Source organism: Poecilia reticulata, chromosome 18, assembly GCF_904066995.2.
Source record: "Poecilia reticulata chromosome 18, P_reticulata-male-v2, whole genome shotgun sequence".
NCBI lineage: Eukaryota > Metazoa > Chordata > Actinopteri > Cyprinodontiformes > Poeciliidae > Poecilia > Poecilia reticulata.
The window spans coordinates 27,158,765-27,229,967 of NC_088847.1; the positions used below are offsets into that span (position 1 = coordinate 27,158,765).

The following is a 71,203-nucleotide window of genomic DNA, read 5'->3' on the forward strand; positions in this document are numbered from 1 at the left end:
TTTGAATGTTTGAGGGTAATATATTTCGGTGTGCCTTATACATAACTAACAAAATATTATAATCAACTAAATCATAGAATTTCAATAACCTCAATTTACAAAACAATATGTGGGATGGATATTTGCCATGTTTTCGGGTGATAACTCTTATAGCCCTTTTTTGCAAAACAAAAACAGATTTTGTGCTGGTATGACATGCCTTTCCCCATACCTCAACACAATAAACCAAGTGTGGAACAATTAGGGCATTGTACAACATATACATTGCATGATCATTCAGAAAATCCCTTACTTTATAAAGCAATGCAATTGATTTGGCTATTTTTGTTCTTAAATAATTCAAATGGGATTTCCATGTTAATCCCTCGTCAATAATCACACCCAAGAACTTCACCTCACTAACTCTACAAATCTCTACACCATCAACTTTAAATGGAATATTAACAGTTCTTTGTCTCCTTGTAAATAAAATATAATTTGTTTTATCCAAATTTAAGGATAATTTATTAAGTTTGAACCAATTTTGTATTTGCATAAATTCTGTTTGCATTTTTCTAACATCCATTCTATATCTTGACCTTGACAAAAAAAGTGGTGTCATCCGCAAATAAAACACATTTGAAAAACCCTGACACATTAACCAAGTCATTAACATATAGGATGAACAACTTTGGTCCTAGCACTGAACCCTGTGGAACTCCACATGTAATTTCACAAAATTCAGATGCAGTATCATTTACTTGTACAAACTGTTTTCTTTTTTCCAAATAACTCGAGATCCACTGTAATGCCGGCCCTCTAATCCCGTATTTAATAAGTTTTTTAGTAAAATGCTATGGTCAATCGTGTCGAATGCTTTCTTTAGATCAACGTAAATACTAGCGGAATATTGTTTTTGATCAATAGCATTTGTTATTTGTTCTATCAGTTCCATAAGAGCCATTGATGTCGAGTTATTGGTTCTAAATCCATATTGACTGCTACTTAAGATTTTATTTTTGTCAATAAATGTATCTAATCTAATTACAAATAACTTCTCTAAAATTTTTGAGAACTGTGGTAACAACGATATCGGTCTGTAATTACTAAACAAACATTTTTCACCATTTTTATAAATAGGAATTACCTTTGCTATTTTCATAGTGTCTGGAAATTTTCCTGATGAAAATGACAAATTACAGATATAGGTAAATGGTTTAATTACATAAGACATGATTTCCTTCACAAAGGTCATGTCCATGTCTACCCAATCTTTTGATTTTTTACCCACAATTTTCTTTACAATACTCATTATTTCTTCCTCATCCGTTTTTCTAAGAAAGATGCTGTTTAAACAATCCCCAATTGTTTGAGTAACATCGCTATCATCTTTTAGTATCTGAACAGCAAGTCTTGTACCAACATTTACGTAATAATGATTAAATTCGTTTGCTATTTCATTACGATCATAAATTTCTGTATTGTCTTTTAAAAAGTGATTTGAAGTACCAGATTTTATTTTATGCTTTGCAAAAACACTGTTTATGACTGCCCATGTTGCTTTTGTATCACCATTACTTTTGGTTGATAGGTCACTGTAATATTCTTTTTTATGTTTTCTTAAAATCCATGTCAATTTGTTTTTATATTTCTTATATCTGTCCTCTGCTTCTTTTGTTTGTAACATCAAAAAGGATGAGTACAAATTATTCTTTTTTTTACAGGCATTTCTCAGCCCTTTTGTCATCCATGGCTTGTCAACAGCATCTTTCTTAACAAAATTTGTTTTCTTGCAATGTTTTTTATACAAAACTCCCAAAATATTCATAAACTCATCATATGCTCTATTGACATCATCCACATATACACTGTTCCAATTTTGTTTGGACAAATCAACTTTCAATTTATCCAAATATTTTTTTGATGTATTAAACACTTTCTTTGTTGGCGCAGCTACAGCAATACTGTTCTGGTGATTTTTGTAAATAGCAAAAACTGGTAAATGGTCACTTATATCAATTGTGAAGAGTCCACTCAGCACCTCACCATTTTTATATTAGTAAATATATTGTCTATTATGGTGGCAGAGTGTGTCGTGATTCTTGTTGGTTTCGATATTAATGGGAAGAAACCCAAACTACACATTATATCAACAAACATACTATTTGAATCAGTTTGGGTTCCCAAGTCTATATTGAAATCTCCACACAAGAATAATGTTTTATTTTTACTCATTTCTATGAGCTCTGTTAATTTATCAGTAAATTGTTCTAAGTTAGATCCTGGTGCTCGATACACACAGCTCACCATTATATTTCTAGCTTTCTCATTCAACACCTCAATAGTAATTATCTCCATAACACCATCAACAGTTATTGACATAGTGTCCATTATTTTACTTTTTATGTCAGTATCAGCAAACAAAGCAACACCCCCACCTCTTTTACTACTTCTATTCACACAGTGTAATTCATATCCATTAATTTGAAAATTTTTTTATTTTCATCATTCAACCAAGTCTCTGAAACTGCTATTATACTGAATTGTCCATTCAACCGTTTTAAATAATCAGTTATTTTTGAAAAATTTGAGTTCATACTTCTACTATTTAGGTGAATTACAGAGAAGCCTGCATCTATCATTTTACTATTATTAAATTGCTCTTCATTATAATATTCACACTCAATAGCTGGAAAAGGATCTGCAGCTATCAAGTTTGCATCATACAGCTTAGATTCTGAAATGTCATAGTCATACATTTGTGCTGTTTATTGTATTTAAATATAAAAATCAAATTTGAAGAACTTAATTAACCCATGATAATGTAAATCATCTCACTGTTTGTCGTGCATCCTCTATTTATCCACTATTTACTTGTCCAGTTGCTCTAAGGATCTAATCCATAGACCTCTGGCATTTTCAGGAGCATCCTTTGTTTTAATGTAAACTTTACAATTTATCATCCATGTAGCCTGAATTTTATTTTGTTTCTTTAATCTTCTGGCTTTTTTGTTGCAATTTTTGCATTCTTTTTTGTGAGATGTTCATTTATATAGACACTTGTACCTTTCAAATGTTTTCCTTGTTTAAGCAGATCAATCTTATGTTTTCTATTAGTGAACCGAATAACTATTGGTAATGGTACTTTCTTTCCTCTTTGGTTTTTAACTGGTAGAGTATGACAAACTTCAATGTTGTCCTTTTCAACGTCAATGTCTTTACTTTGCAGGAATGCAATGACCTGCTCCTCAGTTGTAGCTTCATGTTCAGAGTTAGTGTCAGACCTACTTCCTCTCACAGCTTGGGAGTAGCTTGGTCTTATTTCCAGTCCTGATATCAAGACATCGTTTATTCGAGAGTATTGTTCTAGGTCTGCTACTCTGTTTTCCAAAAAGTCAATTTTCTTTGCTTGTTCCGCAGTTTGCATTTTTAGCTGCTTGATCTCAGTTAGCAAGTCTGTTATAATTGACTGTTGCTTTGTCAGTGTCGCCAACTCACCAGACATCATATTCATGGCGTCCTTTAGTTCTTCCATATCTTTCTGTATTACCTTCAATGCCATCTTCATCCAATTCCTTAATCAAATCATCAAACCAGCCTCTGCCCCCTTCCAGTTTGCTTTGTTAGCCTCTCTCCTCCACCGTTAGCTGCTCCTCTCCTCTCGCCACCGGCTCACAGCAAATCTCCATACATAGAATGGATGCACCTCTCGGTTTCTCTGCTTCCGTCAGTTTTTTCTTGTAGTTTTTCCGCTTTCTCAAGGTTTCGGATAATGAAAAGACGCCAACCCGGGGTCTGCACTCGGCTCCGCGGCAGCGTTTGCTAGCTCAGTCCAAGCTAACCTCTCCAATGTCCGCCAATGATATTGTAGACCAATGTATCAAATTAGGCAGCTTAAAACAATTAAGCAATATTTGGTTAACCTAGCTCTAATTAAATGCAAGAACAATAGAAAAACAATAGATTTTTATGTAAAAATACAGTTTCATAGTCCTCTGGAATGACATTAGCATTTTAATTTCTTTCTCCAATCTAATTAGCAAGTCTAAATAAACAATGACTGAAAAATATCTGGGGATTAATTTTAAATCTGTGAGAATTTTTTTCACATTTTAATAAAACGTAAAACATGAAATTAGTACATTTTAATAATTCATTGTGTAAAATGTCAAGCTACAGCTTTTCTATTTTGGATCATGTATCAGTTCTCCTTCTTGTGGCTAATATGACACATAAACTTCAACAGTAAGCAGCCCACTGTATTTTATTTGCTGATCATCATCAATATGTTATAATCTGTGTGAGGAGCTGAAGGTTTTTGATTAGATCTTTTAGTGCATATTTTTTTCAGTTGGTTACATTCAGATCTACTTTACAATATTAAGTACAGAAACTGGTAAAAACTAAACTTCAAACTTTCAGACGCTGTTGAGTAAATTTAAGGCAGTTTTAACTTCCCCAAACTTAACCTTTTACTTCTCGTAATCCTGTTTATGATTTGTTCTATATAAATTAAAATGAGGAAGGAGACAGTTTCCACTGTGTGTATTAATAATGCATGTTAAGGTATAATTTGTGTTTGAATTAAATGAAATAAAAATGTTATGGATCCATTTATGGGTGGTTGTGGTGCATCCTGATCATTTAAATATAATGAAAGGACCAAATAAATAATAATGTTTTACTATACATTTTAAGTGATCGGTGCTTTCTGCCATTACTTTTACACATTAATTATGATAACGAGGCCATGCTGAACATTCAGACTATTGTTACTCTGTAATCTATAAAAGCATCAGTGAACAAAGATAGAGAATCAATGCAGATTATGTATCAAATTTTGGTCACTATGAATTATGACAGAATATTACAAAGTTTTGCTTTTCTTTTTCTGAACATGAATTATTCCTTTGACTCCTTTTCATCAAGTTGTTTTTGTATTTTCCTTACATGATTTTCTATCTCCTGTTTTCTGTCCTTCAGATTGTTAATTTCATAATTTGTTCTCTTTATTAGTTTATCTGTCATAATTCTGACATGTTGATGACCTTGCTTTCTCTTTATCAGTTTCTCTTTGCTCTCTGCTATAACTTCCTTCAGTTTTAAGTATCCTTGTGCTTTTTTTCTATCATGTTCCCCGTCTGGTTTGTTACTTCATCATCAACAGCCTTAAACTTCTTCTCATCCTCTAAAATAATTATATCTGCCTCTGCTGTTTGATCATCAAGTTGTTTTTTCTGCTCCTTCAGTTCCTCTGCTCATCAATGATTTTCTGATCCTTGTTGCTCTTTTCTAGCTCCTCCTCCAGTCTTATTGCTGTAATGAGATTCTTTTGCTCTTCACTGATTTTCTCTGTTAACTTCTTCTGTTCTGTAGAAACAAGATGAAGATTATGATGAATTTTTTGTTCAAGATTTTAACAGCTTCCTGATATAAGATACTCACTGTTTTTGTTTTGTTTCTTCATCCAAATAATAAGAAAAGTGACTCCAAGAACAAACATGATGACTAAAATGACATTGAAGCTGATAGAAACGGAGCAGCTGGACTCATTGATGAAGAAATCATCTGAAACACGACCAAACAGAACCGTTACTGAAATAACTAAAGTGTTGAGAATGTTTTAGTTTCCTACCTGGAACATGAATGTGTGTCTCTCTGCTCTGGTTGACGTCTCTCTGCTGGACTCTGCAGGTAAAGTTGTTGTTGTTTCTCTTCTCTACAGTCACTCTGCTGCTAACAGTGTAAACACCATCAGGATCTGTGCTTTTCTCTGCAGGTCCAGCAGACATGATGTTTCCGTCTCCGTCCAGCCAGAACATCTCAGGTTCTGGATACCAGCCTGCAGCGCTGCAGTCCAGCATCACTCCACTGCTGCTGACGTCCAGTCCAGATAAACTGACACCAGGTGAGGAGGCGGAGCCTGATGGTCAGAGAGCAGAGATCTCAGATTATTTCTTTATGATATGCAGGATGATAGTTTATAGGAACATGCATGAAAACCAATTTAATCTAGGCTCTAGTTTTAAATCTAAATGTGGGAAAAACAGACTAATTATGCCTCATACTTTCTTAACTCCTGTCTCTTTACATATGGCCGTGTTTAAAGGAATCTCTTTGAGTAATTTTAGAAAACACAGCCCTTGTGAGAGCATATAATAATAAACAAACCTAAAAATGCTGTAGGTACCACTTTCAGCCAGCAGGAGGCAGAATATAGACTAGAACACATTTTACACGTGTAAGTAAATCATTAACACCAGTTTAACAGAGTTTGTTATTTGGAAATGAATAAGACACAATACACACCAAATATATTCTAACATATACACATTACCTCCTGTAATAGTTTTTTCTAAGTTTAATTCTGAACTAAATATATATTTGAAAAGTGTTTCTTTTTCCTGAATGTGATTTTTTGTATTACTTTTGTTTTAGTTTTTATTACGCCAAACTTTGAACATAACATTATATATTTTGCTGATTGCACCATTTAAAATATTAAATCAGATTTTAATATTTTAAAGTAAGAGTAGTGCCACTCTTACTTTAAAAACAGATGCTAGAAATGATCAGAAAAGCTTAGCACATGGTTTGCCACATTTCCAAGAAAAGAAAGAAAATAGAAAAGAAAATAGTTTTTTGAATTTACTGATTTATGTTTTCTTACCAACAATCAGGTCGACATAATATTCTTTCATCTCTTTTGGGTTGTAGCATCTGAATCTCCCGTTGTCAGAGTGTTTTACTCCCGTCAGTCTCAGTGAAACGTCTCCGTCTCTCAGTCTGTCTGTGAACAGAGACGTTCTTCCCTTGAACTCCATGTTTTTCTCATTTACATTTTCACTCCCTTCAAACCACATGAACACAAATCTGGGGATAAGATCCTGTCTCCCCCATTCCAGCACCAACTCATCGGGGTTCACAGAAACTCCCAGGTGACACGGTAAAACCACATCATCACCGAGCATCGCTGCAACGAGCCGAGGACGCTCCGTCTGCAGGGACCGACCTGGAAATTAATGCAAATGTAACCTGGTTGTAATTCTCTTTTATTATAATTACACAAAATGTCTTCTTTTGGTTATTTGTCTTGTTCCTTATCTTACTGAAACACCTCTGTCATTGTTTTAACCATGTTACTTTAAGATCGGAAGCCCCTCCCTTTTATTTCTTCTTCTGTGGTATTGTCTTTAAATTGTTTGCGCCCCTTAGCCCCTCCCCTTTTGATAAACCGAGAAACATTCGCTTGAAAGAAACTGTGTCACGGTCCATTCACTCAAAAACCAGCACAACGCAGAAAAGGATCCGGTTACACAACCCTTTGTCACTGTCTCTATCAGAGATTTTAATTATCAACGGTCTTAATTAATAAATAATATAAATTAATTTCTTCTCTTTATTAATTGTTAACAGTAACTGAATGCTTTGTCTCTCAGCAGCCAGATCTGTCACCATGTTTGAAAGTTACCTTTGCAGCTGTCAACCAGGAGAATGAAGCCAAATATGAGTTCATTAATCACAACCTTTTGGAATAAAGGTTTTAAAGATAACCTCTGTGGTTTGTGAATCATCCTGAAGACAAAAAGGTGACAGATAAAGAGGAAAGAGACAGAAAAGTTTAATTATTATGAAGATAAAACAGTTTAACCCATTTAGATATTATGTAGAGTAAAAACTTTTCCCAAGCTAAATGCCAGTTTTTTTCTCCTGCTGCTATTATCTCAGACTGACAGACAGACTGAGTTATTGTGTAACCACTACTGATCACCAGATCTACAAAAGATACATTTATTTGACTTTTCATGTGCTGCAAATTTAACCTTTAATGCATTTTATATGAATTCAAAAATAAAACAAGTCTTAAATTGTAAATAAATTACATTAGGGCGAATAGAAGCACCTGGTCGGCCTCGTAGTGGCTCCTTTCTTCTCCGTCAACTGCAAAGGCCAAAGATCAGAATGAAGGGCCAATAAATTATAGGCGTGGTTTTGTTCTTATAAGAACAGTTTTACTTTACATTTTAATCAGTTTCTAATCAAACCCCCTCAAACATTTCTGTTGCAACACTGAACCTATTCAACTGAAATATTAATGCAGAAACGTACTATATTTAAATAGCTGATTTCAGTTTTGTAGTAACAGAAAACAACATCCTGTTAATACTTCACAGATTTTTATGACCCCTGACCTCAGAAGAAATGGGTCAGCCTCTCCTCCTGCAGGTTTGAGCGGGAACTGACAGACGATTGGCTGCTGCGAGCTCTTGGTTCCTCCTGAAACCCTATTGAACAAGCTGTGGAAACCAGACCAATGACAGCAGTTGGTGAGACTCTGATGGACAATCATCCACTGAACTGATGAGTTCTCACTAAGGCCCTTGTTGCTCTGCTGTTGAAACTCTTTGGACTTTGTCAGTAGTTACATTTGACTCACTTCACTCAGAAAACTTTGAGAGGTCTCAATTGGTTATTGTTCCACATCCTGTCATAATTTTTCTGAGGTTTCTCATATTAAACTTTTGAACTGCTTTCTAACCACATTGGTGCTATTTTTTATGCTACATCCCCTCAACCTCTAGAATGAGAGCAAAGAGTCACAATCAGTGTTAGAGATTTTACATCCTGGAGAGTAAAAAGAAGCATCAGCTACTAGAGAATCTGCTATAAACTCTTCAGGCTTTGGATAGACACCAAGTGTTTAACTTATTTTTATTGCTCATTAATGATGTGATTGTCTTTTATGTCGTAGTTCTCCCTTGCACATTGTTTTGTCTTGCAGCAAGACACAGTGCAAGTGATGCAGTTAGAAAGCATGCTAGCAATGTGCACATGGTGGCGGTTCAGGGCTTTTCATCTCTTTAGGAGGAAGAAGAAGCAGCAGCTCTGTGTTGCTCTCCTGTCCAGTGATTCAGTCGTGTCAGATATCCACAGATTTTATGCTGGGAAACTTTCCCCAGCTCAGTTTTCAGTGATCTTATGTTTTTTCTCAGACAGGCATAGTTCACTTTGCACCACACAGTGTCTTATTTATTATTCATTCAGTAGTATTTCTTTATTTTGCAAAACTAAATCAGATTTTGTTGTTGCTAATCTTTTAATTAAGTGATTTTGCAGTGAAATTCACTATAATAATATATTTTTTATGTTTGAAAATTGATTGTGGAACAACTAAAGAGTCAAATACTGTCTGCCTGTTCGAGCTGTAAACGGTGCAGCTTTTAGTCAGAGACTCTGAATGAACAAACAGATCATCTAAAATAACTCACATCAGTCTCAGGGGCATCAAACCTCCATCAGTCAGTCTTTTTAGGTGGATGTCAGTTTGTGTCTCTGCATTTATTTCTAGATCATCGACTTTAACCTGCAGCTTCATTCAGCCCCAGAAACGATGCAGACAGGAAGAGGAAGTTCTGACCCATATGACCCAGACGTCGGTGTCAGACAGTTCAGTCAGCATCAGGCGTCGGTCATGGAGGTTTCATCTTTCTGTAAGTACCAGTTCATATAAACGAGCTGCCGGTTCGTTCTGATCCTGGATGTTTGTCTGTTTTCAGGGATCAACTTGTTTCTCCTGCTGATTTCACAAACTGAACAGAGCTGTGCTGCTCACAGAGCTGGTGAGTATTAAACTGATCATTGTTCTGATATTTATGTAATGAAGACATCGCTCGATTTTAATGCCTAAAATGAACTTAATTTGATCTTTTTAATTATTATATTATCTGCAGAAAGACCTACAGCTTATTTATTGATTTTAAATTTCGATTTATTTCCATTCTTTTTCTTCTCTTCTGTTCTGATTCAGGTTTTCCTCATGTTTTCCCAGAGAGGCTTCAGTTCTTTGAATATGAGACAGTAACTGTACAATGTGAGCATTTAGATGGAGTTAATGTCTGGAGAGTAAAGAGGAAATTTAACGACAAAAGAACAACAAACTCTTCAGACCCCTGCAGCTCAGCAGAACCTTCCTGCACCCTGGATCCGTCCTTCGAAGTGTACAGTGGAGAGTATTGGTGTGAAAATGATGAAGGAGAAACGAGCAATTCTATTAATATTTCTATTACAGGTTTGCATTGAAATGAATTTATATGAAGTAGAAAAAATAGGAAAAGACAAAATTCTGTCAATGTGATTTAAAAAAAGAAATATTTACCATTAATCTTCATCTACAACAATCACACTAAATATAAACTGTATTAATTTAAATCAGTAACATGTTTAATTAATCTTGTGCTCTATGTGAACATTCATGTGTTTCTCAGCTGGTCTGGTGATCCTGGAGGTTCCGGTCCGACCCGTAGCAGAAGGATCAGACGTGACGCTTCCCTGTATCCACAAAGAAACTGAGCTGAGTTACATCAGAGATTTCTATAAAGATGGCCTCCATCTCATGACCTGCTACAGCAGCAACATGACCATCAGAAACGTCTCCAAGGCCGATGAAGGGAACTACAGGTGCAGCATCTCTGGAGCCGGAGAATCTCCTGAGAGCTTCCTGGCTGTTCATCAGACACTCACAGGTTGGTCGACTTGTTTTATCATTATTATGTCATCTTGATGTGACATGTTTAAAAGGCTTAATACCTGAAATGTACTTTTCAGCAGTGAGTGAAGAAAGTCCCCCCATAACAGGTGAGTGATTCTTTCTGTTTGTCTGCTTTTCTTTTGTTCTTTGTATCTATTTTTCTTCTAACATCTGAAATGTTTCTTTCAGGCCCGTCTGTAAAAAGTCCTTTGCTTCGGTCCAAATGGTGTAAAACCTTCATTCTTCAGTCCACAGCAAAGTTTCTACTGGTGGCCTTGTTGTCTGCAGTGATCGCTCTGATTCACTACAAGAGAAAACGACGAACCAGTAAGATGCTTTATAATTACTAATTTATGTATGTACTGATGTTATTTAATGGACTATAATTTATAAAGTCACAGTAAGTCAGGACCGAGCTGCTTCTTTTTACCACCATGATGTTGTTACTGACCTCCTATAAACTGTACGTTCTGATGAATATGCAACATTATTCTGATCACAGCCCAATTTTAAGACTGTTTGTTTCCTTCTCTGTATTTTCTTTGTACACCAAAAATGTTTTAGTTTATCAAACCAATAATAGTATCAGACACAGTTTACGTCAGTTATATGTTGTAAAGGAAAAACAGACAAACCAGCCTAGAAAAGTCTGAATAAAGTAATACTTCTCCTACCTAATAATTACATTTAGAGGAAACTGTACAGTTTAGGACTTTTCACAAGTCAAATTTTCCCATCACAACCTGACAGTCAGACAATCTGCTTTTTCTGATTTTCTGGTTCCATCTCAATCATCTATTTTCTCCAGATCGTCACACAACCAGCACATTTACAGTCAGTTTGATGTTTTGTTGCTTTTACTCCACATGCTGTTCTCACCTTAAAAACAGTTTCTGGTTTTCAAGATATATTTTTGCAAAGATCTTAAAGACCAAGACATGTTAGAGGAAAAATGATTTGTTTTATTTTAGGATATTTTGTCCTGCTTTATGATAAATATTTGACTGAGAGACGCTACAGGCTCAGATGGTTTAGATCGATTGTTTGATAAATAAATTTATTATTTGTTTTGCATTTGCTGCTGTTATGTTTCATGATGAAACAATTTGATGCTTTCAGTTTGATAAAAAAATCATTTTAGACCAACTTAATTTGCACAAATACTTGAATATTGGAAAGTTTTTCCAAATAAAGACATTTTATTTCATAAACATAACTTTTTGTAAAATACTTTGTGTCTGGAAAGAAAACAGGAGATTCTAAAGGAACTAAAACAGGTATTACTGTAAATTAACTATTTTAACATTTGCAACAATTATAGAAATTATAAATTTTGTCTCAGAGATAAATAATGTCTGAAGAAATATGAAGCTTTCAGGAATGTGTCAAAAGTTGATGCAGAAAAACATTTTGTTTGGTTTTCAGGAAATTATTGCATCAACAAACATCTTGATGAGAAACAGCTAGTTTGTGTTTTTATCTTTTTATCATTTCTTGCCATTTGTTCAGTCTACAGATAAAATATTGAGTCAATATCTTTTGAACACCATAAACTGATTGATCTCATTTGCTTTAACATTTTGTTCAGTTTTATAATTAGCTTTGTGTCTGTGAAGCTCAGAGGAGAATATTTTTACCTTCTCAGGTTAAACAATAAAACCACAGGCTGCAGTTCGTTGGTGCTCAGTGTTTATTTAGGTAACTGTTAAAGTCGTGTTTAGAAATAGTACAGAAATAAATCTGCTGCTGCTGCAGCCTGATGAGTTTTGTTTTCTAAAGATATAAACATAATTTGAGCTTCATTTGTGTCTCATAGAGGCAGAGAGGACGGCAGACAGCAGCAGGCAGTCAGAGGAGGAAACGGAGATCTGAGCCATGAAGAGACGAGACGGTTCTGTGAAACTGAAATTATTTAAACTCACAGTTTAATTAATACTGGTTCATTAAACTGTGAGTTTAATTAAAACCAGTTAATTAAACTGGCACTAAACACAGTTTAATTTTCTGTGAGTAACTTAAATTGTATTCACAGATACAACTTATGGTCAAAAACATTTCACCACAGGGGAAAAAAAAGTAAAAAACTGAAATATTATTACATTCTGCTAACAATTCAATGTGGGAAATGTTTGACTATTAATGTTTTTTTATATATATGATTTACTAATGCTTTTCTTGCACTAAAAGAGAAAACTTATTTAGGTCAGTAAAGCATTTGTTAATTTTTTATTCTTGATTCATTTCCTTCTCTCAACATGATTAGTTAATATTTAAATGTTAAATGCTCCTGGATGTGGATAACTTGTTTCTTAAACCTCTTTTTACAGATTTAATTGCTTGAAAACTGAAAGACTTTTAGTTTAAATATTTCAGAAAACAGAGACTTTGCTTTTTCTGACCTCTGCTGTTAAAGAATTTAACTCCCCTAATGTATTTTCTGACAAAGACACATGTTTCGATTTCTATACCATTTAATTCCATTTTTATCCATTTAAATTATTTTCCTCACATATACTTCAAACTGTATACCATGCATACCAAATTATCTAAATAAATTGTCAGTATTCGTAGTGATTAAAGTAATTCCTTGTAGTTTTATTTTTATTAAGTCACCTTCATGGAAGTGGTTGGATCACAGCTTTAAGGTCATTCAATGTTAATTTTATTTATAAAGCACTTTAAAAACAAATAACTGCATCAACGTTCTGTACAATATTCATAAAACACAGATAAAAACACTTAAAAATAAAATACAAAACATTTGCTGTAAACAATCAACAGAAAGTCTCCTTGTTACAGGAAGTGATGTTTATTCTGAGACATTAAGGGAAATGACCAGATTTAAAGTAAAGTTAAATTACAACACAAATCCTTTTGCTTTAAGCACTAAAACAAAAAGCAAACATGTCTTATTCTGTCTCCTGAGGCTTCCTCACCTTCCATGAAATGTTTTTGCCCTGAATCAGAATATTGTCTCCACTGAGTCTAATGAACTGAAACCTGACAATTTTATTTCCTCACATCATGTAAAAACAACTGAATTTAATCTGTTTCTGTCTCAGTAGTGAAATCACATCATGTCTTCATTTCTTCAAGTTGTTTTTTAATTTCCTCTACATTTTTCTCTACTTCCTGTTTCCTCTCCTTCAGCTTGTTAAGCTCTTTACATATTTTCTCTTTTATTTTCTCTCCCATCAGTTCCACATGTTGATGATCTTTCTTAACTCCTGCCTCTTTACATTTGGCCGTGTTTAAAGGAATCCCTTTGAGTCATTTTAGCAAACACAGCCCTTCTGTGCGCATATAATAATAAAAATACAAAAAATGCTGCAGGTACCACTTTCTGCCAGCAGGAGGCAGAATATAAAGTATAACACATTCTACATGTGTGAGTAAATCATCAACACCAGTTTAACAGAGTTATTTGGAGGTCAATAAGACACAATACACACAAAATATATGTTACCATATTCTAACATACACATTTCCTCCTGTAAAAATTGATTTTTATAAGTTTAATTGTGAATAAAATGTATATTTGAAAATTGTTTCTTTTTCCTGAAAGTTTTATTTTGTGCTACTTCGTGCTTTGTGTTTTCTTACCAACAAGCAGATCGACAGCATATTCATTCATCTCTTTTGGGTTGTAGCATCTGAATCTCCTGTTGTCAGAGTGTTTTACTCCTGTCAGTCTCAGTGAAACGTGTTGTTTTCCTGTCCAGTGATTCAGTCGTGTCAGATATTCACAGATTTTATGCTGAGCAAACTTTCCACAGCTCAGTTTTCAATGATCTTATATTTTCTCTCTCAAGTTCACAGTGATCTCATTCTCCATGTTCAGACAGGCATTGTTCACTTTGCACCACACAGCCTGTGTGGAAAAGAAAAATGGTTTTATTTATTATTTATTCATTAGTTGTTTTTTTTTATTATTATTTTTGCAAAACTAAATCAGATTTTGTTGTTGCTAATCTTTTAATTAAGTGATTTTGCAGTGAAATTCACTATAATAATATATTTTTTATGTTTGAAAATTGATTGTGGAACAACTAAAGAGTCAAATACTGTCTGCATGTTCAAGCTGTAAATGGTGCAGCTTTCAGTCAGAGACTCTGAATGAACAAACAGATCATCTAAAATAACTCACATCAGTCTCAAGTGCATCAAACCTCCATCAGTCAGTCTTTTTAGGTGGATGTCAGTTTGTGTCTGTGCATTTATTTCTAGATCATCGACTTTAACCTGCAGCTTCATTCAGCCCCAGAAACGATGCAGACAGGAAGAGGAAGTTCTGACCCATATGACCCAGACGTCGGTGTCAGACAGTTCAGTCAGCATCAGGCGTCGGTCATGGAGGTTTCATCTTTCTGTAAGTACCAGTTCATATAAACGAGCTGCCGGTTCGTTCTGATCCTGGATGTTTGTCTGTTTTCAGGGATCAACTTGTTTCTCCTGCTGATTTCACAAACTGAACAGAGCTGTGCTGCTCACAGAGCTGGTGAGTATTAAACTGATCATTGTTCTGATATTTATGTAACAAAGACAACGCTCAATTTTAATGCCTAAAGATGAACTTAATTCGATCCTTTTAGTTGTTCTGTGATCTGCAGAAAGTCATATGAAGACCTCCAGCTCTTTATTGATTTTAAATTGTGATTTATTTCCAAGAAGTTATGGAGACAGACTTCCGTATGGCTTCGAGGCGATTCTGGTCCACCATCCGGCGTCTCAGGAGGGACAAGCAGTGCAGCACCAACACTGTTTATAGTGGGGATGGTGCGCTGCTGACCTCAACTCGGGACGTTGTGGGCCGAATACTTCGAAGACCTCCTCAATCCCACCAACATGCCTTCTGTTGAGGAAGCTGAGCATGGGGACTCTGGGTTGGGCTCTCCAATCTCTGGGGACGAGGTCGCCGAGGTGGTCAAAAAGCTCCTCGGTGGCAGGGCCCCGGGGGTGGATGAGATCCGCCCGGAGTTCCTTAAGGCTCTGGATGTTGAGGGGTTGTGCTGGCTTATGCGACTCTGCAATATTGCATGGACATCGGGGGCAGTTCCCCTGGATTGGCAGACTGGGGTGGTGGTCCCCTGTTTAAAAAGGGGGACCGGAGGGTGTGCTCCAATTACAGAGGGGTCACACTCTTAAGCCTCCCTGGTAAGGTCTATTCAGGGGTCCTGGAGAGGAGGGTCTGTCGGATAGTCGAACCTCGGATTCGGGAAGAGCAGTGTGGTTTTCGTCCTGGTCGTGGAATACTGGACCAGCTCTACACCCTCAGCAGGGTCCTGGAGGGTGCATGGGAGTTCGCCCAACCAGTCTACATGTGTTTTGTGGACTTGGAGAAGGCGTTCGACCGTGTCCCTCGGGGGCCCTGTAGGGGTACTCCAGGAGTATGGGGTACCTGGCCCTTTGATACGAGCTGTCAGGTCCCTGTATGGCCGGTGTCAGAGTCTTGTCCGCATTGCCGGCAGTAAGTCGGGCTCGTTTCCGATGAGAGTTGGACTCCGCCAAGGCTGCCCTTTGTCACCGATTCTGTTCATTACTTTTATGGACAGAATTTCTATGCGCAGCCGAGGTGTTGAGGGGATCCGTTTTGGTGGCCTTAGGATTGCATCTCTGCTTTTTGCAGATGATGTGGTCCTGTTGGCTTCATCGGAACGTGATCTGCAGCTCTCACTGGAGCGGTTCTCAGCCGAGTGTGAAGCAGCCGGGATGAGGCTCAATGCCTCCAAATCCGAGGCCATGGTCTTGAGCCGGAAAAGGGTAGAGTGCCTTCTTCGGGTCAGGGGGGTCGTCCTGCCTCAAGTGGAGGAGTTTAAGTATCTGGGGATCTTGTTCACGAATGTGGGAAGAAGGGAGCGGGAGATCAACAGGCTGATTGGGGCAGTGTCTAGCGTGAAGCGGGCGCTGTACCGGTCCGTCATGGTGAAAAGAGAGCTAGTCAAAAAGCGAAGCTCTCGATTTACCGGCCGATCTACGTTCCCACCCTCATCTATGGTCATGACCGAAAGAACGAGATCACGGGTACAAGCGGCCGAAATGGGTTTCCTCCGCAGGGTGGCTGGGCTCTCCCTTAGAGAGAGAAGCTCGGTCATCCGGGAGGGACTCAGAGTAGAGCCGCTGCTCCTCCACGTCGAGAGGAGCCAGTTGAGGCTCGGGCATCTGGTCAGGATGCCTCCTGGACGCCTCCCTGGTGAGGAGTTCAGGTCCCACCAGGAGGAGACCCAGGACACACTGGAGTTACGATGTCTCTCGGCTGGCCTGGGAACGCCTTGTTGGGATTCCTGGAGGAGCTGGAAGAAGTGGCTGGGGAGAGGGAAGTTTGGGCCTCCCTTCTGAAGCTGCTGCCCCCGCGACCCGATCCTGGATAAGCGGCAGAAAATGGATGGATGGATTTATTTCCACTCATTCCTTTTCTTCTTCTCTTCTGTTCTTTTCAGGTTTTCCTCATATTTTTCCAGAGAGGCTTCAGTTCTTTGAATATGAGACAGTAACTGTACAATGTGAGCATTTAGACGGAGTTAATGTCTGGAGAGTAAAGAGGAAATTCAATGACAAAAGAACAACAAACTCTTCAGACCCCTGCAGCTCAGCAGAACCTTCCTGCACCCTGGATCCGGCTTTAGAAATCCACAGTGGAGAATATTGGTGTGAAAATGATAAAGGAGAAAAGAGCAATTCTTTTAACATTTCTATTAGAGGTATGCATTAAAATGATTTCTTATAGGAAATAGTAGAAGTAGCAATAGAACAGAAAATGTAAAGTCTTTTAAATGCTTTAACCAACTGCTTCTAAAACACCTTTGTGACACAAAGTCCCTTCTAAAAAATTGTAAAATAAAAATATTTTTAAACATGTTTCTATTTATTTCTTAGTTGGTTTGGTGTCAGGTTCAAACACTAGACATTTCTCACACACTGCAAAAAACAGAGACAAAGAGTCAGTGATGAGTTTCTTACTCGCGAGGAGAGTGCTCAGAGAATGCTTCAGTTACAATCTCCGACCAAACACTCTGAAGTTTCTCTGCTCGCCTCGCTCTTTTATTAGATTAGGAACGCCCTAGTTACATGAAGCTTCGACAGCTAAAGGGGGAGGGGAGGAGGAAGCACACTCTGTTGAAGCTTGACACAGCAAACTCTTATCCATATAAGATAGCTGAACAGCACATTCTCTTCGAGGCCGTTGGGGTGAGTTCCTGTTCTGCAGCTTATCTTCTGCAACACAAGAAGTGAACAAACAACAGCCTCCTAAAAGTGGCATAACACTATAAGCTTCATATAAGTAAGATTAAACAAATAATAATTCTAACATTTCCCTCCTGTTTATGCCATTTTTAGCCAGAGCTAGTCCTTACTCAATAACTTCTTTCGATTTTCTATTGGTAATTCATTAAGTGGTTTAAAACAGGTACACTCAGAGGAAAAAGGACACATTTCACACATTACATCATCAACATCTTATTTACAAGTTTGACATAGGAACATTTGGGTCAGGATACAAGTCTGGAAAGTTGAGAGACATTTCATCTTCTTCATCACTGGACTCAGCATCTGTTTCATCACTTACATTTTTATTGTCATCAGGAGGAAGGAGAGAATACACTTGTTCCTGCATCGGAGTGATGGCAGTGGTGATGAGCTTTTGAATTAAAGCTCTGATACAGGGAATACAACAACATCCACACAAGGTCAGTATTGCTGCAAACACAGCTATGGAAATTAAGACAGAGACTATTAGTTGTTGATATTGGCCAAATATATTACTCAAACCGTCCCACATTTCTGTATCAACTCCAGAGTGGTCTTTCATTTTGCTGTTTAGAGCCCTCAACCCATCCAAGGCCTTTGTGAGGCTGCCATCTGCAGCGGTGTTGTTGGGGATAAAGGTGCAGCACTGCTCCCCAAAAAGGGCGCAGACCCCACCCCTCTCAGCCAACAACATGTCAACAGCAATGCGGTTTTGGAAAGCCATCAGGGAGGTAGCTGACAGTTGCTCGTGGACGGCTGAGAAACCTTGCTCTGTTTTGTTACCTAACCTCTGGACATTGTAGTGGATGTAGTTTATTCTATCAACATTTTTATTTATAGTACACCACCAGCAGATAGATGATTCAAAGCCTGCATATATCTGATTTACCAGCTTATATTCCTCAGGTACACCACGTGGGACCCCAATACTGTCTATGTATGTGGGATCATCGTCATCTTTCAGTGAGCGTTTCTGACGCTGCTGCCACACTGATGGAAGCACATTACCTAGTGAGGCAAGTAGTTGTGGTACTGTCATAGGGTATATTGAAACAGGTAACAGCAGAGTCACTACAGTGCACAAACCAGTAGTATTTGATGGCAGTTTATCAAACAACCTGTTATCTCCACACCACCACCAGATGTCACTACGGGATAATGGTTTGAAGTACCGAGCAACATTTATTATAGTTGAACAATTTCCTGCTGTGAGAGTTCCTAATTTAGGTCCGTTACCAGAACGTTGGATGCAAGTGAAGTTATTCCGGGCCACATTTCTAGAGAAGACGGGTCTGTTTTTTCCAAGAGGGGAGAGTGGATACACATCATCCCATATACTGCAATTACCTGTAGGGTTTGTTGCATTCATTAGTGGAATCAGACATTCATTTGGGAGCGTTGCTGGAACCACTCTCAAAAGTGGTCGTGGACCCATACATATCACACAGTCCCCTTGTGGAACTTTTGCAGCCTGTTCTATCATTAGAAGCCAGTTGTTGCTTCGGCTGGTAACTCCTGTGGTTATTCTAATTAGCTCATCTACATCATCATCATCATCTGCATTGAATATAGTCATTGCAGAACTTGCGAGTTTGGTTGAGTGTGGGCCCGCCACCACTACGCCTGGGGAGGTGTTACCTGACTCTGTGAAGTTCTGGCACAGGGAAAACATTTTATAGGGGTCTTCTCCAATTTTCTCAATCCACAGGGAGAAGTAGAAACAAGTAACACCATTTTTGAAAGGAATCGGATCGTTTGTGGTGTTTATGATTATTTTTAGCTCTCTATTGATTTTTCCCAGATGTATAACCTTAGCCCAGTACTGTGATTGGTATCTATCTTTTGGATTTGGCCTCCAGCTATCCCCTGTGTAGGCGAAAACATTTTCCCATTGTGCATTGTGGTCTCGTGCTGCCATGTACCAATCATAACCTGCCCAGGCACTGCCTGGGTAGCCCCCAATATTGATCTTATTCAGGTCCAGTGAAACCACAGTTGCCAATCTAGATGCATTAACACACAGGTAAATTTCATCTACAACCTCTTCACCTGACCCCTTACAGGGATTTTCCATGTTCCCAACCTTGGACGCCACGTACTCATCTTCCCAACCGTATTCTACTCTTTTCTTCCTTGGTGTTATGTGTTCTTCTTTTAATTTTGTTTCATACCAAAGCAACAGGAGAGCTGCAATAATTGCGACCGCAGCTCCTACACCAAGGATCACCTTATTTCTTTTAGTGGTCATGTTTTATGTTTTGATTCCCTTCCTAGGAACCCCTCGGCAGAGTTGTGGACTATCTTCACCGGTTTGAGACAACTGTATACTAGAAATACAGTTCCCTTTGTACCACGGGCTTCCTCTGGGGGTCTAACTGAAGGTAGGCAAAACTTTGTTACTAAGAGAGTTATTTTAGTCTTCTTTTTGTATTATCAGTTTACAATGTGCTAAGTGGATCCATGTGTTTCTTTCTGCTATCTTAACTGCAGTTCCTGTGGTCAACAGGACCTGATAGGGACCTTCCCACTTTGGTGAGTGCCAATGCTTCTTCTTTATGCTTTTAGTGAGAATCCAGTCTCCAGGTTTTACTAACGGGACGTCCTGTGAAGACACAGAAGGATCAGATTCATCAGTCTTAGTTTCTTTCTTGTGTCTTTCCAACATTTTTCTCATATAGTCTGCTAAGTTAGGTTCATCCTCTGCTTCCCATTCATTCTTGAATAATGGGAGCCTGTACGGCCTCCCAAATAACGTATCACTATAGATTTTTTCTGGTATTCCATATCTGGGTATTATGTCTTTACATAGGGCTTTTGCCACTGTTAGGGCATCTGGTGTTTTAGTTGGGAACAGTTCTATCCATTTTGAAAATGAATCTATGATCACTAGACAGTACTTTTTCCCTTCACTTTGATTTAGTTCTATAAGGTCCATGTGTATACTCTGGAAAGGATAGTTAGGTGTTGGAAACCTCCCTCGCTTTGGACGTAGATTGCCTTGAGCATTGTGCTTCGCACATATGAGGCAAGCTCTACAAAAATTTTTTGAATATAGATTAAAACCATAGGTTGTATAATGCTGATTTACTAATCCTACCATCCCTCCTGTTGAGACATGTGTCTTCCCATGGCTCAATATTGCTGCCCATTTGTATAGATTTTTTGGTAGGATTGGTTTTCCTTCTGGTCAGATGTATAAGTCATTTTTTACAGTTGCTCCATTTTTTATCCAGGTTTTTTGTTCCTGTGTGCTTGCTTGTTTTTGCATGTCTTTCAATATTTCATTATCGATTTCTTCTTCTGTGGACCACAGTACTTCTTTTTCTCCCATTGCTGCTTGCTTAGCTGTTTTATCTGCAAATGTATTACCCAGTGAAACAGAATCAGTATTAGAGGTGTGTGCTGCACATTTGCATATTGCTAATGTTTTTGGGAGTTTTACTGCTTTTAAAAGTTCTTTTAGCAGGTCTGCATGTGTAGCAGGTTTTCCTGTAGAGGTAACCATTCCCCTATTTTGCCAATATTGTGCGAAGGTATGAGTTGTAGCAAACGCATACTGGCTGTCTGTATAAATTGTCACATCTTTTCCTTTCATTAGTTTGCAGGCTTCTGTTAATGCTATTAATTCAGCAGCCTGAGCCGAGAAATGTTGTGGTAACGCTGCAGCTTTTAGCACTTTGTTCGATGTAACCACAGCATATCCTGTTCTAGTTTTCCCAAATTGGTCTTTCTTAGAAGAACCATCCACATACACTGTGATTCCCTTTGTTAATGGGGTGTCTGTCAGATCCTCTCTACACTTTGCTGTAGTTGTTGCCAAGGCTTCACAATCATGTGGTTCTCCATCATCTAAGGTTGGCATAAGTGTTGCAGGATTGAGAATTGTACACCGCTCTATTGTTAAATGTGGTTGAGACAACAGGATGGACATGCAAGACAAATGCCTAGCTGGTGACAGAAATGTCATGTTTGTTTGTAATAATAATGCAGATACTGCATGTGGCACTCTAAGTATTAGGTCATGAAAAAGAACCACATCTGCACTTGCGGTGACTGCCATTGAGGCTGCAACTACAGCTCTGATGCATGGAGGTTGGGCACAGGTCACTGCGTCCATTTTTGTAGAGTAAAAGGCTATGGGCTTCATTTTATCTCCATGCTTTTGGGTCAATACCGAGGTCATAAATTTATCTCTGCTATCAACCATTTGGACAAACGGCTTCTTGTAATCTGGAAGAGCTAGTGTTCCACTTCCCACCAATTCTTGTTTTATCTTACAGAATGCTTCTTCACTTTCTGTGGTCCAAACCAGTTTATCTGTCATTTTCATTTCTGTAGTATAGATTAGTGTACTCAGAGGTGCAACTATCTCAGCATAATTTGGCACCCAACTTCTACAGTAGTTTGTCAGCCCCAAGAATGACATCATTTGTTTTTTTTGTCTGTGGCTTTGGAGCCTGTAGTATTGCTGTTTTTCTATCCTGTATTACTGTACGGCCCCCAGATGCTAGTTGATGACCTAGATACTTTACTGCTGGCTGTACTAATTGGAGTTTATTTTTGTTGACTTTATGTCCTTGTAGCAATAGGTGTTTCAATAGTGTCAGAGAGTCTATCAAACAATCTTCTTTGGTTTTTGATGCTAGTAGAATGTCATCTACATACAGCAGGATTTGGCTCCCTTTTGGAGGTTCAAAGGTGGAGAGGCTGGCTGACATTGCTTGTGAGTAGATTCCCTTTTATCATCAAAGTCACCTCTGGCCTGTATCTCTCCTCGAAAAATAAGTCCTCTAAATTCAAAATTTCCTCTTCCCCTGTTTCAAGATCTTTTTCTTTTTTCAACATCATCTAGTCATGCTGATTGTTGGTGTTGGGAACTCCTACAGTCCCTTGCTAGATGGCCCTCTTTTCCACAATTCCAACAAGCTCGAGTTTCTGGGCGTGGACCAAATCCTCGCCCCTTGCCTCGTCCTCTACCTCTACCTCTGTCTCTTCCTCCCTGGTAGAAAACCTCTGTTTCCTCTCCTAATTTTTGCTGCAGTTCTTTTATGCCTGTGGTACTTAACCTGCCATAAAAATCGTACTGCTTCACCCAATAACAAAGCGGGTTTACTGCATCCTCATTTATTTTTTCAACTCTTTTCCAATCCTTACAAGACAGGTCTTCTAAGACCTTCTGTTTATGTTTGCTTCCCCCTTTACCCATTTTGAACTAAATTTAGTCCAGTGTGGTCTTAACACCTGCTGTGTTCTAAACACTGGAAAATTTCAACAGGATGGTGATAAATAGATTGTGGTAAAACTCACTTCAACTCAGAGAGCGGAGTTTTCTTGTCTACAAACATCCACAAAATCTCACCATTTGTTCCCCGTTGTTTTGGTATAAAACTGTTTATCTAGTGATAATCAGTTTTCATTCACTCACACACTTTCACACTTTTAAGTAGGACACTCCTGCCCTTCACGGATTTTAACTACCTAGTAGAGGACTCCCGTTGTCCTTTGCGGAATTTAACTATTTCATAGAGGACTCCGCCCGTCCTTTAGCAGGGGACGCCGTTATCCCACACAGAATTTAACTAACTTAAGAGTTAGGGGAGTCTGCCCCTCCCGCGGACTTTAACTGCTTTTTATTGTACCTGACAGTGCCTAGGATTCTCAGGGTTTAACTTCTCACCAGAGGACGCCGCTGTCCCACACAGAATTTAACTAACTTTAGAGTTAGAGGAGTCTGCCCTCCCGCGGACTTTAACTGGTTTTATTTTATTTTTATTTTATTCTAATTTTTATCGTTTTTCATTTTTATTTTTTATTTTCTTCCCCATACATACTGGTTTTAAACTGAAACTACTCACTGTGTCTCCAGTCTCTGAGGAAAACCGTCAACCGTCGGACTCCAGCTCGTGAGGAAAGGACCAGTCCCGGAAAGGGTCTTAATGCTGTGCACAGGCTTCCTGGATTTTACTCACCCGCTGGAGTCGTCAGGTATATCGGTATCCGGCTCGAAGGACCAATTAAATGTCAGGTTCAAACACTAGACATTTCTCACACACTGCAAAAAACAGAGACAAAGAGTCAGTAATGAGTTTCTTACTCGCGAGGAGAGTGCTCAGAGAAAGCTTCAGTTACAATCTCCGAACAAACACTCTGAAGTTTCTCTGCTCGCCTCGCTCTTTTATTAGATTAGGAACGCCCTAGTTACATGAAGCTTCAACAGCTAAAGGGGGAGGGGAGGAGGAAGCACACTCTGTTGAAGCTTGACACAGCAAACTCTTATCCATATAAGATAGCTGAACAGCACATTCTCTTCGAGGCCGTTGGGGTGAGTTCCTGTTCTGCAGCTTATCTTCTGCAACACAAGAAGCGAACAAACAACAGCCTCCTAAAAGTGGCATAACACTATAAGCTTCATATAAGTAAGATTAAACAAATAATAATTCTAACAGTTGGTGATTTTGGGAACTCCAATCCAGACGGTAGCAGAAGGATCAGATGTGACACTTCGATGTATTCACCAGGAAACTGAGCTGAACGCCAAAACTGAGCTGAGTTACATCAGAGATTTCTATAAAGATGGCCTCCATCTCATGACCTGCTACAGCAGCAACATGACCATCAGAAACGTCTCCAAGGCCGATGAAGGGAACTACAGGTGCAGCATCTCTGGAGCCGGAGAATCTCCTGAGAGCTTCCTGGCTGTTCACCAGACACTCACAGGTTGGTCGACTTGTCTTGTTATTATCATGTCATGTTGGTGTCAAGTTTTAAAGTTTAATACCTGAAATGTACTTTTCAGTAATGACTGAAGAGAGTCCCACTGTGACAGGTGAGTTATTCTTTCTGTTTGCTTTTCTTTTGGTCTTTGTCTGTGTCTGTTTATCTACTAACATCTGAAATGTTTCTTTCAGGCCCGTCTGTAAAAAGTCCTTTGCTTCGGTCCAAATGGTGTAAAACCTTCATTCTTCAGTCCACAGCAAAGTTTCTACTGGTGGCCTTGTTGTCTGCAGTGATCGCTCTGATTCACTACAAGAGAAAACGACGTAAAAGTAAGAACTTTATTTAATGGATTATTATTTAGAAAGTTACAGTGGATTGAAGTCAGGACAGCTGTGCTGTATTACATGGTTTTCTGTTGGAAACACCAAGTCATTTCCTGATTTCCCATAAATTATAACTTGCATCAGAACATCAGTAGAGAATCATTATATTATTGGAACACAAAGTATTTATTCCTTTCTATATTTATTTCTTCTTTGCTTTACTTGCTGACCTAAAATGCTTTAGCTTTATCAAACCAAAACTAGCATCAGACACATATAACCTCAGTCAAATAAGACAAACAAACCAAAATGTTATTCATCCCAAAGCTCAGTAACTGGCCACTGTTTGAGGAATCAAATGTTTGTTTTTATAGCAGCTTTCAGGAAACACAAGATTCAAGATTGTCAGATTTCATGATTCTGTCAAAAACGACATCTTGTTATGTGGCACTTTGTAGCAAAATAGCCTCAGATCATCAGATTAAATATGACAGTCTGTTTGATGTTCTTATTCTAAGATGCTTTAAGTTTATGCCACATGTGATGCTCACCTTGGAAACACTTCCTATTTTTTAAAGATATTTTTACAAAGGTCTTGGGGATCAAAATATTTTTGGCAAATGTGAGATGAGGCATGAATTTTTTAGAGATTTTATCCACTTCATCTTGTCAAATGGGTTTTGTTTGAGTGATTCCTGACACTATATTTCGGTTGTAATCAGAACTTGGTGGTGAAACTCGGACACAAACCTCTGTAGTTAATGTTTGTTACTTTTTAATCTACCCACAGGGGAAAAATTGATTTTGGATCTCAGGTTGATTTGGAAAAGTTTTTGTTGTTGTATATATTTGAAGTAGCCTTTTTTATTTGCTCTTCTTGTGTTTGACATTAAAGCTTGTTGAATCCTTTCAGTTTCTTAAAAGAACAACAAAAATCAAACCTTATTATATCTTTTAATAGACAGTTAATTTTTTTAGCACTCTGTGTACTTTGGATGTAAGGAAAATGTATTAAACATGTTTCTGCTGTCCGACTTATCAATCACTTAATCTGTTATCATTTTAAATTGACTTGTGGTGAATTTATAATCAAATACACCACATTTTTGATTCTAGTTTTCTGGAACCTGAAACCTGCATCATAAAGCATATTTATGAGAAACAGCTGGAATGTGTGTTCATCTTGTTTTTATAATTTCTTGCCATTTATTCATCCATCCATCCATCCATTTTCTTGCACCCTTTTTCCCTCAGTGGGGTCGGGAGGGTTGCTGGTGCCCATCTCCAGCCAACGTTTCGGGCGAGAGGCGGGGTACACCCTGGACAGGTCGCCAGTCTGTCGCAGGGCAGCCATTTATTCAGTGTATTGATAAAATATTGAGCCAATATCTTTTGAACACCATAAACTGATCGATCTCATTTGCTTTAACATTTTGTTCAGTTTTATAATTAGCTTTGTGTCTGTGAAGCTCAGAGGAGAATATTTTTACCTTCTCAGGTTAAACAATAAACCACAGGCTGCAGTTCGTTGGTGCTCAGCGTTTATTTAGGTAACCGTTAAAGTCGTGTTTAGAAATAGTACAGAAATAAATCTGCTGCTGCTGCAGCCTGATGAGTTTTGTTTGTTCTGTGAAACTGAAATTATTTAAACTCACAGTTTAATTTACTACCAGTAAATTGAATTAATGCCAGTCAATTAATTGGCATTAAGATACAACTTATGGTCAAAAACATTTCATCACAGGGAAAATAGAGTAAAATAAACTGGAATATTATTACTCTCTGCTAACAATTCACTGTGGGAAATGTTTGACTGTTAATGTTTTTTTATATTTGCTGATGTTTTTCCTGCACTAAAAGAGCAAAATTATTTAGCTCAGTAAAGCGTTTGTTCTTGATTCATTTTAAACAAATTCTTCCCTCAACTTGTTTAGTTAATATTTACATGTTAAATGCTCCTGGATGTGGATAATTTCTGTTTCTTTAACAGATTTTATTGTTTGAAAACTGAAAGACTTTTAGTTTAAATATTTCAGAAAACTGAGGTTTTGATTTTTCTGACCTCTGCTGTTAAAATATTGAACTGCTCTGATGTATTTTCTGACAAAGACACACGTTTCGGTTCATGCATCATTTAATTCCATTTTTATGCATTTAAATGATTTTCTTCACAGATACTCCAAACTGTTATGCATACCAAATGATCTAAATAAAATGTCAGTATTCGTAGTGATTAAAGTAATTCCCTGTTTTTCTATTTTAAGTCACCTTCATGAACGTGTTCTGATCGCAGCTTTAAGGTCTAGAGAAACTGGACCTTAACAATGTCAATTTTATTTATAAAGCACTTTAAAAACAGATAACTGCACCAAAGTACTGGGCAATATTCATAAAACTCAGATAAAAACACTTAATAAAACAAAAAAACATTTGCTGTAAAACAATCAATGAAAGTGTTATTTTGATGTTCATTCCAAAAGAAGTGACCAAATTTAAAGTAAAGTTAAATGAACACAAAAATGACAAAACGTTTTGTTTTGATGCACTAAAACAAAAAGCAAACATGTCTTATTCTGTTTCCTGAGGCTTCCTCACCTTCCATGAAATGTTTTTGCCCTGAATCAGGAAAATGTCTGAAGGTTTCCACTGAGTCTAATGAACTGAAACCAGATAATTAAATTTTCTCACATCATGTAAAAACAATTGAATTTAATCTGTTTCTGTCTCAGTGGTTAAATCAGATCATGTCTTCATTTCTTCAAGTTGTTTTATAATTTCCTCTACATTTTTCTCTACCTTCTGTTTCCTCTCCTTCAGCTTATTAACCTCTTTAAATGTTTTCTCTATTAGTTTCTCTGTCATCAGTTCCACATCTTGATGATCTTTCTTACTCTTATCCAGTTTCTCTAAACTCTCTGCCATGATTTCCTTCAGTTTTATGTATCCTGTTGCTCTCTTCTCCATCATGCTTCCCGTCTGGTTTCGTTCTTCATCAATAACTGAGTTAAGCTTCTCCTCATCCTCCTCAATCATTCTCTCTGTCTTCTCTCTTTGATCACTGAGTTGTTTTCTCTGCTCCTTCAGTTCCTCTGACATCTTCATTAATGCTTCAATCAGCTGATCAATGATTCTCTGATCCTCATTTCTATGTTTTAACTCTTCCTCAAGTTTTGATTTCTTCTCAGACAAATTCTCTGTTTCTTTTATCATGAGCTGCTTTTCCTCCTCGATCATTTTCACTTTTAGATTCTTCTTTGCTGCAGAAACAAGAAAAACACAAAATTAATGGTTTGCATCAGTTGAGTTTCTAATTAGCAAAACAAATACTTCAGAAAAATTTATTTATTCTGGGTCTGTTTAAAAAAGTATCTTTAGCACAAGATTAAAAATAAAACCTCTTTTAATGAGAAGAAACTCACTAACAATAAATTAACTCACATATTTCAGTTTTCCTCCATGTCCAGATGAAAGCAGCAGCTCCAATCAGAAGAGTGAAAACCAGAATCACAATAAAGCCGATAGAAACGCTGCAGTCAGGCTGAGGAATGAAGAAACCGTCTGAAACAGAGTCATGAACAGTTTAATTTAGAAATAATATCTGAAGTGTTGAAAGTGTTTTAGTTTCCTACCTGGAACATGAATGTGTGTCTCTCTGCTCTGGTTGACGTCTCTCTGCTGGACTCTGCAGGTAAAGTTGTTGTTGTTTCTCTTCTCTACAGTCACTCTGCTGCTAACAGTGTAAACACCATCAGGATCTGTGCTTTTCTCTGCAGGTCCAGCAGACATGATGTTTCCGTCTCCGTCCAGCCAGAACATCTCAGGTTCTGGATACCAGCCTGCAGCGCTGCAGTCCAGCATCACTCCACTGCTGCTGACGTCCAGTCCAGATAAACTGACACCAGGTGAGGAGGCGGAGCCTGATGGTCAGAGAGCAGAGATGTGAGATTCATAGGAACCATGCATGAAAACCAATTTAATCTAGACTCCAGTTTTAAATCTAAATGTGGGAAAAACAGACTAATTATGCCTCATGCTTTCTTAACTCCTGTCTCTTTGGCCGTGTTAAAAGGAATGTCTGAGTAATTTTAGCAAATATAATCCCTATAAATCCATATAATAAAAATAATACAACTGAAAATGCTGTAGGTACCACTTTCTGCCAGCAGGAGGCAGAATGTAGACTAGAACACATTTTACATGTGTAAGTAAATCATTAACACCAGTTTAACAGAGTTTGTTGTTTGGAGATCAATAAGACACAATACACACTAAATATATGTTAACCTATTCTAACATATATACTTTACCTGTAAATACTGATTAAAAAAAAAATTAATTGTAAAATAAATCTATATTTAAAAAGTGTTTATTTTCCTGAATCTGTTATTTTGAATTCCTTTCATTTTAGTCTTTAATACACCAAACTTTGAATGTAAGTTTATATTTTGGCTGATTGCATCATTTAGAAATATTACATCAGATTTTATGATCAGTCACTCAGTACTTGAGTAAGATTTTTACCAAATACCTTTTTATTTAAGTAATTTCTTGGAAAGCTTCTTTTTACTTGAATAAAAATATATTGAATTAGTGCTACTCTCACTTTAGTACAATATAGAGCTAAAAACAGATCCTAAAATGATCATAAAAGCTCAGCACAATAATTATCACATCCCCCAGCAAAAAAATAAAAAATAAAATAAACTAGAAAATATTGCTTTGTGTTTTCTTACCAACAAGCAGGTCGACATAATATTCTTTCATCTCTTTTGGGTTGTAGCATCTGAATCTCCCGTTGTCAGAGTGTTTTACTCCCGTCAGTCTCAGTGAAACGTCTCCGTCTCTCAGTCTGTCTGTGAACAGAGACGTTCTTCCCTTGAACTCCATGTTTTTCTCATTTACATTTTCACTCCCTTCAAACCACATGAACACAAATCTGGGGATAAGATCCAGCCTCCCCCATTCCAGCACCAACTCATCGGGGTTCACAGAAACTCCCAGGTGACACGGTAAAACCACATCATCACCGAGCATCGCTGCAACGAGCCGAGGACGCTCCGTCTGCAGGGACTGACCTGGAGAGGAAAACAGTTTGAGATTTTACTGTAAGATAAAAAGTTTTATAAGTTGTCTCAGTCAGAGATTTTTTTCTTCCAAGTGTCTCATTTCTTTATAATACATAAATTAACTCAGATCTTTTAACAGTAGCTAATGTTTCGTTCTCTCAACAGGCAGAATTGTCATTGCCAGTATTTTTTTAATAAGTTACCTTTGCAGGTGAATCCCAGGAGAAGGAAACCAAACACAACGACTTTGATCGAAGGTTTTAGAGAGAAACTCTGAGGCACGAGAAACATCCTGGAGATAAAACAAGTGTTAGAAGAAAACAAAGTTTATCACATTAAAAAGTAAAGTATAATAATTTACATTTTAGAAAAGTAGGATTACCTTCCTGAATGCATCGTCTCCTTTGTTCTCTATGAACTGCAGAGGTCAAAGGTCTCTGATAAAACGACAGTAAAACAGGTGTGGTTCAACTGGAGCAGTTAGATCAGGAAGTGAACATGTCAATGAACTACAGAATGAAGTTAGTCTGTCCACATCTGATGTTCTCTTCAATTTATGTAGTTTTCTTTTAGGACATGAATCTGTCGCCATTTTAAAGCTTTGAAGGTCAAAGGTCAACACTGCTGGTAGCCATTTGGTGCTCTGAGCAAAATACTTTGCAGTCAAAAACACACAACCTGTGGTTAACATCTGTCTGTTTTATACATTTATTTATTATTTCTATTGTAAATCTGCAGAACAGAAAGCAGGTTTCATATTATTTTACATAATATTATAAATAGACTTAAATTCTGCTCAAAGTAAATAATTTGTGAAGCGAACTGGACATGTGGTTCTATCTCATGTTTTTATTTATTCAAAGAAGATCATTGAACTGCTTTGCTGCCTTTTTTGTCTACAAATGGGAAAATATATTTTATTATTCTTCCTTATTATTTCCCACTCTACATGAAGTTAAAAGTTTTTAATGGAATCAAAACTGGGCCAAACTGCTCTACAGCGCCCCCTAGACTGAGAAAGGCCAAACTGTACATCATCTGATCTGAAGCTGGGTGTGTTGGTAGATTCATCCTAATTAAGAAAAAATAAATATATTGAAAGTATTTTCTAAAATGTAAAAATCTCTAAAGAAGGGTTATAATGGAATTTGACTGAACTCCATATTGATTTGTATTGATTATTTTAATGATGTCACATGACTAAATGTGATGTATGTTGCTGGTTGTTTTCTGCCATGGTGTCTGAAGCTCTTGTATTTACTCCAGGGCTGAATATCAGACATCTGTAGGCCTTTAACTGTGACTGGTTCAGCTTCCTGTATCTGCTGCTGCTGCTGTTCTCCACATGCTGTATTTAATATCTTTCACTGGAAATGTACTCATAAAATAGAAAGATGTGAACGGTGATCACTAGTGTTGATTTTTCACAAAAAAACCCCAAAAGATATAAATTTTGCATGATCATGCATTAGCTGTTCACCTGACTGAAACTGGCTGCATGGAGGAAAACAGTCGATCATTTAAAGGAAACGTCTGCAGAGCAACAGCTGATTTCTACTGCATTTTACTGACTGTATGCAGAGTTCAGAGCTGAAAGTGTTTTAAAAGGTGCAGCACAGAGTCAGTGGGCTGCTCAGTTATTTCTAGAAATACAGATTCAACCTGCAGCCCTGAAATAATCCAGACAGGAAGAGGAAGTCCTGACCAACGTGACGTTTACGTGTCGGTGTGAAGATCTTCACTCCAGTAACGGTGAGCATCATGGAGGTTACATCTGTCTGCTTCTGTAAGTACAACGTTAAATAATCAGCTTCTATCAGTTTATATTTTATACATATTTATATTTTTATATCCATCTCTTTTTAATGTGTTTGTAGTGATGAACATGTTGGTTCTGCTGACTCAACAAACTGAACTCACTGAAAAACTTGGTGAGTCGTTTAACATCACAAATATGTTATTACAAAAAGTGAAATTTAAGCTGAGTTTGGTTTTATTTATTGAGAAAAAAGATTGGACATTAATCAGATCATATTAGTGTTTTACTTTTTTCTATATCACGTTTCCCATTGTTTCCATTCAGATGCAGTTTTCCCGTATATTTCTCCAAGGAGGCTCCAGTTCTTTGAGTACGAGTCCATTACTGTCCACTGTGAGCTGATAGACGATGATAATGTCTGGACAGTAATGAGGGAGTTTAATAAGTCCAGAGCAACAAACTCCTCAGACCCCTGCAGCTCACCAGCTCCGTCCTGCATCATCAAACCGGCCCTGGAAAAACACAGTGGAGAGTTCTGGTGTGAAAACGACACGGGGGAGACGAGCCGGGCGCTCAGCATCTCCATTACAGGTGAATAATCTATTCATGCTAAACTATCCATCCATCCATCCATCCATCCATCCATCCATCCATCCATCCATCCATCCATCCATCCATCCATCCATCCATCCATCCATCCATCCATCCATCCATCCATCCATCCATTTTCTTGCACCCTTGTCCCTTAGTGGGGTCAGGAGGGTTGCTGGTCATGCTAAACTAATAGCTGGAAATTTATATATAAAGTATAATTACTTTAAAATACTATATTAAATGCTGTTTTATATTTTTTTCTTTGAATGCACTGTATATACTGTTTTGGATTTAAAAACAAAGAAAAATGATATAGATTTACTTCAATTCATTTTAAGATTTTGTCTCGCCAAGCATGTTATAATTAGTTAGATTCAACAATATTTATTTAGAAATATAGGAACACATGAAAAGAACATATCATGTATTTTATGTGTTTCTTTTTTTGGTATATCAAATAATTTGCACCAGAGGGCAGATTTGCATCCATAAAAAAATTGACTGATTTATTAATCAAAACTGCATTCAACATCAAAATATGCAAAGCACGTTGATGTATAAGAGTTTGCATGACTTGTATCAGTGAACTTATGTGTGTGTATTTAGTGGCTGCATGTGTGTCATTGTTAAAGAACAGAAGAAAGCCCTCCTGATGTGTTGTGTTATATTTTTTTATAAATAAATTATCTCCATATTTATTCTCCAGCTGGTCTGGTGATCCTGGAGGTTCCAGTCCAACCCGTAGCAGAAGGATCAGACGTGACGCTTCGATGTATCCACAAAGAAACTGAGCTGAAGGCCAAAACTGAGCTGAGTTACATCAGAGATTTCTATAAAGATGGCCTCCATCTCATGACCTGCTATAACAGCAACATGACCATCAGAAACGTCTCCAAGGCCGATGAAGGGAACTACAGGTGCAGCATATCTGGAGCCGGAGAATCTCCTGAGAGCTTCCTGGCTGTTCACCAGACACTCACAGGTTGGTCACTTGTTTTATTATGTCATGTTGGTGTCAAGTTTTAAAGTTTAATATCTGAAATGTACTTTTCAGCACAGAATAAAGAGAGTCCCACTGTGACAGGTTAGTGATTCTGTCTTAGTCAGTTTGTCTTAATTTCTACTTCCTGTTATGTTCATGTCAAATTTATATGTTAATATCTAAATTATACTTTCAGGACCAAATGAAGAAACTCCTCCTGTTCAGTGTCAGCAGCCCAAAACCTTCAGTCTGGAATCGACTGTTAGAGTCGTGATATTTGCCTTGTTGTCTCTGGTGACTGGAATGATTCTCTACAAGCTACAAAAAGGTGATAAAATCATTTAAATCTGGTTGTATGTATTTACAAACTGTTGTCAGATTAATTATTTACAGCTTATGTACAGATTTTTTATTTTTATTTTAAGAAATTTATGCAGTGTCATTGGTTGCATCTATGTTTATTTGTGGCACCAAAATATATTGTAGTAGAAATATTTATTGGCAGTTTTACATTTTAGCAAAATTTAAAAACACAAAACAACTTTTTTCAGCCCACCTCTCCCACCCCAAAGAATATATATATATATATATATATATATATATATATATATATATATATATATATATATATATATATATATATATATAAACAATTCAGATTATACAACGTATCCTGACCTCTTAAACAAAATCAGTTCTTTTCGCTTTTCTTCTGTATTCCCTGCAATAACTTGATCTATTCGACCTGTGTACTTACAATTAAGTTAGAATTTTTGAATATTAAGCATTAAGCATTTAGTGCAGGTTGGTAATTTGGTCTCAGTGTTTAATTTTAAAAGCAGTCTACTAATCTATCTTCAGACGTATGTCTGTGAAACACATGGGAGAATTTTTAACTTCTCGGTTTAAAACCTCAAACTAAAACCTCAGGCTTCAGCAGAACGAGCTTCTGTGTTTATTTTGTACATCAGTTCAAAAATACACACAGCTGCTGCTGCAGCAGCCGGATGAGGTGCAGCTTCTGCATCAGCTTCACTTCTAGAATATTATTTAATTATTTAAAAACTCAGGAGAGGCAAAATAAATCAATATGAAACTTCAGTCAGAAACATAAATCCTCCACAAAGACAAACCTCTAAATTGAGATTTAATGAGAGCAAATTAAGTCTTGACTGTTTTGTTTCTCATCAGAAGCAGAATGGAAACAGATCAGAGTCCGTCCATGTCTGTCAGAGGAAGAGGAGGAAGAGGAAGAGGAGGGCCGACCACGTCACACTGACAGGAAATAAACTAACAGCTTTAACTTCTGAGACGCAAAATATGATCAAAACTTGTCAACAATCATCACCAGAAAATGTTAATAAACTTAAAATGTTTTTTTGTTGGTAGCTGCATTTCTTTTTAGAATCGAAATGGATTCAATTCATTCATTTGTTCTCAATATTTTACATTTTATTTTACATACAATGTATTTTATTCTCCATAACTTGACCTGATTATCTTTAACACGTGTTTGCACATCAAATAAAATCTTTAATCTTTACCTTAAATGTCTGAATCAAATATAAACAGTCAGCTGCACATTTATTTACTGTCATAATTTCTCACTTGTTGTACTTGAAAACATTTTGTGGTTTTCTGTTCATACTGTGAAATTCCAGTCTCTCTTCCAAAAAGTTAAAATCTTCACCACTGTTATGTATTTTGGACAAGTGGGAGACCTGGACTGGATTGAACTGGACTGGACTGGACAGGATGGGGCTTTTGTCTCCTGCAGCCATGTTGTTGTTGTTGTTGTTGTTGTTGTTGTTGTCAGAATGTGTTCAGGTCAAATAAAATGTCTGACTGGCTGTTATAGTCTGAGTTTATATGTTATTCAATGTAACTAAAAGCTCTGAAGAAATAACTAGTTTTTAAATTTATTTTAACATGATTTTCGTCACAACAATCAGAGCTACAAATATCATGTAGTTTGAATAATCTAAGTATTTCTGACAATGTTAAGACATTTTAAATGAATTATTTTGTTTTTGCACAATTATTTGTTTTAGTTTGTTATAAATAATAACTACTGTAAGTATTTTGAGACTTTTATTTTGGTTTGATTGAGTTTAATGTTCCTGATTCATTCTGTCAGCATTTAAAGAAAAAGTCACACTTTAAAAAAAACATAGGTAAAAACATAAAAGAGAATAAAAAAAAAACAGGTAAAGAAATAAAAAAACCTTGTAAAAATGGAATTCACATTAATAAAGAAAACAAGTTGTCGCTATTGTTATTTTTACATCTTACACATTAATTAATGGTTTGTTGTTTCTCCCAAAATCTTTACAGGTCAATAATGGATACATCAGAGGTCAGATAAATTAAATTGGATTCCTGATATAAATGAACTAGATCATCTCTCACTTCATGTCCTGAAACTGAAAACAGAAAAACTTAGAAAAACATTCATAGAATAGAAAAATTAAAAAAACATGACAAGCTTTACAAACATTTGCTATAATTTAGTTCCTGACGTTTCTGAACATCATGTTCTGAGAAAGTTTCTTCATTTTTTATTTTCTACTCAGAAAAAAAAAAAAAACTTTAATGAAAATTCAGCAAATCTGCTGAGGTGAAACTTGACAGTTTTATTTCCTCACATCATGTAAAAACAATTGAAGTTGATCTGTTTCTGTCTCAGTGGTTAAATCACATCATGTCTTCATTTCTTCAAGTTGTTTTTTAATTTCCTCTACATTTTTCTCTATTTCCTGTTTCCTCTCCTTCAGCTTGTTAACCTCTTTAAATGTTTTCTCTATTAGTTTCTCTGTCATCAGTTCCACATGTTGATGATCTTTCTTCCTCTTATCCTGTTTCTCTAAACTCTCTGTCATGATTCCCTTCAGTTTTATGTATCCTGTTGCTCTCTTCTCTATCATGCTCCCCGTCTGGTTTCTTTCTTCTTCAATAACTGTATTAAGCTTCTCCTCATCCTCATTAATCATTTTCTCTGTCTTCTCTCTTTGATCACTGAGTTGTTTTCTCTGCTCCTTCAGTTCCTCTGACATCTTCATTAATGCTTCAATCAGCTGATCAATGATTCTCTGATCCTCATTTCTATGTTTTAACTCTTCCTCAAGTTTTGATTTCTTCTCAGACAAATTCTCCTTTTCTTTTATCATGAGCTGCTTTTCCTCCTCGATCATTTTCACTTTTAGATTATTTTTCACTGCAGAAACAAGAAATAAATAAATAAGATTAATGGTTTGCATTAATGAGTTTCTGATTAACTAAACAAAAACTTCAGATATTCTGGGTCTGTTTAAAAATCTTACATACATGGTTAAATATAGCATCTCATTGAACATTAAAACACATTAATAATTAACTCACATATTTCAGTTTTCCTCCATATCCAGATAAAAGCAGCAGCTCCAATAAGGATTATGAGGCCCAGAATCACAGCAAAAATGTTAAAAATATTACAGTCAGGCTGAGGAATGAAGAAACCGTCTGAAACAGAGTCATGAACAGTTTAATTTAGAAATAATATCTGAAGTGTTCAAAGTGTTTTAGTTTCCTACCTGGAACATGAATGTGTGTCTCTCTGCTCTGGTTGACGTCTCTCTGCTGGACTCTGCAGGTAAAGTTGTTGTTGTTTCTCTTCTCTACAGTCACTCTGCTGCTAACAGTGTAAACACCATCAGGATCTGTGCTTTTCTCTGCAGGTCCAGCAGACATGATGTTTCCGTCTCCGTCCAGCCAGAACATCTCAGGTTCTGGATACCAGCCTGCAGCGCTGCAGTCCAGCATCACTCCACTGCTGCTGACGTCCAGTCCAGATAAACTGACACCAGGTGAGGAGGCGGAGCCTGATGGTCAGAGAGCAGAGGAAGCTGAAGAATCACATCGTTTAAGAGTGATAATCAGCTAAAAGTTACATTTAAACTGTAACTGAACTGCAGAGTCAGAATAAACTTCATATTTTAAATGCTCAGTGTATGTGTTTTTGTTTTTAAGTGAGCTTTGTGAAGTCGTTATGAACAGTCAGTATGTGACGTCCAGTAGGTTATTTTTTATTTAAAGTAAAATTTACTCCATTATTTCATCCCATGTTGCTTTAAACATGTAACAGTCCAACTGTTTTAAACTTCAAAATGTTTTAATTATGTTAAAATACTTTTCAATCATTTTTATGTCTTAAATCAATCATTTTAAATAAACTAAATTATTGATAATCTTAGAGCTGCACTCAGCATAGACTCTCATTCTCCTTAAATTCTTCCAAACATTACAGATTATAATAGATAATCTGAGTGAAACATGTTAAATTGATTTTAAGTTCATAGCAACTTGAAGAAAATCTTTTAATTGTAAACTGTGTGTTGTAAGTAATTCTCTTTACTTACCAACAACAAGCTCAACAAAATATTCCTTCTTCTCTCTGGGTAAGTAGCATCTGTATCTTCCATTGTCAGATATTCTGACTTCAGAGAGTTTCAGTGAAACGTCTCCATTTTTCAGATTCCCGGGGATTATTGACGATCTTCCCCTGAAGGCTTTGTTTTGGTCGACTGAATATTCTTGACCATCAAGCCTCACAAACACAAATCTGGGCTTCAGGTCGGGTCTGCCCCACTCCACTGTCATCTTAGACGCATCTTCAGGGGGTTTCAGGAGACACGGCAGAACCACGTCGTCACCGACCATCACAGTAACTGACTGAGGTGAATCCGTCTGCTGAGACTCACCTGAAAATCACAAGATGAGAAAGTTCAACTGTAGTGGCAAGTTGTCCTCAAACCAACATAACAACAGTCACTTTATGTTGGTTTATACTCCAAATGTATCAAGGCTTTTATTGGAGGCACTTTGCTGCCCTCTAGTGGTTGTAGTAATTTCCAATAAAGTATCATTAGCATCGTAAATTCACTCACTTTCTGGCACTTATTCAGCCAGAAAGTGTGTGATGACACACACATTGATATTAAACTATTTTCTGTCTGTTCCAACCAGATTTAACATCAGTTTCTGTTTTACTGTTTTCAGAGCCTCTACAACTTTAACAGGTTTTAGAAACTGTGAGAACTTGGAGCATGCAGACTGGTTTTAGCTTATTTTCGTTTTGAAAGATTAAGATTATAACACAAAGCTACTCTCTAATTTAGCAATTTCAGCAATTTGTTGTTCATCAAACTTTCATGAAATACCTCAAAAAAAGAAGATTAAGGGAGCAATATAAACAAAAATATGTCACTGCTGGCAACATGTTTGTTAACAGAACTGCTCTACATGATTTCATGCACATTTTTCTTGACTAACTGAAACTCAGATTGTGTTGAATCTTCAACCCTTAAACAAAAACGTTTTTGTTAACTAACTGTCGTGACTTTTTCCAAACTCTGGTGACTAAAGCAAACATTTCTAATCCTGGAATCATGGAGGAAACACAGGTTTTATTCAGTTACTCAAAATGTTTAGATTTGATCACAGTCAGACTTACAGTGTAAAACTAAATTAAACATATTCCAGTAAATTTGTGCAGAAATTACCTTTGCAGGTGAACATGAGGAGCAGGAAGCCAGTCACAGCAATAATGGAGAGAAGATTCATAGAAAACATCTTTTCCTTATGATCCAACCTGTAAATGTAATATTAAAGCACAGAGATTACGGTTTTAAAGTAATTTAGTGTTAAAGGGTTTCTATCAAAAATGACAACTATATAAATAAATGTTGTTTTATATAACGCCTATGGTCTTCAGCCGTTATTTTATTTTGTCATGAGGGATTTCAAATATAACTAGCTTTTTATTTCAAATAAATATTTTTTTAAATAATCATTGAAAATGTCAATATTGATGTTTTTGAACATTGAATGAGAAATCAACACTTCAAATTAAGACTAAGTTTTTCAAATACAGGAAGATAAAACGCTTCCTTAAGTTACAATGAAAAGTTAAAACTTTAGAAAATGATCAACAGTGTTTTTAAAACCAACAACAACAATAAATCATACTTGGGTTATAAAAGCAATAAAGTGTACCTTAATACAGGAGAGAAAACAACATGGAGTTTCATTTACATGCACCGACATTTTGATTAAGACAAAACCTGCAGCAGGTGCAGTTAAACAACCAACAATCACCAGAAACTGAACCGTGAAATCAAAAAGTCCAAAAACAAACATTAAAATTTACAGTCATAATTTTAAAATCCTCTACATTAAATCTGTTAAAAAGTTACGCAAACTATATTTGTTAGAATTTTCTCAACTTTAGATTTCAAGTTTTTATCAATCAAAATAAACTCATAATCTAACACTCAATTTGACTAAACATGACTTTCAAACAATAATATGAACAATTATAAAATATTTCAGACTAGATTAAGAACTTAAAGTGAAAAATCGGCAGACATAAAGGTCAGAAGCTTTCAGTACGTACCTGATCTGCAGAGACTCATTTATGATCAAACAAGGTTCAAAGTAACAGGAAGATGAGATTCTGGGTCAAAGTCCATGAACTCAGTTTATATGTAATAAAATCAGGTGTGTTCAGCTCTGCAGGTTGTAACTTTAGCAGTGATTCATCAGAAAGCCAAAAAGTTTTCTCTCTCTGGTTAAAGACTTTTACAAGGCACATAAACTTTTCAATTTCTGAAATGACTGACAGAAAGTAATGATCTTTTTCTCAATATTCAAATTTGTTGAGATTTGTCTGCATATAAAGCCATTAAAATAAATATATAACTAATCATTACTTTTCATCTACAATGAATTCAAATTCATCATTTAAACCTGGAAACAATAGTTTGAATAAATTACTGTAAAGCTCAAAGGTAATATCTATTCTGGGATGAATGTATGTAAACTTCTGACTCCAGTTGTTGCAACATAAAGATACATTTCCATTAATAAAGATGTTAAAGGAAGAAAGGAGTCAACAATTGTTCAGACTGTTTTTTACAGTGATGATTTTATTTTGGTAATAAGTCACAGATCTTTTTAACACAAGTTTGTGAAATAAAATTATAATGCAGCACATTTTGTACATATAAGGCTGATTTAGCATAAGAACCACAGTAATCCGCTTTCTGCTCTGAGACTGGAGGTTTTGTTAAATTAGTTCTGTGTAACATCATCCAAGTTCCTCAAATCAGAGACATTAAGATGAAGCAAAGACCAGTCATGTCTCAGGATTCAGAGTTTATGACAGGATTAAAGAAACATTTTGACTTCAACCATGATTGTGGAGATTAAATCTACAAATCTCTAAATGTTTCATAAAAAAAAAGAAATGAGAATATTTTGTAGCTTTTTTTGTCTTTGTTCCCCACAAAACTTCTAATACAATCATGTTTTCTTACATTTTTACAACTCATCAGACATATTTGTGCACTTTGGCTTCCCTGCTATGTAAAAGCAGCATTTCACCAAAATACATAGTTTAATTAATCTAATTCATTTGCTTAAATGTACAAATGTAGTAATTTTAAGCAGTAATTACTGACATGTTTCAGAATGATTTTTAAATATCCTTTTAGTCCTTTTGAAATGGGCCCTGCGGTCTTACAGAGCTGCTTTAACACCTGCAGTCCTTCAGCACCGGACTGTTAGTGTTACGGCCAGTGGCCTTGTATGTTTTCTTTTTCTCTTTCTTTTCTGTTTATCTGCAGCTTTCTAATCAAATTGACTTCCCTGGGAACTGGATGCAATCTTGCTCCTCCTGTGCCACTCCCTGAGGACTACAGCAGAGTTGATTGGCTCACCAATTGTCAGCTCCACCTATCCCTATGGAGGCTTCCCTTTTTAAATCCACCACTTCCTGAGGGAAGAGGTGGGTGATTTTTGTCGAGACAGCTCACTGTTGGGTCTTTGACTGCTTTAAATTGCTTTTTCTTTCATTGAGCTTTTTGTAAACTTTGATAGTTTTTGTCCTGGGGGGGTTGTATCCCTACTAGGGATTTGAAGTTTATTTTTTTGTTTAACCTTATTAACCTGGACAAAAGGTGCAGTTTTGCTTTGTTAAGATCTTTGGTTTACAACTTTGATTATTTTGTGGATTTAGTTTTATTTAGTAGTTTTGGTTGTAAGCCCCTACTTTTTGATTATTGTTGATTTTTACCTTTAATTTTGTCAAACCCAAACAATAAACTGTTAAACCTTTAACATCTAGGTTTCTTTAATGCTACGTCTCCTATGGGTCCCATCTGTGGAGCAGTCAGTAGGATCACATGAGGGCCCAGACTTTACTTTTAAACTACTAAAGTTGTTGATTAGGGAACCATCAGGGAACACCTGATGGTTCCCTAATCTGTAAAGCTAAATTGGATTTTTCACACAACTAAATTAGTTTAATTGCTGTGTAAGATTTGAGGATACTTGTTTATTCAATCTGAATCTCTGTTGGTTCCAGAGCTTTCTCTATGTTCAGTAAATATCTTTCAATGTTTTTCTTTTTCTCTTCTAGCTTCCACTGGATCTGTAACAGTTTTTCTTTTTCCTTTAACAATAACTCTGTGTCATCATAACTTTGTCTGTTTGATATTTTGCTCTCCACTGATTGAAGTTCTTCTTTGTTTTTCTTCCATTCAGACTCGACTTCTCTGAGTTGTTCTGCTAGTTCATGTTTCTGGTTCTCCAGTTCAGTTTTCACTTTATTCAGGGTGTCTTTGTGCCTGGACTGCTTCGACTTGATCCCTGTCATGTAAAAGGGAAATACCTTAGTAACACATAAATAACTTTCATTCATCATCATCTCTGCTCACTTACTGGTTGAGTTATTGCTGGTGGAAAGAAGTGGCTCTTCCTCATCACATCCTTTGTCCCTGTGGTGCCTTGACCTCTTACCTGCCATGGAGAAAAAGTAACATCATCATATAGTTAAACATTTAATTTTACTTTGAAACACTGATGCTTTTATAAATTTAAAACAATTTTAAATATTTTACATATACGGTAGCAAAAATAATTCATGTTTACTGCAAAAATTTGGCAAATTCTCAGTAAATGTAACTTACATATATAGATGTATATGAAGGCAAAGGCAATGGTTAGTAAAACCCCAATAATCAGTCCAACGGCTCCGCTGATCAGGTCCCAATTCAGATTGTTGCTCTGGTCCATTTCAAGTGTAGAAGCTAAGCTGATAAACAGTTAATAATAAACCACAATTGGTTTCTTTTCAAAATGTCAAATGTATATTTACATCTGTGTACTAATTCATAAGAAATTGATGCAAAAACATATTCAGAAGAAGTAAAATCAACCTAAAACCTAACAAGCAAAAATTTAAATGAGCTTTTATGTATGTTGCAGTCAAGGTAACATACCCCCCCCCACAGACCATAGATCTACAGCTGCAGCATAATTTATAGAGAATGACAATGTTAATAAATTTTATGTAATGCATTCAGCTGAGAAAAAAAATTTACATGTAGGATTTAATTAGGAAGTTTAAATACTCATCTTGATAGTTTTATTGTTGTGTTACCATGGCTACAATATGATGTAATCTTTGTGTTTTAGCTGGTTTGTTCACAAAAACATCACAGCAAACAACCAATAATCAGTGATTGATTTTAAACTTGGCCAATAAACTTGGTCTCCCTCTCACAGATTCACTTTATCTATATTTAAACATGTTAGTGATGCTGAAGTTATTAGTAGGAAGGGTTTCAGGTGGAGGGGGGTTTCTGTCTAAGGCCTCATATTACCTTGGACCGGTCCTGCATGAACAGCCGCTGCGATGCGCATCTCTGGAATCCACCTGGAATCTACCTGGAATCCACCTGGAATCTACCTGGAATCCCCCGGTAACCCCTACATCAGTCCTCCGATGTTTTTTGAACAACTCGCGGTGACCGTCTCAGTACCGTGTCTTATATCAGGATGTCTGATATAAAGACATTCTTTCTATCTGTCGGTGGGACCGACTCAGACTGCCTGTAGTGAACCGGGCTTTTAGCAGCCTGGTTAAGTTAAAGTCAGAAGTTTTCTCTGCAGCCGAAGCATTTCTGTGTTTAGAGGCGAGGCGGGTTTTTCCCTGCTATTGCCAGGACAATTATGAAAATATGAATAGAAACAGTTTTTATAATGTCAACATCAGACCTACGTTTTTATTCACAAAGCAGTGTATTTGGTTTGTGAATAAAAATATTCTTGCCCATCATCTGATAGTTAGAGGAACAAGCTCCCTTCGCACCCCCCCAAAATACCTGATTTACAGTGAAATAAAGAAACAGAACAACTGGAGACAACAGAAAACAGGAAATGCAACAGGATGATCCAATACTAGAGAGAAAACCAGGAAGTTGAAATCCTATTACACTAAGAATTGGTGTCATGTGCTACATGAGAAAAAAATAAACTGAAAGTTTTAAAACAGAAAACAATTTAAACTTATGTTTAAAAACATAAACAAATCTTAGAAAGACAAGATTTCACAAGTATGAAAAAATGGATCACATGAAGCTGTAGAGTGTTTTTATGATGAACTGACAGATAAACTAGAAGAAACTAAATAAAATCAGGCATTACCTGTTTGTTTTAATATTCTAAAAACGTACCTTTAGTGTTCACGACGAAGCCAGTTCAGCTCAGCTCAGCTCACCTCACTGAAGAGCGAATGAGCAACAGGATCAAAGTCCTGCAATAAACTAAATAGTTTCTATCTTGTGACCTGAAAATAAATCAAGTTTATTAGTACAGAACATTTCAGCAACAACACAGTTCAAAGTGCTTTACGTCATAAAAACACAAAAATACAAAATTATAAAAGAAACCACAAAACAACAAACAGAGACATTTCTTGGTTTACTCAAGCTGAACTGAACCTTACCTGGAAAAAAAACATAAACAGACCATTTTTATTTATTTCATAATTGTGACTCAAATCTTTGGAAAATAATTTTTCTATAATATTTAAATTTATATTATATTTGTAAATGTTAATACGTATGTTTATTTATAAATCATATTTACATAGAATGTTTGTTTAATATATATATATATAAAAAAAAAAATTCCCTTCTCACCCTCCGCGGGTGGTCTGTTTCATCCTCTGAGCTCGGGTCCTCTACCAGAGGCCTGGGAGCTTGAGGGTTCTGCGCAGTATCTTGGCTGTGCCTAGAACTGCACATTTCTGGACTGAGATGTCTGATGTTGTTCCTGGGATCTGTTTGAGCCACTGCTCCAGTTTGGGGGTGACTGCCCCGAGGGCCCCGATGACCACAGGCACCACTGTGGTCTTCACCTTCCAGGTCTTTTCCAGTTCCTCCCTGAGGCCCTGGTATTTCTCCAATTTCTCATGCTCCTTTTTCCTGATGTTGTAATCACTTGGTATTGCTACATCCACCACAACGGCTTTCCTCTGTTCTTTATCCACCACCACAATGTCCGGTTGGTTCGCCATTACCATCTTGTCTGTCTGGATCTGGAAGTCCCACAGGATCTTAGCTCGGTCATTCTCCACCACTTTTGGGGGTGTTCCCCACTTTGATCTCGGGGCTTCCAGTCCATATTCTGCACAGATGTTCCTGTACACTATGCCTGCCACTTGGTTATGTCGTTCCATGTACGCTTTCCCTGCCAGCATCTTGCACCCTGCTATTATGTGCTGGACTGTCTCAGGGGCCTCCTTGCACAACCTACACCTTGGGTCTTGTCTGGTGTGGTAGATCTGAGCCTCTATTGCTCTGGTGTTTAGGGCCTGTTCCTGGGTGGCCAGGATGAGAGCCTCTGTGCTCTCCTTGAGTCCAGCTTTCTCCAGCCATTGGTAGGTTTTCCTGACATCAGCCATTTCAGTTATTTGTCGGTGGTACATCCCATGTAGGGGCTTGTCCTCCCATGATGGTACTTCCAGCACCTTGTCTTCTGTTCCCCATTGCCTGAGACATTCGCTGAGCACATCGTCCGTTGAGGCTTTGTCCTTGATGTATTTATGGATCTTGGATGTTTCATCCTGGACAGTGGCTCTCACACTCACTAGTCCTCTGCCTCCTTCCTTACGGCTCGTGTACAGTCTCAGGGTGCTGGATTTGGGGTGGAACCCTCCATGCATGGTTAGTAGCTTCCTAGTCTTAACATCCGTGGCCTTCATCTCTTCCATTGGCCAGCTAATTATTCCGGCAGGGTATCTGATTACTGGTAAGGCATAGCTGTTTATTGCACGGATCTTGTTCTTGCCATTGAGCTGGCTTCTCAGGACTTGCCTTATTCGTTGGAGGTATTTGGCTGTGGCTCCTTTCCTTGTGACCTCATCGAGGTTGCCATTTGCTTGTGGTATTCCCAGGTACTTGTAACTGTCCTCAATGTCTGCTATTGTTCCTTCTGGAAGTGAGACCCCTTCTGTGTGGGCGACCTTCCCTCTCTTTGTAACCATCCGACCACACTTCTCTAGTCCGAATGACATCCCAATGTCAGTGCTGTAGATCCTGGTGGTGTGGATCAGTGAGTCGATGTCTCGCTCGCTCTTGGCGTACAGCTTGATGTCATCCATGTACAGGAGGTGACTGATCGTGGCCCCATTCTTGAGTCGGTATCCGTAGCCAGTCTTGTTGATGATTTGGCTGAGAGGGTTCAGGCCTATGCAGAACAGCAGTGGGGACAGAGCATCTCCTTGGTATATGCCACATTTGATGGACACTTGTGCAAGTGGTTTGCAGTTGGCTTCAAGGGTGGTTTTCCACAGCCCCATCCAGTTTGCAATGAAGGCTCTTAGAGTCCTATTGATGTTGTACATCTCTAAGCATTCAATGATCCAAGTGTGTGGCATTGAGTCATAGGCTTTCTTGTAATCAATCCAAGCGGTACACAGGTTGGTGTGTCGGGTTTTGCAGTCTCGGGCGACTGTGTGGTCTACAAGGAGTTGGTGTTTGGCTCCTCTGCTATTTATGCCTATGCCCTTCTGTGCCTTGCTCATGTATTTATCCATGTGCCCGCTTATCTTAGCCGCTATGATGCCTGACATGAGCTTCCATGTTGTAGAGAGACAGGTTATTGGCCGATAGTTGGATGGGACTGAACCCTTCGAGGGTTCCTTCTGTATCAGGATTGTGCGCCCTTCAGTTAACCATTCAGGGTGAGTCCCATTTTGTAGCAGCTGGTTCAGTTGAGCTGCCAGTCGCTCATTTGTCAGGTCCTGGTGCTGTCCAGTTTTTCATACCCGAGACTCTGTCTTGGACATCTGCCACAGTGATGGTTACCGGGGCTTGTTCAGGGAGGTTGCTGTGGTCCTCTCGTAGAGAGGTTAGCCACTGTGCATTGCTGTTGTGGGACGCCTCCCTTTCCCATATGCCTTTCCAGTATTGTTCAGTCTGTTGTTAATACCCTGCCATTGAGAGTACACTTTAGCTGGTTGGGTGGCGAAGAGCCGGTTAATCGGTTAACCGGTTAACCTTTGGAGCTCTGACAGTTGACTCACTTCCCTCCTTGTTATCTTGATCTTAGCCTCTAACCGTCTTTTCCATGGTGGGTATTGGGTCTCATGGTTGCTCTTATAACCAAGCATCTCAAGGATCACTGATGCTGAGTTGTATATCAGCTCATTGGTTTCTGTTATGGTGTTGGTAGGGATCGTTCTCAATGCTGCATTCACATCTTCAATGAGACTTTCTGATGGTACTTCACTCAGCCGTTGTAATTGGCGTCGGGGTCGTCTGGTGTTCATTCGGGCCATGATTCTCTCTCTCAGGTCAGTTGCTGCCTCGTTCAGCTCAGATGGCTACATACCCAGTCTCTGGGCGGGTAGTTGTAGTTGACTCTATATATATATATATAAAAAAAATAAAAAAAATTCCCTTCTCACCCTCCGCGGGTGGTCTGTTTCATCCTCTGAGCTCGGGTCCTCTACCAGAGGCCTGGGAGCTTGAGGGTTCTGCGCAGTATCTTGGCTGTGCCTAGAACTGCACATTTCTGGACTGAGATGTCTGATGTTGTTCCTGGGATCTGTTTGAGCCACTGCTCCAGTTTGGGGGTGACTGCCCGAGGGCCCCGATGACCACATATATATATATATATATATATATATATATATATATATATATATATATATATATATATATATATATATATATATATATATATATATATATATATATATATATATATATATATATATATGTGCGTGTATTTGTGCACACTAATTAATTAATTTGGAGTATATAACACACACACAAATGGTACATATACATATGTAACTAAATTTAACAAAATTAGTATTCATGACAAAGTGAGTCTCCTTTTAGAATCTTATAGTGCATGCGTGCGTGGGTGGCATTAAAGAAAAATAAACTTTGAGAGGAAAAAGTCATTTTTATACAGCTTTCTTCCCTGACACCGTTTCCCAATGTCTTGAAAGTTGTTGCTACTTTTTCAGATTTGTTGCATTTGGTTATTTGTCTGTTTTTACTAACAGTTGTAGATTTATATGAAAATGTTCAGAACTTTATATAAAAAGTTAAATGATAAATGTTACTTATTTAGTATTCCTTAAATAACTAAAACATGACACTGGTGTCGCACATTCTCTGCCTCTTTAATTTCATATGTGCAATGTTTTTCTAAATTCCCAACTATTTCAGTCATGCAATACGTTACATCATTCAAAACATTCTTTTCTTTTCATTAGTCAAATACAAGTGAAAGCTTCTTCAATCAACACAGAGCTTCTGAACTTCTCTAAGCTGCTGTAAATGATCCTGTTTCTGCTTCTCCAGTTCATCTTTTACAGAGTAACAAGCACATCTGATTACATCCTAGTTTAGCTCAAGTGAATCTTGCTGATTTGTGACTTAACATTTGTTTTTTTCCAGAACTTTGTTCTTTAAAGATAAGTCATTCTTGACACCCTCACCATCCTCTGCTGTTTTCTTGACATCCTTATTTTTCTCCATTGTTCTCATCATCTGGATCTCTATAGGTTCCAGCTCCTTCTCTATGTTCAGTATCTGTCTTTCATAAAGTTTCTTCTCCTCATCCAGTTTCCACTGAGACTTTAACAGTTTTTCTTTTTCCTCTAATAACAACTTTGTGTCATCAGAGGTTTCTTTCTCAGTTATTTTATTCTCCACCATCTGAACTTCCTCTTTGTTTTTCTTCCTCTTAGTCTCAACGTCTTGAAGGTTTTGGAGCAGCTGATCCTTCTGGTTCTCCAGTTCAGTTTTGACTTTATTCAGTGTGTCATGTAACGGCTTGTTGACGGATTGGAGTTGCTTTAAGTCGCTCAGCAGCTTGGAGTTCTGATCTAGTAAAAGAAAAAAAGACAAACTTTAAAACACCAAATTATGATGCAAAATACCAAACAATCAGATCAAAATGTCTGTAAATCCTATCAGAAGTTGTTACAGAGTGAAAGCTTCTTCAATCAACACAGAGCTTCTGAACTTCTTTAAGCTGCCGTAAAAGATCCTGTTTCTGCTTCTCCAGTTCATCTTTTACAGAGTAACAAGCACATTTGATTACATCCTAGTTTAGCTCAAGTGAATCTTGCTGATTTGTGACTTAACATTTGTTTTTTTCCAGAACTTTGTTCTTTAAAGATAAGTCATTCTTGACACCCTCACCATCCTCTGCTGTTTTCTTGACATCCTTATTTTTCTCCATTGTTCTCATCATATTCATCTCTATAGGTTCCATCACCTTCTCTATGTTCAGTATCTGTCTTTCATAAAGTTTCTTCTCCTCATCCAGTTTCCACTGAGACTTTAACAGTTTTTCTTTTTCCCCTAATAACAGATCCTTATCATCAGAGGTTTCTTTCTCAGTTATTTTATTCACCACCATCTGAAGTTCCTCTTTGTTTTCCTTCCTCTTTGTCTCAACATCTCTGTGTTTTTGGAGCAGCTGATCCTTCTGGGTCTCCAGTTCAGTTCTGACTTTGTCCAGTGTGTCATGTAGCTGCTTGTTGTCCTTCTGAAGCTCAGAGTTTCTATCTATTAGTGGAAAAACAACATGAACTTTTGAGACTGGTAATCTCTCAGGTATTATTTGTCGATTAATCTTTTATATCAAATTATTGGCTTTGAATTTATTATCTTTACTTCTTCAACAATTCAGTCTTATTTTTGTTTAAGTTTACCTTTTTGGTTTTCCAGTTCCTGCTTCACTTCTTTCAGCTCACTAAGCAACATCTTCAGTTTATTTTCTAGTTGTTCTGTTTCACTCAACTGTTATATAATCTCTGGATTGTTTCCCACCTGCTTTGGAAAACAAACTAGAGATTATATAGAAATTCAGTGCAAAACAGCCAACAGTCCAATGAACCCATTTGTAATTTCTTGAGAAAGTTAGAAAGTTAATCTAGCAACAATTTCACCACCAAGATCAAAAAGCAGGTTACTGCTATAGACAAATGATGGGTTTATTTCCTCAACTGGTTCTTCTTTAATTAATCTTTTACATCAAATGTTTCTCTTACACATATAATCTCAGCTGACTTACTGGTTGTCTCAGTTTGTCTATTTTCCTTTTCTTCAGGACTCCTGGTGTTAAGAAGAGGTTCTGACTGATCACCGTTTGACTCGATGTCTTGGTGCCTCGTCTGTCTTGACTTCTTATCTGTCATGTAAAAACAATAACGTAATGAGATAAATAAACATTTCATTGCATTGCTAAAAAGCTAACAATGTTTGATTTTAAATTTAACTAAATTAAAAAAATAACTGTAGCAAAAACACTACAGTAAAATAACAAATAACAGTGCAATAACTGTAACTTGCAACATAATATGTAATATGTCCAGCCAGAAGCAATGGATATTGAAACACCGATAACGATTCCAACAGCTCCACCTATCAGGGCCCATTTCAAATCGCTGCTGTGGTTCATTTCAGCTGAAGTATCATCTGGAGAAAAGTTAAACTGAGAGGTTGGTAAACAAACAACATGCTGTGTTTTTAAGGTAAATAATGAGCCACAGATGATGTGATGGAGACATTTGAATAGAACCTCTTATCTTCAAAATGATGGAAAACAATTAGACCTGTGGATTGATTCGTATTAAAACCATTTACGGTTTAATAGAATAAACAGACTGAAAAATATCAAAACATGAAAAGTAAACCTGCAACACAAAAAAGCAGAAGTGAAAACTAACTAAGACAGATGTGAGTTGCACTCAAAGAAACTCACCAGCAGAAGAATCGGAGGAAACAAGGAGGAAGAGAATCCACCAGATATTAAAACAAAGAACAGCCTTCATGGCAACAGGAGGATCTGATACAGGAGGAGAACCAGGATGTTGAAACACTAAAGCACCAGCAGAACGCAACCTGAGAAGAAACCAAACAGAAATACAAGTTGAAGCATGAAGCTGTAGATTTTGTTGAATAGCTAACTAGATAAAACTAAACATTTTAAGAGTGTACCGGTCGTGTTCTGATGAAATCTGCTCTCCTCAGCCAACCTGAGTCCACAATAATAAACTGGGACAAAGTCCTGCAATAAATTACCTGGTTTATCTTTAGTGACATGAACATGTCATGTTGTTTTTATTGTTCTGTTTCAACACAGTGAAAAGTCCCCATATAAAATTTTGAGTGAAATAAAGCCCGTCAGTTTCTTAAATAGATTTGAAAAAGTTTTTCAAAGACAATTTTGGAAAAACAGACATATTTTGCTTTAATTTAATTCAGCTACACCTGTGACTCAAACGTTTGGAATATAAGGTATTTTTTTTTCTAAAAACTGACCTAATTTTTTATATTTATTTTACAAACCCTTCCACCACCTCCCAGAGTCAGCCTGTCAAACATTAAAGTTAAAATAGGATTCAGTCAGCACAAAGCCTCATAGTGGATCAGACAACATGAAATGTTCTGGTTGTGAACAGGACAGTTCTTGTGATTTGAGGGGATTGAATGATGCTGCTCAGGTTGTACCCAAATCTTATTGAGGTTGTTACACCAAACTAACAACCAAACATTAAAACTACAACCCTAATAAGTCAAAGTTCACAGATTTTTGCTACAATTGACTGATTTCACCAAGAATAGCACATTAAAGAGTTTGACACATTAAAAATAGAGCACTAACAGGCTAAGTCACAAAGCCACTAAACTTTTTACATTTTTGAAATTGACAAAAATATTTTATGTTTTCTATAGTTTTGGGCACACCTGCTTTAAGAAAAAAAGATTTATTTGTTAATAGAGTATAGAAAAATTATATAAGAAAACCATCCATCCATCCATTTTCTTTCACCCTTGTCCCTCAGTGGGGTCAGGAGGTGCTGGTGCCTCTCCAACTAATGTTCCGGGTGAGAGGTGGGGTCACCTGGACAGGTTGCCAGTCTGTCGCAGGGCAACACAGAGACACACAACCATGCACACACACACTCACACCTAGGGACAATTTAGAGAGGCCAATTAACCAGACAGTCATGTATTTGGACTGTGGGAGGAAACCGGAGTACCCGGAGAAAACCCACCATGCACAGGGAGAACATGGAGACTCCATGCAGAAAGACCGGGAATCGAACCCAGAACCTTCTTGCTGCAGCTCTACCAACTGCGCCACTGTGCAGCCGCTCATATAAGAAAACCATATTTAAAATATTGTCAAATACAAGTTGGTTCATACCTCTTTTCCTTTCTTTCAGGTTTTGTTTCAACAATAATAATAGTAAAAAACTATAAACCCTTTTGCGTGTCATCACTGTCCAGATGATATAATTTAATGTACTCATATTTAAGGTTAATGTCCTGAATAGGTTTTAATTCTTGCCATACTTGCTGAAAAATGAGCAAAACTTAAACAAAATCTAGTCCAGAAATGTTTTATAAGCTTCAAACACTCATGGAAATCATCTTCTGAATTCATGCAGCGGTTCAAGGACTGATTATTGTTTTATTATGGTGCAGAGATCAATACCTGGATAATATTTAAACAAAAACCAGGTTAGGCATCAAAATGAAACAAAATGTAAATGTACAGAAACAGATTCTAACTTTTATGCACTGTAGACATGCAGCTCTTAGAAACATTTAGAGTTGTATCAATAAACATTTGTAAGTTTACATTTGGAACAAAATAATATTTGTTTAATTACTGCTCAATTTTATTTCAAACACTTTGTTATTTTATGAACATCTTCATCATCCTCTGCTGTTTTCTAAACATCCTTATTTTTCTCCGTTGTTCTCATCATGTGAATCTCTATAGGTTCCATCACCTTCTCTATGTTCAGTATTTGTCTTTCATAAAGTTTCTTCTCCTCATCCAGTTTCCACTGTGACATTAACAGATTTTCTTTTTCCCTTAATAACAGATCCTTGTCTTCAGAGTTTTCTTTCTCAGTTATTTTATTCTCCACCATCTGAACTTCCTCTTTGTTTTCCTTCCTCTTTGTCTCAACATCTCTGAGTTTTTGGAGCAGCTGATCCTTCTGGTTCTCCAGTTCAGTTTTGACTTTATTCAGTGTGTCATCTAACTGCTTGTTGACGGACTGGAGTTGATCCTTCTGCAGTTCATGTTTTACTGCACTCTGGGTGTCACATAACTGCTTGTTGTCCTGCTGGAGTTGATTTAAGTCGCTCTGCAGCTTGGAGTTCTGATCTAGTAAAAGAAAAAAAGACAAACTTTAAAAGACCAAATTATGATGCCAAATACCAAACAATCAGATCAAGATGTCTGTAAATCCTATCAGAAGTTGTTACAGAGTGAAAGCTTCTTCAATCAACACGGAGCTTGGATATCTTTTACTGAACATTTCTGTTCAGTTTTTATTGAGGAGAGAACGCCCACAGCTGGTAATGGCAACAGCTGTTTGTTACCTAGCAACCAAAACCACAGAAGTGACAAAAATAGAACTAGATCCTGTTAAGCATTCTTCAAAATAAAATACTTCCTCTATCCAAATAAATCATGCCTCGTACTTAAATATGTTTGGCTTCCGCTTTTGTAATCATGTTACATTCAATTAGTAATAATCATCATGTAAATTAGGCTTAACATATAATTGTAAATCAGTCACTTATCATGCAAATTATACTTAACAAATAAGTGTAAAGAAGTCACAACAGTTTTTTTCTGTATTATATTAAAATCCCCCTTATCACTAATGATGTCACTGTCATGTAATTGCCTTGAGAATTTGCCTGATAACTACTACTGACTAAATAGAGTCAATATGTGTGTAATCTAAATCTGGGAGCCATGATGGACACAGCCAACATCTGGAAAATGAGCTTTAGTCAGACCAGAACAGGACTAAACATTTTGGCCAAAATACAAAAGACTTTGTGTGAAGGAGAACCATCACTGGCAGCATCATGGTTTCACTTATCACCTCCTCTGAATTACTGGTCGTCTCAGTTTCAGTCACAGTTTCAGTAAACTGTCCAGTGAGGAGTTTACTTTCTCCTAAATGTAGCAAAAGCATTTTTTTTTTATTTTTATTAGCAAAACAATTTGAGAACTACTGAGTAGCTGTAACTTACATTTGCATTTCATGAAGACTGAGGCAATAACTATTCCAAAAATCGCTCCGACATCCATTCCAAAAAACGCTCCAACAACCGTTCCAAAATACATTGTAACAGCAGCTCCTATTAGGCCCCATTTCAAACAGCTTCCTTGGTCCTTTTCACAAGTTGTTTGATCTGGAAAGAAGATAAACTGAACGGTTGGCAAATACACCAAAACATTTTGTCATTTGAAGTTAACAATAGACCTCAATTGAATTAAGTTTTTGACTCATTAAACCAACCAGCTCTTTTAAAAATATGGAACAACTAAATTTACATCTGAATACTAACTTGCAATGAAACCTTTTCTTCATTTAGGGATTAAACTGGATTCAGAGAACAGATTCAACAATGTTGCTGAAACATCAAAGTAAGAAGCAGAACAACCAGTTACATACGTACACTGTATGTATTAGACAAATGCCTAATTGTTTAGAAGCTTGTCTAAACAATTAGGCACTTTTTAGTCTAATTTTAAGATAGGAGTGTTAGTTTCTCTAAAGAGTTGGTGATATTCTAGAGAGTTAGATTTAAGCAATGCTTTCTGGTGATGATTTTGAAAGCAACAAAGAGTTGCTCCCACAATTGTAAAGTATCTGTGATGTCACATGTTTACCCAAAGAGCGGAGGCAGCAGTATGACATCTTGTCTGGAGCTTATCATAATAAGGTAAGTTACATGTTAAAATTATCATGTTGATTATATTTTATGGATATATATATATATATATATATATATATATATATATATATTATATATATATATATATATATATATATATATATGTATATATATATGTATATGTGTGTGTGTGTATGTATGTATATAAGTGTTCCTAGGATTTGGAACACTTCCAAATCCTAGCAAATTTGGAAGTGTTCCATCAACTCCTATAGAGTTAAATTCAACATTTTGAAAGTGTCTATATTGGTCCACTCCAGGCCTGGAGGGCCAGTCTCCTGCAACTTTTAGATGTTTCTCAACTTCAACACACCTGAGTCAAATACTGAGGTCGTTAGCAGGACTCTGGAGAACCTGACTGCACTGAGGACGTGATTCAGCTGTTGGATTCAAGTGTGTTGGACCAGGAAAACATCTAAGAGTTGCAGGACACCGGCCCTCCAGGACCAGGATTGCTTACCCCGGTGTAGGAGTTACTCTTTTGAAAGTGTCATTTGTGATATAGTTGTATCAACACTCACAGTAGTTGAAATTAAACACACTTCAGCGTTGACTTATTCAACAGTCAACACTAGTGTATTTTGTCAAATGTTAACACTATGAACGTGTCAATCTAACACAACGGTGTAAAGTATATATTAACATAGAAATCTGAGTTTTGAAATACAACTGGCAGGGTGTCCTGTGGTGGTGCATGGGTTAAGCACAACCCACATATGGAGGCTCTAGTTTTCAATGTGGCTGTCGTGGGTTTGCTTCACGGTCTTCCCCTTCTCTCATTACTCTATTTTTTGTCAATTTACTACCAAATAAAAACCATTAGAGCAATTAAAACCTTTTTTCCAGAAACTACTGGCCATCAATAATCCCCAAATTCATTTTAAAAGATGTTAGATGGCACATTAGATGCTACAAAAACACCAGCACCAGATGTAGTATGTAATATACTTTTATTTCAAAACATCAAACAGCACTGACAGCAATATACAACAAAGGTCATTCATTTATGGTACTTTGCACTGAAGGTGAAGTGTGCTTTAAAAGTTCATTGCAAGTGGCCATGGATGGTCTTGTGACTTTGGTGCTGCTGTTGTTTTTGCCAACATGAAGGAGGAAGACTTCCAGCCTGGAAGGAAAAACAAGAAATATAGCAGAAACATTAGGATAATAAATAAATATTTTAAAAAGAAGTGTGAGCAAAACGAATCAGACTCACCTGTGTGTGTCACTGTCATATTCATTCAAATTACTCTGCCCACCCGGTTTACAAGATAAAGCATAAAAATTTCAGAAATAATTACTAAAGAAATTAGCCAGCTTATAGAAACATAGAAAGATCAAGCCAATGGTCCAGCACAGCCACTCCCCCATTTTGCAGTGTACAGCCAAAAGCTTAAAGAAAATGACCCCGCAGCTAAATAATGTTAACTCAAATGGCCTCCAGATTTTCCTAACAGTTTCATTGTTCGGTTAAGATAATAAACAGTCATATATACCAGAGGTTCCCAATCTTTGGGGCACACCCTCTAGGGGGTTGCCATGCCATTGCGGGGGAACGCGGGAAGCAGTCTGGATAAAAAACAAAAAAACAAAAACATGAATGTTTTATGCGCTGGGTTTTTAACTTAGAATGGCCAACTCTGTTATTCCTATGTCAATTTGATACAGTAGTGGCTTCCACACTTCCCATAACTGTGTCCTCTGTCACTTTTATCAGTAGTTAAAACTGTTTAATCCATTGTTAACATGTGTTAACCTGTTTTTCCGAGCCGCCTTTAAACGCAGCATGAGCGCTAAGACACTCATGCTGGGTTTACAACTGTGCGGCAGTGAAGGAGACCTGCTGCTGTGCAGAGCTACGCAGGTGTGTGTTAGAATCATGGGGCCAAACCAGCAAAACGCAAAGAACTTTTCACAGTTTTTACCCCAAAATAACCGACTGTTGAGTAAAGCTGTTGGATGCAAGTTATGCTAGCTAAAATTCTTTGGGCCTCGTTTGTTGTTTGCTTTTTACCCAGGAAGCACATCGGCTAAACCGTGAGTGAAACAGTCACTGGTAATGATTACTATATACACTCCTGATCAAAATCTTAAGACCAGTCAAAATATTACAAGAATTTGCATTTTGCACTATTGGATCTTAAGAAGGTTATAAGTAGAGCTTCACAATGTTGAAGGAAAAAATCAGTGCAAGAGACAAGAACTTTTGAGCAGGGAATTTTCTGAAAACTGCATTTACACTCAAACATGTTTTTTTCAGCTGATCAAAAGTTTAAGACCATAGTCTTTAAAAGCCAGAAGCTGTGCAAAAATCTGGATTCCATGTCATTTTCTGTCAAGTCTTTACACTGTCAAGACCTCGTGATGGCAAAAGCAAAAAAGCTCACTGACTTTTAACGTGGTAGGATTGTTGAGCTGCATAAGCAAGGCCTCTCACAACGCACCATCGCTACTGAGGTTGGACGCAGTAAGACAGTCATATTGCATTTTCTAAATGATCCTGAGGGTTATGGAACAAAAAAAGTCAAGTGGTAGACCCAAAAAAATTTTCACCAGCTCTGAGCCGCAGGATCCGATTGGCTGTCCGTCAAGACATCCAAATTAAGGCCATTTTTTTTAAGTGACCACAATGAATTGAGTCATCACCAACTATGAGAATGTCCAGAAGAGATTCACCAAGTTTGAATTCATGAAAAGGCTTTCACCATGATTAACTATTGCAAGAAGCTGTAATTTCTGGACTCCTTCAATGAGCTGCTTCTAGGAAATGAAGACAAGAAGATGATCTCCTGTTTTCAGAGCATTATAAGAAGACTATTACGAAGGAGATGGCTGACATAATCAAAGCAAAAAATGTTGCTGCTGAAAGAACCTATTTTCTTAAGTTAAAGAATAAGTAATTCTGTTTTAGTTTTACAATCAGTATTTCAGAGTAACAATATTATGACCAGACGTTAAACCCTCTGTTATCTTAGAACAAGTTATCTTTTGTTTTATTCCAATGTACGAAGGGTTTTTCTACAGTTGATGGTTGTTATAAGTAGTACAGTATGTTTCACTTCACTTGAGGTAAGACTTAATATTGATGACTCTGTTGGCATAGCATTTAACACTGTACACTGTACTACATTACATCTTTATAATTGTTGCTCTACTAGTTTCAATTTACTTGAGGTAAAAGTTAATATTAATGACAATGACATTTTCATAACTGTTGTTACTTGTTTCACTTTACTTGAAGTAAGAGCTAATATTAATGACACTTAATGACATCTTCATAACTGTTGCTACTTGTTTCACTTTACTTGAGGTAAGAGATAATATTAATGACACTGTAATAGCACTTAATGACATCTTCATAGCTGTTGCTACTCGTTTCACTTTACTTGAGGTAAAAGTTAATATTAATGACACTGTAATGACACCTAATGACATTTTCATAACTGTTGTTACTTGTTTCACTTTACTTGAAGTAAGAGCTAATATTAATGACACTTAATGACATCTTCATAACTGTTGCTACTTGTTTCACTTTACTTGAGGTAAGAGATAATATTAATGACACTGTAATAGCACTTAATGACATATTCATAACTGGTGCTACTTGTTACACTTTAGTTGATGTAAAAGAAATTGTTAATGAGTATGTCATTAAATCACTTAACAATGTAATAAAGCTTAATGAAATCTTTATTACTTGTCCTACTTGTTTTGCTTTATTTCAGGGAGTGGAAATATTAATCTCTCACCTGGAACGTTAGCTGGAGATAGGCACCAGCAACCCTCCTGACCTCACTACAGGACAAGGGTGTAAAGAAAATGGATGGATGGATGGAAATATCAATCATTGTTTGTTAAAGCTTTTGCTAGTGTAATAATTAAATCATTATGACTACTATTATGACAAATTTATGTTAGATCATGATTTCTTGGTTAATGACAAGTTGTCATAAAGAAGACAATTTTTTCTAGGTTAATGACAAGTTGTCATAACGAAGACATTTTTGGCGAGGTTAATGTCAAGTTGTCATAACGAAGACATTTTTGGCGAGGTTAATGACAAGTTGTCATAACGAAGACATTTTCAATAATGTCAACTTTGTATTAAAAAAGTCATTATTTACCGAATGACACTTTATGACAACAGTCATAAATATTCATGAAGACTTATTGATGTTCATGACAGGTGCTATGTCATGTTATGACAGTGTCATGACAGTCTTATTCACCCCCTTCAAATAAAGTGTTACCGGAGGCCCCCCTGAAATGTTTTCTACACAACACAGCGGTGGGGGCGCCATCATGATTTGGGGTGCGTTTTCTTTCAATGGAAAAATGGAGCTTCAGGTTGTGCAGGGGCGTCAAACAGCAGCTGGCTATGTGGAGATGTTGCAGCAGGCATCCCTCATGACTGAGGGCCCTTGTCTGTATGGTAATGACTGGGTTTTTCAACAGGACAATGTTGCAGTTCACAATGCCCACCTGACAAAGGAGTTCTTCCAGGAGAATAACATCACTCTTTTGGACCATCCTGCATGTTCCTCGGATCTAAACCCAATTGAGAACATTTGGGGATGGATGGCAAGGGAAGTTTACAAAAATGGACATCAGTTCCAGAAAGTGGATGCCCTTCGTGAAGCCATCTTCAACACTTGGAGCAACGTTCCCACTAGCCTCCTGGAAACACTGGTATCAAGCCTAAACGATTGTTTGAAGTCATCAAGAATGGTGGAGCTACTCATTACTGAGTCCTTTTTTTTGACACTTTGATTTCTGTTTTGGGGGGGTTTCAGGTTTTTTTGAGCTATGGTCTTAAACTTTTGATCAGCTGAAAAAATCATGTTTGAGTGTAAATGCAGTTTCAATTAATTCCCCGCTCAAATGTTTTTGTGTCTTATGCTGATTTCTTCCTTCAACATTGTGAAACTCTACTTAAAACCTTCTTAAGATCCAATAGTGCAAAATGCAAATTCTTGCAGTTTTTTAACTGGTTTTAAGATTTTGATCAGGAGTGTATTCAAGTGAGGTAAAGTAACTTTAACATTAAATACACCTTTCTCAACAAGCAAGGGTGCACTTTCTCTGTCTATAATGAGACATTAAAGCAACTTGAAACCATTCCTCCCTCCCTGGCACCTCCAGACCCAAGCCCCCATGGGCACCCATTCGGGCCCGGGCCCCCCTATAGCTCCACACCTGACTGGTATATAAAGTGATATCCAAACAAATAAATGTACGTTAAGCAAACTATGTATATGAACCGATACTCTTGCATAAATGGAAAAATACCTCTATAAAAAATAGTCAAAACCATGATCATGTTAACATGGAACTTACCTTGTTATAATAAGCGCCAGACAAGATGCCATACTGCTGCCTCCGCTCCTCAGGCAAATGTGATGTGGTAGGGGAACAAGATGGCGTCGGCCGGGGGAGTGGCTACTGAGCGGGCCCAATAAGAAAGCTCATAATAATAATTTAACTTTGCAACATGGACATGCCCGCAACAGTGGAGCTAACAAGTTTCACCACCACAGAGAACAACTATGTCATTTTGAAGTCCATATGACATGAAGTTCAACAAACCAAGAGAAGAACAGAAATATCAGGCTACCGGTCACTAATGATGAAACAACACAAATTCAAAACATGTTAACGTAATTCCAAGAAATGCTCGAGTTAGTTTGCCATTTGTTGCCAAGTGACTGATGATGACGTTGGTGACAAGCTTTACCCAGAATGCACCTGGAGACAATAAGGATGATTCTTTGTAGTTTTGTGTATCATAAAGTTAAATATAAGAGTGAAAATAAAGTCTGGTAAGGTTTTAGCAACCATGAGTAAACAATGGGGCACCCAACTATATAACCTACTGGGGTATTGTGCGCAGTTTTCAACAGGAGAGGGCTTTTCTTTACTGTTCTTGTCTGATATAAAGAAAATTTGTATCATTGAACGCATGTTCTGCATCATATGTAACTAATTTCTTTAGTAATTATTTCTGACTTTTTTATGCTTTATCTTGTAAACTGGGTGGGCAGAGTAATTTGAATGAATATGATAGTGACACACACAGGTGAGTCTGATTAGTTTTGTTAACACTTCTTTTTAAAATATTTATTTATTGTCCTAACGTTTCTGCTATATTTTGTTTTTTCTTCCTGGCTGGAAGTCTCCTCCTTAATGTTGGCAAAAACAACAGCAGCACCAAATACACTTCACCATCAGTGATCACAAGACCATCCATGGCCGCTTCCAATGAACTTTCAAAGCTTCACCTTCCGTGCAAAGTACCATGAATGAATGACCTTTGTTGTATATTGCTGTCAGTGCTGTTTGATGTTTTGAAATAAAAGTAGATTACATACTACATCTGGTGCTGGTGTTTTTGTAGCATCTAATGTGCAATCTAATGTCTTTTAAAATGAATTTGGGGATTATTGATGGCCAGTAGTTTCTGGAAAAAAGGTTTGTTTTAATTGCTCTAATGGCTTTTATTTGATAGTAAATTGACAAAAAATTTGAGTAATGAGAGAAGGGGAAGACTGGGAAGCAAACCCACAACAGCCACATTGAAAACTAGAGCCTCCATATTTGGGTTGTGCTTAACCCATGCACCACCACAGGACACCCTGCCAGTTGTATTTCAAAACTCAGATTTCTATGTTAATATATACTTTACATCGTTCTGTGTTACATTAACACATTCATAGTGTTAACTTTTAACAAAATACTCTAGTGTTGACTTTTGAGTAAGTCAACACTGATGTGTGTTTAATTTCAACTACTGTGAGTGTTGATCCAACTATATCACAAATGACACTTTCAAAAGTGTAACTTCTACACCATCCAGAGTGGACCAATATAGACACTTTCAAAATGTTGAATTCAACTCTGTAGGAGTTGATGGAACACTTCCAAATTTGCAGTGTGCGATGTTGGATGTTGGAGACTCCAATAGTGGAGTAATTGTGCCACATTTTCTAAATAGTTATACAAAACACATGGGAAATTGCACACAGTTTGATGTAAAACATGTATTTGAATTTGTTTTTTGCATCATTTTTGCACATGTTTTTAAAATGTACACAAAAAATTTTCATTATAGGTTAGAAAAATTATTCATTCAACATTTTTGTAAATTTTATATAAAAAATATCAATATTTTTTCTATTGGATTTTGATTTTTGCGTGATTTTTGGTCCACTGTGATAATGTATTTTGTCAAAATGAAACAAATACTGTAAAATGATAAAGCTGAGGTTGTGCTGAATAGAATGATACCAAACAAGGTAAATAGTTTTTAAGGTTAAAATATAAGGGTAAATTCAAATTGGTCAAAAACAGCCATTTAGACCTCAGACAAAAATCACCTATTTTTATTTTTACCAACAAAATAAAATTCACAAACTGTTCAAATAATCTGTGTTCATCTTCACTCTGATGCCAAACTATCAAACTTTTACAGTTTATTCCTTTTTTGTAAATTAATAATTTTTAAATATTTTACTTTCACGCTGCACAATCAGTGACTTACATTTCTCGAAGTTCTTTTTTTTGTTTTTGTTATTTATTTAAGTTCCATGATCTTCTTTGTATTCCATAAAATGCTTAATGCCTAATTACTTTTTTTTTTAGTTCATGTACAACATTTCCACTACAGATGTAACAAGGTTGCACTTTTGAAGCTAATTAGTCCAACAACAATTACCTTCCCCAGTGGCCGGCTCGGTGTTTGTGTCATCATGTCCTGATGGGTGGGACTGTGAGCCCTCAAACTGACTATTGGGCATTCTTATGGACAAACCTTATAGACAGAAGAACACACACACACGCACACACACACGCACAAACACACCCCCACAGGTGTTTGTTATATACACTCTGTTGGGCTGCATTTGCCAATGAATTCATCTTGTATTTCCAACAATGTCATAACTGTTATGATTATATATGCATATGCTTTTTGTTGCTGCAGTTTCCTGGTTTTGTCTTTTCTCTTCCTACAGATCTAGAGGCAGATTTCTAGTATTTTCTTGTTCTCTCTATACTTATTCCTTGCCTCTCCTCCTCTCTCCTTCCCATATAAATATTTCTCAACCTTTTTCCTCCCTCTTTTTTTTCTTTCCTTTTCATCTCTGGGTTCATTACATTTGAAACAATCCCAAAGAAAATTCTAATAAAAGTTTCATATGTATATCAAGTGGAGCATCATGGCCAAAACCATAATGCTCTGCTTGTGAAAGTAAATCTGGCCTCACCTTGACACTTAAAACAATCCTTAGTGTCTCACTGCCAGACAGAACAACAAAAGAAAAAAATCTTTTACTTTCTCGCTAGCAATGTCAGGCTAACTCTCCTGGGCATTTTGTTTGCAAACATTCAGTGTCTGAATAACAAAGCAGATAAAAGATATTAAACTGCATAAGTTTCTTTATTAATCTATTAAAAAATATCTTATTTTTAAAAAGAACAACTCCAGACACATATCTAAGAAAATATGTGTGCAATGAAGATTGGACCAAGGAAATGGAGGAGCAAAAATTAATACAGAATTTTCTGTGTTAATCTTCAGGTATTTTGTTCAACAGAAAAGTAAAAACAAGACTAATCCTTATATTACCTTTGTGTAATAAAAAGAAACAAACTACATTATTTGTGTTTCATTTACATGTAAAGCGCAAACTATCATGATTACATACAAATGTAATGGTTTCCATAAAAAATCAGATTAGACAAAGTGGATTTCTAAATTTATCTGGTAAAGAGATAAACTTTCTAATCAAATTAGGAAACTAAACATTAGTAAATCTTACCGGTTGTTTTCTGCGTCAAACCAGCTCCTCTTAGTTCACATCAGAGTACCAAGAGCAACAAGGCCAAGGTCCAGGTATATAAAAATGGTTTCAATATCCTGCTTTACAAAGGTTGACGCCACACCCATGTTGCTTTAATTACTGACATTAAAACCAAAGAATCAAATGTTTCCACCTGAGTAGTGGTGCTCTCTGAACCTGCCAGAAAAAAACTGTTTGGCAGCAATTCAGATTAGATTAACTTGGTTTCTGAATCAGTTTACAGGTCAAGATAAAACAGGACATTTAACTGCTGCAAGATAAGGCCTGCATTGTTTCACAATGCTGCTGTTACCATGGAGATATCACCAGTTTATCAAGAAGCACAAACAGAATCACTAATCAGAAAACAATCAAAACGGCTCATGAACTAGATAGAGATGTAGACATTTATTATTTTTATCTTCTTCAAAATTTTATGTTGGGAAAATAAGTCAAATTTACTTTTGAAACTGAAATTAAAATCTATGACTTTCAAAAGCTAATGAGTAAACATATTTTTAAATCAATGGTTTAACAACTATTTAGTAAGTTTCTCTATGTTTTACATCGAAGAGGTTGAATGAACTTATTGGTTGTTTCCACAATGAAGTCAGATGTTAAGCAATAAACTACACAGTTTCACTTCAAGATTATTAAAGTGTGATGTTTTGTTTTTCCTTTTTTTGGAAAATAAAATGTATTACTTATATGAGCAGGTAAACAAAAAAAAGTCATTAATATTTTTTTAAATTACTGGTAATTTAAAACCAAACAACAGCAGTTAAGTTAAAATGGATTTTATCTGAAGCTGACCAGAGTAAATCTGAAGAAGCAGTTATTGCTTTATTACAATGGTTTGCTAAAGGCAACACCACAGGTTCAATAACTGATTTACATATGATTAGAAATGTTCATATCATCATGTCAGGTTCAATCTCCCCAACTGTATGAATGTCCAACTATTTTCCAGTTTCTCCATGTTTTTAGAAGACAACAGTCAATATAAACCTTCAATTAACAGTTTATAATTTTTACTGAACTAAATAAATAGCTAAAATTATTCTACAATGACGTGAAACTGATGAAGTCAGACAGTAAAGAGAAGTTCAGATCTACAACTGAACTTTCTTTTCCTTCTGATTTCAGCGAAGGGACTAAAGACAAACAAAAAAATGATGGATTATGCTTCATAATGTTTTTATAATAAAAAATATTAATGTTTAAATAACAGAAAAACAGGATGTTTATTAAAAACAATTGATACAATCTCCTTAAGTAAGTCACAAATTTATTTTTTAATCCAATTACAGGAAACTTTTACTCTTTATTGGTGTGTATTCAGAACGTGTTCTTTTACCTGATCAATGATAGAAAGACAACCAACCAGTAGACTATAAAATCACATTTATTTGTTTTTAAACACAAAATAAATTGAACAAATAAACATTATTTAAACATGCTTCCATTTGTATGCTTATACGGTATGAAGCTGATTACAAATATAAAATTTTCATTGATTTATTTTGAGATACATTTCATTCATCTTTAATTCCTCATGTATTTCAGTAAAAAACAATAACAGAAAAAACTGATTTTACACACATGTGAAATTGTCACGTTATGTATGTTTTTAGTAGGTTTGTCCTCTGACATGTTTTTTCAGCAGTTTTTTCACCTGTCAGACTAAATCGACATCTAAACTTTCTTTAGTGCTTTCAAGTCTCAGTGTTTGCAGTAAATCTACTGAGTTTGAACCTGTTGAAACTTTTCTCTAATCAAGATGTTGCTGAATAAATTAAAATTTCATTTATTTATGGCTCATGAGTGACATCAGATTTACTGCTTTGACTCTTTTTCACCAAGTTGTTTTTGTATTTTCCTTACATGATTTTCTATCTCCTGTTTTCTCTCCTTCAGCTTGTTAATCTCATCATTTGTTCTCTTCATTAGTTTATCTGTCATATATCCAACATGTTGATGACTTTGCTTTCTCTGTATCAGTTTCTCTTTGCTCTCTGCTATAACTACCTTCAGTTTTAAATATCCTTGTGCTTTTTTTTCTATCATGTTCCCCGTCTGGTTTGTTACTTCATCATCAACAGCCTTAAGCTTCTTCTCATCCTCCTCAATCATTTTTGCTTCCTCTGCTGTTTGATCAATAAGTTGTTTTTTCTGCTCCTTCAGTTCCTCTGACATTTCTTTTAGTGACGCAATCTGCTGATCAATGATTTTCTGTTCCTTGTTGCTCTTTTCTAGCTCCTCCTCCAGTGTTATTGCTGTAATGAGATTCTTTTGCTCTTCACTGATTTTCTCTGTTAACTTTTTCTTTTCTGTAGAAACAAGAAGTGAATTCAGATGAAGGTTATTCATCAGTACAGTTCTTACACAAAGAATGAAAATGGTTTTTCTTTAAGATTGTAAAAGTTTATTAGGTTTCTACTAAAACATACTCACTGTTTTTATTTTGTTTCTTCATCCAAATAATAAGAGCAACTCCAAGAATAAACATGATGACTAAAATTATATTGAAGCTGATAGAAACGGAGCAGCTGCACTCATTGATGAAGAAATCATCTGAAACACGACCAAACAGAACCGTTACTGAAATAACTAAAGTGTTGAGAATGTTTTAGTTTCCTACCTGGAACATGAATGTGTGTCTCTCTGCTCTGGTTGACGTCTCTCTGCTGGACTCTGCAGGTAAAGTTGTTGTTGTTTCTCTTCTCTACAGTCACTCTGCTGCTAACAGTGTAAACACCATCAGGATCTGTGCTTTTCTCTGCAGGTCCAGCAGACATGATGTTTCCGTCTCCGTCCAGCCAGAACATCTCAGGTTCTAAACTAAAGGAGACAGCTCAAAGTAGATTTGATTAAATAAACATATATACATCTAAAAACATTTTAGAAATTAATTATAATAAAATAAAATATACTGTCACGTAACTTTTGAAAAAAAATAACATTTTAGAATTTTTTTTTCTGTCAACTTTCATTTTACACTCCAGTCCAGTTGATAGCAGTAATGCGCTTTCATAGTTGGTCAAGCAACTGCTATTAAACTCCAGAGGAAGATTTGCACTGGTGCTAATGGGTGCTACTGCTAAACCCAACATTAGCGAAAATACTCGTGCGTTGTGTGAAATGGTGGGAAAAAAATCCTATTTCACGGAGTTACCTTTTCAGTATCGTTTTTGATATTAAGCAATGTTCCGGCAGAAAACAACAGATGACGCCGCAGCGGTCCAACAAGACCGAACTCACGGTAAGAAAGCTTTTATGAATAACACGTGCAGCGAGGCGAGTTGCTTTATTTGTTTCTTACAGAAAGCGGTCTGTTGTTTTCTTAATGCCGAAACAAGTGTGGGGTGAGATTTTGTATTGTATTTTTTATTACATGTGATGTTCTGAACTCTTAAAAATACTCGCATCTTCCTTGATTTTTTCACACCTGAAAAATGGCCAAGCTGTACCAGCCAGACCTCAGACCACGGTGCCGAGGAGCTCTTACGGAGTCCATCAGGACGAAGAGAAATTCAGTAAGTTATGATTTAACATTTAGTGAATAGTGAACACTCGCATATTTGTAAGGAAAACTGATCTTCCCATTATTTTATTTATTTAGTTGTATCGCAGTATAGCAAGGCAGAGTGTGGTAAGCAGTAGAGATCTACAAAATGGCGGACGAAGGACGGATATAAGGACGGAGCCATGAAGCTGGTATGCATTATGTACAGTCACTGCGTTGATTCCCGATTGTACAATGGCTGGTTGAAAATAGTTTTAACTTATATACTTATGTATTTTTGAGAAAGCGATATATTTGCTACAATATATTTTTAATTTTACATTTATTTCCACAGACACTCCACAGAATGGGAGTCACATTTGTGTCAATCAGACTCTTCAGGAACGTTCTGATGTCTGTGATGAGGACAGAGATGCAACTGTGTGTGAGTATCTACTATTTGAGAATGTTGATATTTTATGCTTCAATGTTGTTTATGTACATAATGTAATTATGCTATGTATTGACAATGCACAAAAATGTTTTCCAGCTGCATCCAGGACCTACTGCCAGTCATCCAGATGTTGGTCAAAAAAGAAGCAGGTAAGATTTATTACTAATCTAGAGATGTCACAATTCCTTGAATGATTAAAATCCCTGAGTTTGTTGTATTATGTTTTACTATTTATAACAAACTGCTTTTAATTTTTTTTTTCTTCCAATTGTTTTCAAGTGTTTTTTCTTTTTCATTAAAGTTTTTATTTTTTGTAAGAATGTATTAATGTGTTTTTTGTTTGTTTGTTTTAATGTCTTATGTGTGCATACTAAGCTGGAAGTTGCCAAACAATTTCACTGTAGTTTCATAATGACTAAAAGATGCCTGTAGCTCATAATGATTGTCTGTTCTGTATTAACAGCTGATGGAGGAAGGCAGAGAGTACTGGCAGCAGAGGAGGTGGCATTCTGGGAGGATGGCAGCTATGAGGTGGTGTCAGGATGGACTGTGGTGAGATTTAGACCCCAAGTCCCCCAATCAGGAGCTCAGTGACATCAGGACTACAAGACAGGAAGAGACGTCAGGTCCACGCTACAGGAGAGATGTTGTCTCTTTTATGTTCCTCATATATGAACATGTTGCATATAAGCAATATCAAATGAATATATTTTAATACAGCATTTATATTTTATATAGATTTTTTTAAATACAGCATTAAAAATATTAATGATTGGGGCGGGGTTTATTTATAAAGACATAAGTGCTAGCCAATGGGCACACGTCAACCAACCAATCACATGTCAATGATGAACTGTGATGTATTGTTTTTCATCCAATAACTGAGAATCCACGTGGGTCTGCTGAAGCGCCTTTGCATGTGCTAGGCTATTCGTATGCTAAGGAGAGTCGTTAACACCTCCCGCCTGCCCGCGGAATCCCCCTCCTGGGATTCCGCAATCAAGAGACTTCGACTCCTGTGAGTCGTGAGACACTGAAAATGTAGACTGTCGATTGCTGTCGGTATCTGTCGCTCACAAGCTGTGTTCTCGTCAGAATACAGGGTCAAAAATTCCACTTTTCATCCTGTGTGTGGTGGCACAGGGGTTAAGCACAGCCCCCAGATGAAGGCTCTAGTTTTCAATACGGCTGTCATGGGTTTGCTTCCCAGTCCTCCCCTTCTCTCATTACCCACTTTTTTTGTCAATTTACTACCAAACGAAAGCCACTAGAGCAATTAAAACCTTTTTTTCCCCCAGAAACTACTGGCCATCAATAACCTCAAAATTCATTTTAAGACATTAGATGCTACAAATACACCAGCACCATTCGCAGAATATAATCTACTTTTATTTCAAAACATCAAACAGCACTGACAGCAATATACAACAAAGGTCATTCATTTATGGTACTTTGCACTGAAGGTGAAGTGTGCTTTGAAAGTTCATTGGAAGCGGCCATTGATGGTCTTGTGATTACTGATGGTAAAGTGTCTTTGGTACTGCTCTTGTTTTCACCAATATGAAGGAGGAAGACTTCCAGCCTGGAAGGAAAAACAAGAAATATAGCAGAAACATTAAGATAATAAATAAATATTTTTAAAAGTAGTGTGAGCAAAACTAATCAGACTCACCTGGTTTACAAGACAAAGCATAAAAAAGTCAGAAATAATTACTAAAGAAATTAGTCAGCTTTCACAAACCAGTGTATTTGGTTTGTGAATAACAATATTCTTGTCCATAATTTGATAGTTGGAGGCCCTCCTCCTCCTCACCATGAACCCGATGTCTGAACATGGAGGCTCTAAGAGTCATTATTAAATTGAGGGCAGCAATACTAGTTCATTTTGCTAAATTATTATATTTAGCTAAACATTATTGCTGAGGGGCACAAGCAAGACTTCTGACATACAGATTAAGAAAATAAAAAAAAATTGAAAATTGAAAAAAATAATAATATAAAAAAACTCTAAAAGGGCACAAGGGGCATCTAGGATAAAAGGGGCACAGGCTCAAGCTCCCTTCGCACCCCGCCCCCCCTGCACGTGCCTGATTTGCAGTGAAATAAAGAAACTCATCAGCAGAACAACTGGAGACAACAGAAAACAGGAAATGCAACAGGATGATCCAATACTAGAGAGAAAACCAGGAAGTTGAAATCCTATTACACTAAGAATGGGTGTCATGTGCTACATGAGAAAAAAATAAACTGAAAGTTTTAAAACAGAAAACAATTCAAACTTATGTTTAAAAACATAAACAAATCTTAGAAAGACAAGATTTCACAGGTATGAAAAAATGGATCACATGAAGCTGTAGAGTGTTTTTATGATGAATTGACAGATAAACTAGAAGAAACTAAAAATCAGGCATTACCTATTTGTTTTATTATTCTAAAAACGTACCTTTAGTGTTCACGACGAAACCAGTTCAGCTCAGCTCACCGAAGAGCGAATGAGCAACAGGATCAAAGTCCTGCAATAAACTAAAAAGTTTCAATCTTGTGACCTGAAAATAAATCAAGTTTATTAGTACAGAACATTTCAGCAACAACACAGTTCAAAGTGCTTTACGTCATAAAAACAAAGATATAAATTATAAAAGAAACCACAAAACGACAGAGATATTTCTTAGTTTACTCAAGCTTAACTCAATCTTACCTGGAAAAAAAACAAACAGACCATGTTTATTTATTTCACAAATGTCACTCAAATCTTTGTATAATAATTTCAGTTTACATTATTACATTTGTAAATGTTAATACGTATATTTATAAACCATATTTATATAGAATGCTTGTTTAATATATACTGCTAAAAAAAATAAAGGGAACACTTAAACAACACAATATAACTCCAAGTAAGTCAAACTTCTGTGAAATCAAACTGTCCACTTAGGAAGCAACACTGATTGACCCAACAAGGGTCCCCGTTGTCAATCAGTGTTGCTTCCTAAGTGGACAGTTTGATATATATATATATATATATACATATATATATATATATATATATATATATATATATATATATATATATATATATATATTAATTTTGACACACGCTAATACACAAATGGTACATATAAATATGCTTACTAAATTTTACAAAATTAGTATTCATGACAAAGTGAGTCTCCTTTTAGAATCTTATATGGTATGTGTGTGTGCAGCATTAAACAAAAATAAACTTTATGAGAGGAAAGTCATTTTCACAGCTTTCTTCCCTGACACTGTTTCCCAATGTCTTCAAAGTTGTTACTTGTTCCGATTCATTGCATTTGACTATTTGTTTTTACTAACAGAAGAGTGGAGGTTTATATGAAAATGTTCAGAACTTTATACAAAAAGTTATTTTTTGATAAATGTTACTTATTTAGTATTCCTTAAATATTAAATAAGGAATATTTAATATTCCTTAAACATGACACTGGTGTCGCACATTCTCTGCCTCTTTAATTTCAATGTTTTTCTGAATTCCAAACTATTTCAGTCATGCAATTTGTTCATTCAAAGCATTATTTTCTTTTCATTAGTTAAGTACAAGAACCAAATTTCTGTGGAAATCAAACTAAATCCCACAAAATAGGACATGTTTTAAAAGAGAGACCATCAGAAACACTGAAAATTATTTTTAATGTTAAAAACTTAAAAAACTGTGCAAACAAATTACCAAACAGCTTAATGTGCATCTGACATGATAAATAACCTGCGATGGTGATATGAGTTTTACAATTATACATTTGATGTTAAAACCTTTATTTACATTTGACATATTTAACAAAAATAATATTGATTCATGCATCATGCAGAAGTTTTATTGTCTGTGTTGCTTTTTAAGAAGCATCAGTTCATTTCATCTTGACTAGTTTAGGATCCATGTTTAAATATTCTGATTGTTGCTGTTATCAGATCATAAAGCTGTAAATTGTGAACAAAACTGCCTGTTTTAAGCAGCCAGTAAGACTGAGAGAACAGATTCAACATGTTGCTGAAACACTAAAGAGAGAAGCAGTTCTGTTTTAGACACAATTTCTATTGTTATTTTCT

General features: G+C 36.6%; 5 protein-coding genes, 3 long non-coding RNA genes and 1 pseudogene across 9 annotated transcripts in view; 4 read left to right on the top strand and 5 right to left on the bottom strand.

Moving 5' to 3' along the window:
- Positions 1–4,881: 4,881 nt before the first annotated feature.
- On the bottom strand, positions 4,882–9,355 carry LOC103480936 (butyrophilin-like protein 1; annotated as a pseudogene).
- Positions 9,356–9,370: 15 nt separating this feature from the next.
- LOC145548548 (Fc receptor-like protein 5) lies at positions 9,371–10,901 on the top strand. Its single transcript, XM_081599103.1, has 5 exons — positions 9,371–9,470; positions 9,537–9,599; positions 9,788–10,048; positions 10,245–10,502; positions 10,697–10,901. The coding sequence occupies exons 1-5, from the start codon at positions 9,371–9,373 to the stop codon at positions 10,855–10,857; spliced, it is 843 nt and encodes a 280-aa protein (XP_081455229.1). The 3' UTR covers positions 10,858–10,901.
- A 6,751-nt stretch (positions 10,902–17,652) lies between these two features.
- On the top strand, positions 17,653–23,960 carry LOC145548697 (uncharacterized). Of its 2 annotated transcripts, XR_014084700.1 has the most exons (3): positions 17,667–18,192; positions 20,027–20,284; positions 23,619–23,960. It is a non-coding gene; the product is annotated as an uncharacterized LOC145548697 (long non-coding RNA). The 2 variants fall into 2 exon arrangements; XR_014084699.1 differs by lacking the exon at positions 23,619–23,960 and having other exon boundaries at positions 17,653–18,192; positions 20,027–20,291.
- A 3,486-nt stretch (positions 23,961–27,446) lies between these two features.
- On the bottom strand, positions 27,447–31,027 carry LOC103461240 (butyrophilin subfamily 3 member A2-like). The gene is made up of 5 exons (XM_081599830.1): positions 30,062–31,027; positions 29,526–29,867; positions 28,422–28,709; positions 28,231–28,350; positions 27,447–28,049 (listed from the first exon to the last, which is right to left on the bottom strand). Exons 1-5 carry the CDS (start codon positions 30,147–30,149, stop codon positions 27,535–27,537), a joined length of 1,353 nt encoding a protein of 450 aa, XP_081455956.1. The 5' UTR covers positions 30,150–31,027; the 3' UTR covers positions 27,447–27,534.
- A 592-nt stretch (positions 31,028–31,619) lies between these two features.
- Positions 31,620–33,576, top strand: LOC145548549 (low affinity immunoglobulin gamma Fc region receptor III-A-like). The gene is made up of 5 exons (XM_081599104.1): positions 31,620–31,644; positions 31,736–31,789; positions 31,942–32,208; positions 32,918–33,193; positions 33,390–33,576. Exons 1-5 carry the CDS (start codon positions 31,620–31,622, stop codon positions 33,536–33,538), a joined length of 771 nt encoding a protein of 256 aa, XP_081455230.1. The 3' UTR covers positions 33,539–33,576.
- Positions 33,577–35,433: 1,857 nt separating this feature from the next.
- Positions 35,434–38,800, bottom strand: LOC145548550 (butyrophilin subfamily 3 member A2-like). The gene is made up of 5 exons (XM_081599105.1): positions 38,731–38,800; positions 37,588–37,929; positions 36,763–37,050; positions 36,572–36,691; positions 35,434–36,407 (listed from the first exon to the last, which is right to left on the bottom strand). The coding sequence occupies exons 1-5, from the start codon at positions 38,798–38,800 to the stop codon at positions 35,893–35,895; spliced, it is 1,335 nt and encodes a 444-aa protein (XP_081455231.1). The 3' UTR covers positions 35,434–35,892.
- Positions 38,801–49,882: 11,082 nt separating this feature from the next.
- LOC145548534 (uncharacterized) overlaps positions 49,883–71,203 on the bottom strand; it is a 28,445-nt gene continuing 7,124 nt past the window's right edge. The window contains exon 3 of the long non-coding RNA XR_014084543.1: positions 49,883–50,022. This is a non-coding gene — a long non-coding RNA (uncharacterized LOC145548534). The remainder of the gene's footprint in view (positions 50,023–71,203) is intronic.
- LOC103460943 (uncharacterized) lies at positions 64,998–65,989 on the bottom strand. Its single transcript, XM_081599919.1, has 2 exons — positions 65,803–65,989; positions 64,998–65,491 (listed from the first exon to the last, which is right to left on the bottom strand). The coding sequence occupies exons 1-2, from the start codon at positions 65,987–65,989 to the stop codon at positions 64,998–65,000; spliced, it is 681 nt and encodes a 226-aa protein (XP_081456045.1).
- Positions 66,998–67,700, top strand: LOC145548522 (uncharacterized). The gene is made up of 3 exons (XR_014084524.1): positions 66,998–67,109; positions 67,217–67,269; positions 67,584–67,700. It is a non-coding gene; the product is annotated as an uncharacterized LOC145548522 (long non-coding RNA).

Coding starts and splice junctions, on each gene's coding strand:
- LOC145548548 (XM_081599103.1), top strand. CDS start 9,371: ATGCAGACAGGAAGAGGAAGTTCTGACCCATATGACCCAGACGTCGGT. Junction 9,471..9,536: donor CATGGAGGTTTCATCTTTCT/GTAAGTACCAGT, acceptor GTCTGTTTTCAG/GGATCAACTTGTTTCTCCTG. Junction 10,503..10,696: donor TGTTCATCAGACACTCACAG/GTTGGTCGACTT, acceptor TGTTTCTTTCAG/GCCCGTCTGTAAAAAGTCCT.
- LOC103461240 (XM_081599830.1), bottom strand. CDS start 30,149: ATGTTTCTCGTGCCTCAGAGTTTCTCTCTAAAACCTTCGATCAAAGTC. Junction 29,868..30,061: donor CCTGGGATTCACCTGCAAAG/GTAACTTATTAA, acceptor TTTCCTCTCCAG/GTCAGTCCCTGCAGACGGAG. Junction 28,351..28,421: donor GACACACATTCATGTTCCAG/GTAGGAAACTAA, acceptor ACTCTGTTTCAG/ACGGTTTCTTCATTCCTCAG.
- LOC145548549 (XM_081599104.1), top strand. CDS start 31,620: ATGGAGGTTACATCTGTCTGCTTCT. Junction 31,645..31,735: donor GGTTACATCTGTCTGCTTCT/GTAAGTACAACG, acceptor ATGTGTTTGTAG/TGATGAACATGTTGGTTCTG. Junction 33,194..33,389: donor TGTTCACCAGACACTCACAG/GTTGGTCACTTG, acceptor TTATACTTTCAG/GACCAAATGAAGAAACTCCT.
- LOC145548550 (XM_081599105.1), bottom strand. CDS start 38,800: ATGTTTTCTATGAATCTTCTCTCCATTATTGCTGTGACTGGCTTCCTG. Junction 36,692..36,762: donor GACACACATTCATGTTCCAG/GTAGGAAACTAA, acceptor ACTCTGTTTCAG/ACGGTTTCTTCATTCCTCAG. Junction 36,408..36,571: donor ATGGAGGAAAACTGAAATAT/GTGAGTTAATTA, acceptor TTGTTTCTGCAG/TGAAAAATAATCTAAAAGTG.
- LOC103460943 (XM_081599919.1), bottom strand. CDS start 65,989: ATGTTCTGGCTGGACGGAGACGGAAACATCATGTCTGCTGGACCTGCA. Junction 65,492..65,802: donor GACACACATTCATGTTCCAG/GTAGGAAACTAA, acceptor TTGTTTCTACAG/AAAAGAAAAAGTTAACAGAG.